Raw genomic sequence first — 70,996 nt, 5'->3', positions numbered from 1 at the left:
GTTGATTGTTTCATGTTTTTTTACAGACAGGCACAGAAATTGAGTCCCATTATTAATACTGAAAAATACCTGCCTCTGTCTGCAGTGAATGTGGCAGAGCTGTCATGCCCGTACTTATGCTACTCCTATCCTGAAGGGATTCTTAAAGAGATGTTGTCTAGTAATTTTTTTGTTTGTTGTCATTACTGATCTCAGAACTGCTCATTAGTTGCTTTAGGTGCTAATGGCTGTGGGGGATACCTTATGGAAAGTACCCCCCCAAGACCATTGTGATTCACTTTACTGAAAGAAAGATGCCAGTCCGTGTGTAAACACACAAATTCTCCCTATAACCCAGGGGTGGCAAACTCATTTTGCCCCAGGGGCCGCATTCAGTTTTCAATGAGGTCTGGGGACCGCACAAAACAATGTGTTATTTCCTCGTCGTCAAAATGTGCAAAAAATCTTCCTCTACCCATATTCCCTGACTGTCTGGCTTTAATTCCGGTGGTTATTAGCATGCTAGACACAGGCAAGAAACTGTGTACATGTAGGTCCGTTATAAGTTTCACACAGTTTTAGTCATTTTAAGTAACTCTAACCACCCACGGGCCAGATTGGACCCCCTCCGGCCCGCACACCGTATGTTTGACACCCGCGCTATAACCCTTTTAGCTTGTTAGTGTGATTGTGCATCTGTTTATTTCTATCCTGCAGCATAGGGCTGACCTGGACATGCTCCTCAACTAAGTACAGAAACAGAGATAAAAGATGAGTCAATACAGTCTCTGATGGCCCATTCCTCTTCATGGGAATTTGATTTGGCCACAGTGCCAAAGGGCTGCCTCTGCAGACAACGAGCGCCGCAGTAATATAATGCTCAGTCCCAAACGTTCATATGGTTAGAGTGTCATTAGATCTATTCAATTCAGAATCCTATACGTTTGGTAAATGAAGTCAAGAGGTCTGAACGTCAATATACGAGAGGGAGTCATAGACATAGTCAGCCTATTATTCCGTTTTTTATAATGATGTTGAACTTCACTGCAAGCGTCAGTATCGTCAATTACTTCATAAGAATCTGTATTTTAGAATACCTGCATTCCATATTGGTTCAGGTGTAACAGTGGAGACGAATGGCAAACTGAAGGCTGAGTTAGCTGGATGAATTTCCATAATAATTCCTTTCACATCCTGCAGTTTGAAGTCTCTTCAAATTCACCAAAAGCGTCTGTCTCATCAGTTGTTACCTGGTACACCTGGTGCATGCTGCTAAAAGATATGTCTTCCACATTTGTGTGAAGTGAATTCAGGGCCAGGGCTGGCTGATGGAGAGAAGAACAGCAGATGGAAAGCTGAGGAAGAAAGAAGCAGAAAGGAGGATGGTGAGGAGGAGGAAAGAGAACATCAGGACATGCTGACAGCTAAGGAGCTTCAGGACTGTGCAGGTAAATAACATTTCACCCTGGAGCTGAAGGTTCATATTTGACAGCATGCCATTATAATGCACATACAATTAACTACCATCACCATTGACTTGCATTCAACAGGCCAAACCTTCCCCTCTTACTGTACTATAGTAAGAATATTTATGTTTGTGAAAATGTGACACAGTGGAAGAGTACCTGTGTTCGTTTATTGACTGTTTTATTGGCTGAATATGCATTATGCTTGTGGGTGTTTCTCGAGAAGAAGACCGGCATCAAAATGGCTACCAGCCTTACAATATGGCTAACACTAGGGTTGCATAGGGTCAGAAACTTTCCGGGAAATTTTCCTTGGGAAGTTAATCCCTGGAATTTGGAGAAATGTTCTTAAATTACATTTTAAAAATGTAGCTAATAACAGTGAACCTTTTTTTCATGGGATACACACAAGGCAGTTATAGGTCCTGTGGCATATTTTGGTTAGACTATCCCCAATTCAATGGAATTGCTCTGCATGCACAGTTCTTCCATCACATGTGCAGCTGATTCTCAAGATCTTGCACACTAATGAGATGCTATTGAGCCCACACTACTACACTGTCTGAGCCAAGGACTACATGCTGTCTGGTAAGTTTTGATTAAAATTCTGGGTGGGGTGAATATATTGTATACGACAAGCATGATTTTTTGTTAACCAGTAAATAGTAGCCTACAACAAAGTGTTTTAAAATCCTTTCAAACTTGTTTACAATTTCTGATAGCTAGTTTCTCCTACCATGTGGGTTTTAGCTCGCTTGAGCCTGCTAACTGAGGAGTGTTAATTCACCTGTTTCCATACATGTTTCATTTTAAAACATTTATCTTACAAAGGGGTTGTTTAATCTAACTGCTGAACTATTTATCTGTACATGGAATTGTATTTAAAAAAATCTAAATCTTTACAGGATACTGTCACGGGCACTATCTGATGTGTGGAGACATTTCACTGCAGCTAATGTAGAAGGAAAGCTGTACATTTGCCAGTACTGTGCCAAATCATATGTGAAGAATGCAACAAAGATGCAGAATCATCTGGCCAAGTGCATAAAGTTCCCTCAGCGCTCACAACGAGCAACCTCTGACAAAAGTCCCTCTACTTCTATTCAAGGTGAAAATGATGTTTGAGACACATTATCGATAGCAACAGCTCATGGTCCTCCTGGAATCAGACGTTTCTTTGACTCAATGGAGGAACGTAGTCAGAGAAATGCTGATGAATGTCTTGCTCGAAATGGTTCACATCTGATACTCACAGGCAATGTGTATTAGAAGAGATTTCTGAATGTTCTTCACCCAGCATACACCCCTCCAACCAGACATGCTTAATCTACTCATTTTCTGGATGCAGAGTTCAGCAGAGTTCAAGTGAAGGTCAAGGAAATCATAGAGAAAGTAGACTGCATTGCAATCATCTCTGATGGGTGGTCGAATGTTCATGGGCAAGGAATAATTAACTTAATCATCTCCACCACTCAACCACTATTCTACAAGAGCACAGACACAAGGGTCAACAGATACACCGGTCTCTACATTGCAGATGAGCTGAAGGCAGTCATCAATGACCTTGGACCACAGCAGGTATTTGCACTGGTGACAGACAATGCTGCGAACATGAAGGCTACTTGGTCTAAAGTGGAGGAGTCCTACCCTCACATCACACCCATTGGCTGTGCTGCTCATGCATTGAATCTGCTCCTCAAAGACATCATGGCACTGAAAACAATGGATATACTCTACAAGACTGCCAAGGAAATGGTTAGGTATGTGAAGGGTCATCAAGTTATAGCAGCAATCTACCTCACCAAGCAAAGTGAGAAGAATAAGAGCACCACATTGAAGCTGCCCAGCAACACCTGTTTGGGTGGTGTTGTTATCATGTTTGACAGTCTCCTGGTGTCTCTCCAAGAAATGCTGATATGGACAGCCCCATCAAGAGGATCCTCCTGGATGATGTACACTACCGTTCAAAAGTTTGGGGTCACTTAGAAATATCCTTGTTTGGGGCCTCCCGGGTGGCGCAGTGGTTAAGGGCGCTGTACTGCAGCGCCAGCTGTGCCATCAGAGTCCTGGGTTCGCGCCCAGGCTCTGTCGTAACCGTCCGCGACCGGGAGGTCCGTGGGGCGTCGCCCGGGTCGGTAGGGGTGTCCTTGTCTCAGCGACTCCTGTGACGGGCTGGGCGCAGTGTACGCTAGCCAAAGTGGCCAGGTGCACGGTGTTTCCTCCAGCGCATTGGTGCGGCTGGCTTCCGGGTTGGATGTGCGCTGTGTTAAAGAAGCAGCGGCTTGGTTGGTTGTGTATCGGAGGACGCATGACTTTCAACCTTTGTCTCTCCCGAGCCCGTACGGGAGTTGTAGCGATGAGACAAGATAGTAAGTAGCTACAATTGGATACTACGAAATTGGGGAGAAAAAGGGGTAAAAAAAAATATCCTTGTTTTTTAAAGAAAAGCACATTTTTTTGTCCATTAAAATAACATAAAATTGTACAGTGTAAACATTGTTAATGTTGTAAATGTCCACCCTGACCTGTCCTTGTGCGTGTGCCTAGAAGGCCAGCATCCCAGAGTAGTCTGTTGATGTTGAGACTGGTGTTTTGCGGGTACTATTTAATGAAGCTGCCAGTTGAGGACTTGTGAGGCGTTTGTTAATGAAACTAGACACTGTAATGTACTTGTCCTCTGGCTCAGTTGTGCACCGGGGCCTCCCACTCCTCTTTCTATTCTGGTTAGAGCCCGTTTGTGCTGTTCTGTGAAGTAGTAGTAGTACACAGCATTGTACGAGATCTTCAGTTTCTTGGCAATTTCTCGCATGGAATAGCCTTCCTTTCTCAGAACAAGAATAGACTGACGAGTTTCAGAAGAAAGTTTTGTTTCTGGCCATTTTCAGCCTGTAATCGAACCCACAAATGCTGATGCTCCAGATACTCAACTAGTCTAAAGAAGGCCAGTTGTATTGCTTCTTTAATCATAACAACAGTTTTCAGCTGTGCTAACATAATTGCAAAAGGGTTTTCTAATGATCAACTAGCCTTTTAAAATGATAAACTTGGATTAGCTAACACAACGTATCATTGGAACACATATCTATGTAGATATTCCATTTAAAAAAATCTGCCGTTTCCAGCTACAATAGTCATTTACAACATGAACAATGTCTTCATTGTATTTCTGATCATTTTGATGTTATTTTAATGGACAAAAACATTTGCTTTTCTTTCAAAAACAAGGACATTTCTAAGTGACCCCAAACATTTGAACTGTAGTGCATTTTGGGAGAGAGTGGTAAGCAGCCTGAAACTCCTGAAACCTATAGCAGTAGCCATTGCACGGATTGAGGGAAACAATGCCACCCTGTCTGATGTTTAGACTATGCTTACAGATGTAAGAGAAGAAATCCATACTGCCCTGCCCACTTGCTCCAACCAGAGGAAACTGCAGTTCTGAAATACAGTTGAAGTCAGAAGTTTACATACAATTAGATTGGTGTCATTAAAACTTGTTTTTCAACCACTCCACAAATTCCTTGTTAACAAACTATAGTTTTGGCAAGTCTGTTAGGGCATCTACTTTGTGCTTGACACAAGTCATTTTTCCAACAATTGTTTACAGACAGATTATTTCAGATTATTTCACTTATTTCACTTATGTATATGTATATCACAATTCCAGTGGGTCAGAAGTTTACATAAAATAAGTTGACTGTGCCTTTAAACAGCTTGGAAAATTCCAGAAAGTGATGTTATGGCTTTAGAAGCTGCTGATAGGCTAATTGACATAATTTGAGTCAATTGGAGGTGTACCTGTGGATGTATTTTGAGGCCTGTGCCTCTTTGCTTGACATCGTGGGAAAATCAAAAGAAATCAGCGAAGACCTCAGAAAAACAATTGTAGACCTCCACAAGTCTGGTTCATCCTTGGGAGCAATTTCCAAACGCCTGAAGGTACCATGTTCATCTGTACAAATGACAGTACCAAAGTATAAACACCATGTGACAATGCAGGGGACGTCATACCGCTGAGGAAGGAGACGCCTTCTGTCTCTTAGAGATGAGCGTACTTTGGTGTGAAAAGTGCAAATCAATCCCAGAACAACCACACGGGAACTTGTGAAGATGCTGGAGGAACAGGTACAATATGTATCTATATCCACAGTAAAACAAGTCCTATATCGACATAACCTGAAAGGCCGCTCAGCAAGGAAGAAGCTTCTGCTCTAAAACCACCATAAAAAAAGCCAGACTAAGGTTTGCAACTGCACATGGAGACAAAGATCATACTTTTTGGAGAAATGTCCTCTGGTCTGATGAAACAAAAATAGAACTGTTTGGCCATAATGACCATCGTTATGTTTGGAGGAAAAGGGGGATCCGAAGAACACCATGAAGCACGGGAGTGGCAGCATCATGTTGTGGGGGTGCTTTGCTGCAGAAGGGACTAGTGCACCTCACAAAATAGATGGCATCATGAGGGGGGAAAATTATGTGGAGATATTGAAGCAACATCTCAAGACATCCGTCAGGAAGTTAAAGCTTGGTTGCAAATGGGTCTTCCAAATGAACAATGACCCCAAGCATACTTCCAAAGTTGTGGAAAAATGTCTTAAGGACAACAAAGTCAAGGTATTGGAGTGGCCATCACAAAGCCCTGACCTCAATCCTATAGAAAATTTGTGGGCAGAACTGACAAAGCGTGTGCAAGCAAAGAGGCCTACAAACCTGACTCCGTAACACCAGCTCTGTCAGGCGGAATGGGCCAAAATTCACCCAAAGTATTATGGGAAGCTTATGGAAGGCTACTCGAAACATTTGACCCAAGTTAAACTGTTTAAAGGCAATGCTACCAATACTAATTGAGTGTATGTAAACTTCTGACCCACTGGGAATGTGATGACAGGAATAAAAGCTGAAATAAATCATTCCTTCTACTATTATTCTGACATTTCACATTCTTAAAATAAAGTGGTGACCTAAGACAGGGAATTTTTACTAGGATTAAACGTCAAGAATTGTGAAAATGTATTTGGCTAAGGTGTATGTAAACTTCCGACTTCAACTGTACATCAAAAAGCGTGAAGACTTCTGCCTGAAGCCCATTCACTCCGCAGCGTACGTTGGACTTCAAGTATGCTGGCGAGAGCATCCTGTCTGGTGCAGAGATCAACAAAGCCTATGGTTTTGGTTTGGTTGTCTTCCTATCATTTTACAGATGTATATTGAAAACGTTTTTGGGAGATGTGATGGATCATTGTGGATCATTCAATATTCCCTTTCTTTTGTTGTTCAGTGAAATCATTCCATGTGAAGAGTCATCTCATTTAATAAATTCTTTCTATTGGAAGGATTTAATCATTTGCATTTATGTCTACCTATGTTAAAAGGTTTATGTTTCTGTCTCCACATGATATGGTAAATATCTACATTTTAATGGTATTAATATTAAATCGGCATATATTCCCGTTAATTCCCACAGAAAGTTTCCACCCCTGAATATTCCCCAAAATGTGCAATCCTAGCTACCAGCCTCAGAAAATGGCTAAATAGGAATGCATCTCCGTCTATCTGAGAAGTATCAGAAAGGAGGATGCAGGGGGGAGAGATGGAATAGTAAAACCCCTTTTCTGTGTCGCTATTGTCTAGTGTCACTGCTATGCCTCCATTCTCTCTGTCTCCATTCTCTACAGCACGTCCCATTAGAAATGACTTGAATTGGGTTGAGAAAGGCCACTTAAATTCTAGTAAGCCTGGTGCCGGCACAGAAATTGTGTCTATTGTGGATTGCTCTCCCCCAAGATACAAGGAGAATAGCTACTTGTTTTTTGTAAAAGGTTGGACTCATCTCTCCCTGACAAATTTGTATTTTGTATATTTCTCAAATACTCAATCATTCCCAGACAGAACATATTCGGCAGCACTAGAAACCAATGTAATATGTGAAAGTTTCATTCCAGACAAAGTTTCTATGCTGGTGAATAATTTAATGCATTATTCCGCTAAGTGTGAAATACCAACCGTGACTTAATCACCATTATTGCTGTCATGTTTCCAGTCCTGGTGTAGCGTTCATTATATCCACTGATGGTTTCTGTTGTTAAAGGTCACCCCTGACGTTGCCTGACAAGCTAATATAGCTCTATGGAGCGCTCCGAGCAGTGTACCAGAGCAATGAAGGGCCACATTCTCCACAAAGGGGAAGGGTTAACGTCCGTCAGTCTAGCACTGAATGACTGCATGAGAAACAGCCCCTGCAACAATACAGTGTACTTACTGTGTGTTCACACAGCATAGCAATCCAATGATCTGGATGCCTCTCAATCTTCCCCATCCACTGTTTTGAAACAATCAGCCCCAACTCTCCCACACCAGTCCTCGCCATATCATTTGCATTTTTTATTTATCCTTGTCACACAATCAATCAATCCTTCAAAGTGGAATTAGCATAATTAGGCATGTAATTCCTTTTAATCTTCAGTCTTCATTAAGGGACTTCAGATATGACAGTTCCAATTAGGTCCCATTGTTTCCATGATCCATCAGTGAGTGTTGTAGCTAAGCATTTTCCTTTTTTTCACATCTAAGTGTGGTTTCCTGTTATTGTCATCTTCCCTGCTATAACTAGTGGTTCATGATAGATGTTGTTTTTCCTCCGACACAACAGTGTACAGGACTCTCACCCTCTCACCCTACTCACCCCCTCCTCCCTCCCTCCCTCCCTCCCTCCCTCCCGTCCTCCCTCCCTCCCTCCCTCACCCAGGCAGTCTGGGGTCTCATGTAATTTAGTTAAGAAGTGAACTGTCTTTTCTTCTAAATATAGAGCAGCACGTTGTTCTCTCTCAATCAGCATTCACCTACAGATCATGACTGTATCTCAGAACACTACAGTGTGTTTGTTCTCCAGAATGGCCATGCAGAAATATCTAGATTCATAATCGTTAATGTGCCTTATAACCAGAGGTTAGCCAGTGATCAAAGAATGGTCATATCTACAGCAAAGGGCTTCAAGTTTCATGGGCTTCAAATCTAAGTCTAAGGGTTTTGTGGTCTCCATGTCAACGGGTCCACATTCTCAGAACGTTGTGGTGTGTTGTTTTCTTTCACTTCTTTTGATTAAATGGATTTCAGCCTGAGGGTATGTGGATGCCTCAGTGGACAAGGAGCTAGTGTGTGTGTGTGTGTGTGTGTGTGTGTGTGTGTGTGTGTGTGTACTCATCCACCTCTTAGAGACTCAGCTCCCCTGACAAGTGATAAAATAATAATGAGAACATTTGTTGCTTCTGAGTAGGGAGTCAGAGAGGGAGAGGGAGTGAGAAAAGTAGAGGGGGTAGGGGAAAGCAGAGAGGAGAGCAGAGATAGGGATATGGGTGAGAGAGGGAGAGAGAGAGAGAGAGGGAGGCAAAGAAAGAGAGGAAGATGGGGGATAGATTTTGACGTAGACTCTACTCGGTATGATTTCCTTGAAATGCAAAGAAACTTCAAGGAAGACGGGGAAAGTGGTGAAAAGTATGATGGAGCGAAAATAAGGAAGGGTTTTGGTGATGGGGGTGAACAGAGTGAGGTCTGCTTTAAGAGACGTGACAGCAGGTCGAGATAGAGAGAGGAAGGGAGAGAAAGAGAATGTGAAGGATAGCTGTCTGAAGGTGCTTTGACAAGCTGTTTCTTGCCTGTATAATGCCCAGAGATGTCAGCCATTCCGACTCTCTCTCTCAGAGCATTGTTTAGATCCTGAGGGAAAGAGATTTATGTGGATGTCTTGAGGTCAGACGGTGTGCCTGGACCAAAGCCCTTAGGGTCCAGTAGATAGATGCCCCAGGGGTGTGAGGAGGGGTGAAAGGGTTCCTAATTGCGGTCAACTGGTGCGGTCAGTCAATTGCAGGGTTTGACTAGAGAGAACTGGTCAGATCCTGTGAACCCAATACGGTGTCAGTCCAGTCCTATGGGTTTTAGCTGAGGCTGTGCTCACATCTCAAGGTAGACAGTGTGAAGTGTTTTATTATTAGGTTTACAAGCGCTTATTCAGTTTAGAGTTTAGATTGTAGGCCTTGGACTGGGAGTACATGGTTAGCTGTTCACAATGTTAGCTGTTTAAAATGTTAGGTGTTCACAATGTTAGCTGTTCACTACCCAGTATTCCTCATAACTTTGGAGGTTGTGGACTTCAGGAAACAGCAGAGGGAACACCCCCCTATCCACATCGATGGAACAGTAGTGGAGAGGGTAGCAAGTTTTAAGTTCCTCGGCATACACATCACAGACAAACTGAATTGGTCCACTCACACAGACAGCATTGTGAAGAAGGCGCAGCAGCGCCTCTTCAACCTCAGGAGGCTGAAGAAATTTGGCTTGTCACCAAAAGCACTCACGAACTTCTACAGATGCACAATCGAGAGCATCCTGGCGGGCTGTATCACCGCCTGGTACGGCAACTGCTCCGCCCTCAACCGTAAGGCTCTCCAGAGGGTAGTGAGGTCTGCACAACGCATCACCGGGGGAAAACTACCTGCCCTCCAGGACACCTACACCACCCGATGTCACAGGAAGGCCATAAAGATCATCAAGGACATCAACCACCCGAGCCACTGCCTGTTCACCCCGCTATCATCCAGAAGGCGAGGTCAGTACAGGTGCATCAAAGCTGGGACCGAGAGACTGAAAAACAGCTTCTATCTCAAGGCCATCAGACTGTTAAACAGCCACCACTAACATTGAGTGGCTGCTGCCAACACACTGACACTGACTCAACTCCAGCCACTTTAATAATGGGAATTGATGGGAAATGATGTAAATATATCACTAGCCACTTTAAACAATGCTACCTTATATAATGTTACTTACCCTACATTATTCATCTCATATGCATACGTATATACTGTACTCTATATCATCGACTGTATCCTTATGTAATACATGTATCACTAGCCACTTTAACTATGCCACTTTGTTTACATACTCATCTCATATGTATATACTGTACTCAATACCATCTACTGTATCTTGCCTATGCTGCTCTGTACCATCACTCATTCATATATCCTTATGTACATATTCTTTATCCCCTTACACTGTGTACAAGACAGTAGTTTTGGAATTGTTAGTTAGATTACTTGTTGGTTATTACTGCATTGTCGGAACTAGAAGCACAAGCATTTCGCTACACTCGCATTAACATCTGCTAACCATGTGTATGTGACAAATAAAATTTGATTTGATTTGATTTGATTTGAAGAAAAGGCTAAGAACAGGTTCATGAGCCACCCATACCGTGTGGTGTGTGTGTGTGTGGCAACCAAAGAGTCTCATGGACTGGAGCCTGCATTGAGAGAAGATGTAGCACCTTGCTGAGTGCTAAGAGTATTTGACCAGACTTGCAGGCATACCTCAGTCTGACTTTGAAGTCTGAACCAGATAGGTTACTGTCCCACTGGGCACACCACATCATTTCAATGTGAAATTTGGGTAACATTTGGTGGAAATGTGGGTAATATTTTGTCTAGACATTAATCAATGGGATGTCAACCTTTATTCACCCACTCAAAAAGACAGCCGGAGATGTGTTGAATTTCGGATGTGTTAGCACTATGCTTTCAACCATCTAAAAGCACAACCAAATTCCAATGGAAAAATAATATCCGATTTTTGGTTTAGTTGTCATCTAAATGTGTTATCACTTCACTTTCAATCATTTTTTATATTTTATTTCACCTTTATTTAACCAGGTAGGCTAGTTGAGAAGAAGTTCTCATTTGCAACTGCGACCTGGCCAAGATAAAGCAAAGCAGTGTGACACAGACAACAACACAGAGTTACACATGGAGTAAACAATAAACAAGCCAATAACACAAACAAGTCAATGACACAGTAGAGAAAAGAAAGTCTATATACAGTGTGTGCAAAAGGCATGAGGTAGGCAATAAATAGGCCATAGGAGCAAATAATTACAATTTAGCAGATTAACACTGTAGTGATAAATGAGCAGATGATGATGTGCAAGTAGAAATACTGGTGTGCAAAAGAGCAGAAAAGTAAATAAAATAAAAACAGTATGGGGATGAGGTAGGTAGATTGGGTGGGCTATTTACAGATGGACTATGTACAGCTGCAGTGATCGGTTAGCTGCTCAGATAGTTAATGTTTAAAGTTGGTGAGGGGGGAAAAAAGTATCCAACTTCAGCGATTTTTGCAATTCGTTCCAGTCACTGGCAGCAGAGAACTGGAAGGAAAGGTGGTCAAATGAGGTGTTGGCTTTGGGGATGACCAGTGAGATATACCTGCTGGAACGTGTGCTACGGGTGGGTGTTGTTATCGTGACCAGTGAACTGAGATAAGGCGGAGCTTTACCTAGCATAGACTTATAGATGACCTGGAGCCAGTGGGTCTGGCGATGAATATGTAGCGAGGGCCAGCCGACTAGAGCATACAGGTCGCAGTGGTGGGTGGTATAAGGTGATTTGGTAACAAAACGGATGGCACTGTAATAGACTGCATCCAGTTTGCTCGGTAGAGTGTTGGAAGCTATTTTGTAGATGACATCGCTGAAGTCGAGGATCGGTAGGATAGTCAGTTTTACTAGGGTAAGTTTGGAGGTGTGAGTGAAGGAGGCTTTGTTGCGAAATAGAAAGCCGATTCTAGATTTGATTTTGGATTGGAGATGTTTAATATGAGTCTGGAAGGAGAGTTTATAGTCTAGCCAGACACCTAGGTATAAAAGCAGGAGATGTATATTTTGTGCCACAGACTTAGTCTGGCTTCCAGTTTGTCTAAAAATGTATAATTGATATGTTGGATTCATGTCTCCATTTCAACCAAAAATATAAGTTAAGGAATAGGACTAAATCAAATCAAACCGTTATATAAGGTCAATTCATTATCCAACATATCAATTATTCATTTGTAGACAAAGTGGAATTAAAGCCAGATTTAGCCCTAGTTCAAACACCACTCTAAAACGTCCCTTTCTCACTGATTATAAGTGCGCCTCGTCGGACTTCTGATAATAGTTCAGCAGCCTCTGCCACTCTTTCGGCGCAGTACGGGTGAAGCACGCCTCTGTTTCATGTGGCGCACCAGAGCAGTTCTTCCACTGTCGCAAGACATGGCAATGCATATTAACACATGTTAATTGCATGCAAATAAAGGTTGCTTCGCTACCACCACGGAAGCACAATCAGGGTATCGGATTCGCAGGTGGAGGACTTCTGTGAGAGGTCGCTGTTATGCCTGAATTCGACCCAAAACCGACAAAAGATGTCGCTGCAGTGTTGAGCTGAGAAACCAATCCGTACGTCAAGCGAAGTTTATAACCGTGCCAGCCCGCTCCTAATTTCTACTCACTTCAACTCGTCATAAATTCGGCGCCTGGACGGTGCGTAAATCAGTGGCACAGATGGAACTATCCAAGCTGAAGATACCTATCCTTCAAACGTTGATATCTGGTTGCGATGACAACCAAACACAATTCAATATCCAGTTTGTCTACACATGAATAATGTATATGTTGGATTTACATCTCCGTCTCAACCAAAAATCAAAGTTAAAGCATGGCACTAAATCAAAGTGAATGCATAAGACTACATTTAATCTGGTCAAACTTTGAATGCGCTTTAAATAAAGTTTGATTTGATTTAGTGCTATGCTTTAACTTTGATTTTTGGTTGAGTTGGAGATGTGAATACAACATATTAATGATTAACTTGAAGATTACATTTTAAACCAACCAAAGATTGAAACCATAAGTCTATACTGTATGAATGGTCTATTTGTAGTTGAACCGCGGGTTGAATTGAAACAACAGCTGTTGATGACTTGCAAATGCTATCTAGGAATAAATATAATAATATTGATGATATATGACTTATAAAGTATGGTTACATTTTATTTGTTCTGTTTAAACCTACTCTTTGGACTGACTTTGATAACAACAGTGAATATATTTAGTTATTTAGAGATCAATAATCCTTCTCGTGATAGCACATTGGTAGTAGTCAGTGACAAATATCAAAACTAGCAGAGCTTGGGCAAAACTCTGGATGGGCGACCAGTAGGAGCCCAGACTATTGTTTCGTTTTTTTTTTTGATAGTGGATATAACATTGAAGATCTGACATTGTTTTAAAGGTACAAATTCAACATATTTTATACAAGGTTTGTCTATGTTTAAAATGGTTTACAGTTATGACATAATCCTTCGGTTGAAATTCCATCTTCAAAACATGTTTACGTTGGTTACTTTTTTCAAATCCAATGTTTTTTGCATTTAGATCCACGTCACAATACATTTACAAATTACATTGAAACAACGTCGATTAAACCAGTTTCTGCCCAGTGGGATATGTCTCTACTCAACCTTGACTTTATTTGACTGCATGGGTTTTGTAGCGAGATGGCCTTTATGGATCATACCCTCCGTGGATTATCTCCACTTTATCGTCAGATAAGAAATTCACAAATTCATTTTGATAAAAGTCAAGGCATGAGTGCACAACATTTAATAGTCTTGAGTACTTGTTCACCTGTGCATTAAAACGGACTAGTCTTATAGCCAACAATATTAGATTTTACAGTTATTTACGTGCGTAACTGTTCAAATGGTGAATAGTTTAGACTTGACTATAAACCATTAATATGTATCCTTGTAATAGATTATTATAATTATAATAGACTAATAACATTATCGTTATTATTATAATCGCTGTTATTACTATCTTATATTATTATTGTTGTTGTTACTGTTATTAGTATTACAGTACAGTATAACATGCACAAGATCCTCGATCACATTTAAATGTAATTCATTTGTTTAATTTATACTGCATATTTATGCTGCTTTGTGCGATAGGCCTATACATTAATAAATCGAATCTACTGCAACAGGTAGTCTAGGTACATTATGTACAATGGATATCAATGAAGAGATACGACAACGTCACGTTTATTCGTAGCATGCTGCACTTTTCATTCAAGTTTCATCGTGGTACAAAAATCATGCAGCATCAGGTGCTTCCAAAAAGTGCAAAAACAGTAGGTCCAAATACCACCTTGTACGGTAGGCTACAGACCAAGCCGCGTGCATGCTGGAACTGAACAAGAAAACACTATCTGAAGCAGTGATGGGGTTTGTTAAACATGCAAGATCCCAGCACCTTGAGTGTTTGCCCGACATGCTACTAAGAAACGGGACCAAGAAAAATATATTTTCAGAGAATTCCCATATCCAAAACATCCACAGTCTACTGTCAGAACTGGAAAGGGAAAAACATAACATCTGCATGCGTAAAGTTGCTGACGAGTTAGTTTTGTTACTTGAACAATTATGAAATATCGATTTTGCTAATAGAATTTGAGGTAACAACGTGTAAACACTTATATCACAAGAGTCCATTACTTTGTTCAAGTTGACAGTCAAAAACAAAACCATATCCAACAGCCTATGCGTAAACAACGATGCACTCATTGTCCTCCTTGAACCTTTGATGTGAGGAATTGTCCGCGCTTGACTGCAATTGCAGTCTTTATTGGCAAACATATTTCGTAAGGAAATCAAACGCATTGCATATCAGCGTGCCGCCCAAAAGACAGCGTGGTGAGGCTATGGGTCCGTGGCGCGCTGCTACACACCATTCTCCATCCCGGCGCCAGAGACTAGCTGAGTCCTATCATCCCCGGCGCCTCTACGTCTTTGGAAGGTCTCCGGTCCTTCACCATAAAGTTAATCATACTCTCTGATTTGATCATGAGGTTGCAGCCGAGGAAAAAGATACCAAACATGACGGTGAGCGACAGTACGCACAGGACGGCGATCTGTACGACGCGACTGATGAAGAGTTTCCGCTCGTCCGGAGGTAGCGCCAGCGAGCCGCCGTCACTGGTTGCCACGTCGGTCGCGTTGCAGCAGTTCGCCAGAGTACCAGCGAGGACTTGGCTCCTGTTGAATAGTACGCCCTGGGCTTGGTCGAAGAAGGAGCTGTTCATGTCTCCGTGGATGTCAATCTAACAGCGCTTGGCAGATATGGGCGCACGCGGTTCCACAGACACACACACTCACGGCTAAAACCTGGCTCGCAGTTTCAATTTGCGTCATGTGACTGGGAAAACAAACCAAAGTAAAAACCAAATGAGAAATGTATAACCTTCTTTTAAATTCGATAAAAGCAGCACGGCCAAAAGCTGATATGTAAGTGCGTGTCAGCGGAGAGAAACTATCCCAACCCTAACCAGATGCCCTATTCAGCATCATACTTGCGAGTCAAAGTAATAAACTGAACACAACTTCTACGTAGCTCGAACCTCTCAAGCGGGTCCCCATGGACATCTCGAAGGAGGTGTAAATCTGTACGTAAGACTGCCCTGCATGCGCACATGTGCCCGCTTGAGTGCGCTTTCGTGCCAAGTCTCTCGTGCATTTTAAAGAGATGATGAGTTCCGCTCTCCATGAGGGGAGGTGGGCGGGCGGGCGTGTGCGGAGAGTAGACAATTGAACGATTTATGCAACCCTCATCGACTGTCAGTGACAGGCAGTTATATGGAGTGTTATTATTACAATATGTAATCAAAGGCATAAGGAATGGTTATGGTCTGTCACCACCACTTAAGAACTCCCATTAGATGATTTATGATGGATGTAGAATGTGGCAATGCTTTGTAACCTTAATTATGGTAGATGAATGTATCAATCTCTAGAACACTTTGCTCACGCTGCATTTCTCCCCGAAGTGCTAACATTCTAATATCCACGGCATAATAAAAATGGGAGGCATGACAACAAAGGAGGGTTCTGAAAAGAACCCGAGGTACTGTACAGTTCAGTTCTGCACTCATCCTCCAAATGCCACCGTGACAGTACAACCTTGAGCATAGTCATAGAGAGACACATTTCTCCATCTCTCAACTTGAATTGAGAGATGGAGAAATGTAATCAAGTTGATCAATCTGGGCAAACTTTTCAGCAGAGAAGTGTATTTCCACTCCTCCTCTCTCTCTCTCCATACTTTCCCCGTGTATGTAGACGCCAGTGCTATTTTCGCTGAAATTAACTTGCTGGGTAGCAGCCTCTCTCTGTTTTATTAACATGCCTTATTCAAATATCAGTTTCTCTCTCAAGTCAACAGTCAAGCTATTTCAGCCATCCCCCTGACGAAAAGTAAGATCTCTGCAGCACTATACGGCACTGTACTATTCGTACTGTAGCCTATACCTGTCAACCTATACCTGTCAACGAGATGCGCAGGTTTAGATGCTCTGACAAACTGAAAGCAACCATAATCACCATCATCTACATGCAGATTGAAGATTGGGTATGAGAGTTTATTGCCTTTGCCTCCTATGGACTCAACCTTATCAACCATGCCTTTTGTATTGAAAACCGTATATGTGCCCTAGTGATAGGCTATATGATTGGCTATACATATTCTAGTTACTGAAAGAGTATCCAAGGCTCACATTATGCACATCTTCAGTGAGGACTTTTTCCCTTCCCAATTTGGCTTTCGGTGTTGAGCTCGTGTCAAGATAGAGGACCTCACAAGGTGCCTTAATGTTATGGCTGCAATCCCGTTAACGGGATAATTGTCATCAACAACTGGTGAATTGCATAGCGCCACATTCAATGAATATTACAAAAAAAAATTATATTCATGAAATCACAAGTGCAATATAGGAAAACACAGTTTAGCCTATTGTTAATCCACCTGTAGTGTCAGATTTTGAAAATATGCTTTACAGCGAAAGCAATCCAAGCGTTTGTGTAAGTTTATCGATCGCTCGACAAAACATTATGTACACTTAGCAAGTAGCTTGGTCACAAAAATCAGATAAGCAATCAAATTAATTGTTTACCTTTGATGATCTTCGGATGTTTTCACTCACGAGACTCCCAGTTACACAATAAATGTGCCTTTTGTTCCATAAAGATTATTTTTATATCCAAAATACCTCCGTTTGTTTGGCACGTTATGTTCAGAAATCCACAGGAAAGAACGGTCACGACAACGCAGACAAATTCCAAATACTTTCCGTAATGTCCACAGAAACATGTCAAACGTTTTTTATAATCAATCCTCAGGTTGTTTTTAAAATATATAATCAATAATATATCAACCGCAAATGTCTTTATCAGTAGGAGAGGGAAAAGCAATGGCTGTCCAAACTCTGTTGCTCGAGCAAAACTCATGCGACCACTTGAGGCGATGTTATCTTCCTGGCTCATTTTTCAAAATAAAAGCCTGAAACTATGTCTGAAGACTGTTGACACCTTGAGGAAGCGATAGGAAAAGGAATCTGGTTGATATCCCTTTAAATGGAGCAAAGGGAGGCTATGGAACATGGAGTTTTCAAAATAGAAGCCACTTCCTGGTTTGATTTTCCTCAGGGTTTCGCCTGCAATATCAGTTCTGTTATTCTCACAGACAATATTTGGACAGTTTTGGAAACTTTAGAGCACATATGTCAGAGTCAAGGCCCGCGGGCCACATCCGGCCCGCAAGAAGGTTTTTTACGGCCCCTGGGATGATCTTGATTTATTATTAGAACCGGCCCGCAGCAAGCCGGCAGCCCGCAGATCTTTTACACGCACCAATACTACATTTCCCACAATGCAAAGGTGACGCACCGAGCAGTAGGCTGCTTCATTTCAATATTTATTGGCACAGCAGTCGTCAGCATCACAGTAAAATTAACTTTCAGATACCCATCAAAAATGGCAAAACGGAAGGTGGATACTGAGAACCGGGGGTTTCAAACAAGGTGGGAGTCGGAGTATATGTTCACGAAGGTAGCTGGAAAACCTGTGTGTCTTCTGTGTGGAGAAAGTGTGGCGGTACTGAAAGAGTATAATCTGAGACGACATTATGAAACGAAACACGCGGACACACACGCGGACGCAACTGTCAAGGCCAGTTTTATTTTGGCAGAAGAGATCGCTAAATCAGCCCGGCCATTTACGGAGGGGGATTTCATCAAAAACTGCATGATTAAAGTTTGTGACGAAGTTTGCCCAGAAAAAAGGCAACTCTTTTTAAATGTGAGTCTGAGCAGAAACACCATTGCCGAGAGAGTAGACCAGTTGTCCATCAATCTAAAAGAGCAGCTTGTGAAAAAGGGAAAAGATTTTATTGCATATTCCTTGGCTGTGGATGAGAGCACCGACATTTCTGACATTGCCCAGTTGTCAATTTTCATCCGCGGAGTGGACTCCAACCTAAGCGTGACAGAGGAGTTTTTGGCTTTACGTCCTATGCATGGCACAACTACGGGGCATGATTTGTATGAAGAGGTGTCAAGATGTGTAAATGAGATGGAGCTGCCTTGGGAAAAACTCGTGGGTTTGACAACCGACGGAGCACCTGCGATGTGTGGACACAGGAGCGGACTGGTGGCGAAGATACGGGAAAAGATGCAAGAGGAAAACGCGACAGGTGAGCTGACAGCTTATCATTGTATCATACACCAGGAAGCGTTGTGCGGTAAAGCCTTGAAAATGGAGCATGTAATGAGCATCATCACGCGCACAGTTAACTTTATCAGAGCCAAAGGTTTGAATCACCGCCAGTTCAAGGCATTTCTGACGGAGTTAGAAACGGAGCATGGTGATTTGCCTTATCACACAGAGGTGCGATGGCTAAGCCAGGGAAAGGTGCTTCAAAGATGTTTCGAGCTTCGTGAGGAGATTTGTCTGTTCTTGGACAGCAAAGGGAAAGACACAACACAACTCCGAGACGAAATGTTTCTGTGTGAAATGGCTTTTCTGTGTGACATTACGAGTCATCTGAATGCAATAAACTTGCAGCTGCAGGGTCGGGATCGTGTCATCTCTGATATGTACAGTACAGTGAAGGCATTTAAAACCAAACTGACTCTGTGGGAGACGCAGATGCGGAAAGAAAATTTGAGCCACTTTCCCAGCTGCCAGACCATGAAAGAGAAGCTCTCTACCAGTGCGTTCCCGAGCACACAGTTGGCTGATAAAATAGGTATGCTTGCCGCTGACTTTCGACGCCGATTTGCTGACTTTGAAGCACAAAAAAGCAGGTTGGAACTGCTCGGTAACCCATTTGCTGTTGACGTGGAAAGCTCACCACCAAACCTCCAAATGGAGTTGATTGACCTCCAATGCAATGATACACTGAGGGCAAAATATGCGGCAGTGGGTGCTGCGGAGTTCGCCCGTTTCCTCCCCGGCACAATGCCCCAGCTGCGCATCCAGGCTGCTCAAACGTTGTCTATGTTTGGCAGCACATACCTGTGTGAACAACTGTTTTCTTTGATGAACCTGAACAAAACATCACACAGAAGTCGACTTACTGCTGAACACCTCCACTCAATTCTGAGGATTTCTTCAGCTCAGAGCCTTACCCCGAACATTGATGAACTTGTGGAAAAGATGGGACACCACCAAGTATCACCCTCAACCTCAAACAAGTGAACATTACTGTGCAATCACATATTTAGAGTTTTTACTCAGTTCAAGTTTAAAAGTTAAAATTTAATATTTGTTTTCACTGCATGTTACTTCTCCTTAAACAAAGTGTTGTTTTTGATTAATAGATTTTTGCACTTTATTTTTTTGTATTTCAATCCAATTATATTTTAAAAATATTTCAGTTGAGTGGATGATAGAAAATTGCTATTATTGTTTTTTCTTTGAAGTAAATTTAGCCCACTTTTGCTAAAATAGAAAATATAGTCTACTGATGGTGCCTTGAATACCGGTTTCTTTCATTTAATGTTCATGTTATGGGGATATTTATATAAAGGAAATTTGTCTTTTGTGTCTGTTGAAAATTAAAGATTACTGACAGAGCCATAAGAAAATATTGCTTTATTTATCTGATCATATTGTAATATATTTGTTAGGTTTTCAGTAGGTTCAATTAGGTTCACTAGACTATATGCGTCATTTAAAAATTTTTCAATGAACATTCGAACAGTCCGGCCCTCGTCTTGTAGCTGATTTTTTTATTTGGCCCTCCGTCCATTTGACTTTGACACCCCTGCTTTAGAGTGTTTTCTATCCAATACTAATAATAATATGCATATATTAGCAACTGAGACTGAGGAGCTGGCCGTTTACAATGGGCATATTTTCATCCAAGCGACTCAATACTGCCCCTGCAGCCATAAGAAGTTATTAAGAGTCAAATTGTAACTGCTCATATTTTTCCTCTCATGATGATCACCTGCTACAGTAATATATAAGAATAATATTATTCTCCTGCTTCCATTACCATCTGTTATCTTTAGTACCATCAAGCCCTCTTTAATGGCCAAACGGGGAACTGTATTCTCATAGGTCCTTATCTCTGGCCTCAACAATGACTTTGAGTGTAGAGAACATTGACTTGGAACAGAAGTGATATCATTCTGAGTAGTAAAAAGTATTTCTCATCATAGACCAGACCACTACTATTATTCTCATGGAACCTCCACGGTTCAGTATTTCTTATATTTGAACAGGAGTATTATAATAACCTTACTGTAATTTATGCTTGTCCTGTCCCTGGGCATTGTAGAGTAGGCTATTATATGAAGAAGCAATGGCACCGACGTTATGGGTGAGCAGGTGTAGGCTATGATGATGCTTTCAAAAAAATACTCCCTCAGATAATGTGAGAGAATATTAAAGCCCCCCAGACCTAATATTCTGTTTATCTGCTCAACAAAGCCTTTGAAAGCCAATTGAGAATGCTCCCGATATGTCTGGTTATAAGCGGCTTTAGGCTGCGAACTGACAAGCGTGTGTACAAACAACGATTAGCTCTTTACACAAATATTTAATTACACTTCTAGGGGGTCAATTACAGTTTATTTATCACTGTATAATAACTGGAGATCAAACTAAGTGTTTTGGTGTCCACCAAGCTGGAATAATCCTATTAGCTTTTCTCATTTCGATCAGGGCCTTGTAAATGACAACAGTTGGCGCTATCAACTACAGCTGTGTAGATGTCATTCTGTTCATTCATTTAATAGTGTATTGTAATTATAGAAGCAGACAAGGATTTAAATGTCGATTCCTTTGTAAACACAGCCTGCCTCCCCGTTAACAATAAAGCACACAGTCGTCTATTTATGAAACATTAAACTGCAGCCCACGCACAGTCAAATACGGTTACAATGCAAAGTACGGCCAGGGAGTTTCATTCCTGAATCAAAGTGAAGAGAAAGTTCTTGAATGAAAAGAGTCTGTTACTTTGGAACATTTTGATGTGAAGCTGCTTTACAAAAGACTCGTTCACAACGTTTCAGCAGCCTTTGAAGTCAACAAATGATATTTGTCTTTCGTTTTTGCCGCATACAACCTGTTGGTAAAACTGAGGCTTATATTGTGGAATACAGACGTTATAGTTTCTGAGAAGCAGCACGTTCTTTTTGGTCAATTATCGACATCATTAGTGACACTAGATGCAATACAGAACTTAACACAGGTCACAGGTGGCATGAGCTCATTATTATTTCATATCATGACACACAGCATGTAGGCCTGTGTATACAGATATAAATAGATATGGAAAGTACATATAGACATGTATGTGTGTCCAAAGACTTGTTCCTTAGCAACAGTAGACCTGTGAGCATAGTGATAGATGGCTGGTAAAGTTATTTTGGTTGAGAAGAGGAGGGAGGGAAGAAGAGAGGGGGAGAGAGAGAGAGAGATAGGGTGCCTGGACGAAGGAGAAGGCAAAACGCTTCCACTTAGCACAGGGGAATTGGCAGCCTAGCAACACAAACTAAGTAAAGACATCCCCTAGCAACACGCAGGGGTTTAGCCCTTACCTCCCTCCTCCCCCTTCCACCTCCACCCATGTCTTTAGAGGCCTTCACACACGGCATGGCAGCATCTGAACACAGCAAAGTAGAAGCCCACACCCTCCACCCCCCCACCCCAACCCCTTCATCTCCACATCCCTTCTCCAGAGGTGCAGCTGGGGGCATACTTCTTAGGATGTTGATCAAGTTCAATTAGTCTAATAGATTACCTACAGCCAGGGCTTCATTAGATGAACAAAGTGTGTGTGTGCGACGGGCATGTTAGTGAGTGGAGGTCAAGATTCAATGAGCGAGTGAGGGGATTAACCAGCAGGAAACACACATAAACAGAGAGAAGGTTAGGGAGTATAGAAGAGAGAATCCGAAAGAGAGAGAGAGAGAGAGAGAGAGAGACCAAGAGAGAAACGGAGAGAGCGAGGCCATGTCTGGGGTTGTGGGCACTGTCACCTGTGGGACAGTTAATCACATAGAGCTAAATGTAGTCATTAGTTCCCCCCTGACAGAGACTCCAGGTACACAGCAGCAGAGTGTTTCTGACCGCTCCACTCAACAACCCCTTAACAGGCTGCATCCATTAGTCATTCAAGTTGTTTCAGGGAGATAATGGCTTCATTGCCTGAATTTGTTGTAACGTTGTCCTGTCTGTGTGTGTGTGTGTGTGTGTGTGTGTGTGTGTGTGTGTGTGTGTGCGCGCACCCATTTGTTTGAGTGAGCGTATCTGTTTGTGTGTATGAGGGCAGTGAATTTGAATTGCATTGCCTTAATTTAATTAACTTGCTTTTTATGCCTCCTATCTCCAGGGAAAACGTCTCCCACACTTCCCTCATTGAAGAATCTCCTGGCCTAAACATGTTGGCAGATTTACACATCACTCATTAAACTTTCTAACTGGATTTCTCTCCTTCTTTCGCCCCCTCTTTCTCTCGCCACCTCTCTCCCTTCCACCATATCTTATTCTCGGCTCTCCCTCCCCCCCTCTCTTTGTCTCCGGCTTTCTGTGTTACACAGCAGGCTATGAAACAACCCCATTGTGCCAAAGAGTGGATGTGCTTTTAAAAAGAGCCCATGGAAGAAAAATGCTCACCCTCTCTTTATCCCTCTATCCCTTTCTCCCCTCCGTTAAATGCCAGTTAAGAGTCTTTCTTTCCCTATTCGTTCTCGTTTGAGTTGCTCTTTACCTAGGGACACCTGTTGAGGAGAGGAGCAGTGCTCTCCGAGCCAGAGAGGCAGGGGGCCAGCGGGTCAGGAGGCACAGCGTCACAACACAAACAACATGTCCGCCATGAGAAGAGCTAGGCCACATCTCGTAAGGTAAACCCCAATGAGATATAGACTACCTGAGTTGCAACAAATCCCAGGTGGACCCCATCTTACATAATGAGGTGGTCTTCATTATATCAGACCCAGAGAAAAGGAAAAGGGGTGACGTGGTGATGGTTGGTTATCCAAACACTGATATTGGCAGAGTGATTGCATTCTCAGACTCAGTGAAAAGCTTGACAATGTGCTCTATGGAGCAGAGGCAGAGGTCAATACCAATCTCCTGCCCCCCCCCCCCCCAATGTTCCAGCTCACTGTCTTAATTGGGTGCCATCTGACCCCCTCTTTAGCTCTTTACCAGTACCAATGTGAGCCATGGAGCATTATCCCCCACCCACAGCCAGGAGCAATCAGAGCCTAATGCAAGCACACTGCCTGCCTTCCTGGGTATTACAGCTTATCTATTTCTCTTTTTCTATCACCCCACCTCGCTGCAATTCCAGAACACTGGCTGGTGGCAGTAGCTTAGCAACCAGCGAGACAGAGAGAATAACAGTATAGAGGGAGAGGGACAGTGATTCAATAAATGGACAAGCTTAGAGGCAGAGAGAGAGAGAGACAGAGACATTGTCTGTCTCCCACTCCCCCCACCTAATTTTTATCCCCCTCCTGCACTTTTAGAGGTACACAATTTCTCTCCTGCTCCATCACTCCACAATGGACAAGCCTGGGAGGGCCACTAAACAGGTCAGGTTCAGATAAAGGAAGAATGGATCAAACAGGACTACTGAATCCTTCTCTAAAGAAGAGATGGCAGATAATGGATGTAAATAGTCCAGCCTACATGCCCACATACACAACAAGCAAGATATGCTCAAAGCCCCGTAAAGCCTTATCTGAAAATTAAACAAAGATGCAAACGACAACGTTTACAAACACATTTCTCTGCATTGTTATAACAGTGTATTGTTTTTGACAATATGTTTTGTATTTCTATACATTTTTTATTTCATGAGTGTTATTTTCATTTTATACATTTGTTTAGTTTACATATAAATGTATTCATTCATTTATTTCAGTTTTTCTTTTTTTGGGGGGGGGGGGTATTGTCGAATAGAATTCAAAAGATTAGCAGGCAATTTGAATGTCTTGAATCACACAGATGCTTGCTACCATTATAGTGACAGACATATCTATGCCACTGACACGTGGAGAATATTCTTTAATATAATGGATATCCACACTCTCATCTATATATTATGTCGTACAGTTACGTTTCTATACAGTAGCCTAAACGTGTCAGAGCCTCTCTGAATCATAATCAGCATTGCATTTTGCAAGAATGAGGAAAAGCATTCTAATTGGTGATCCACTGGTTTGAGATCAGGCTACTAATACAGGAGGTGGAGCAGGCAGAGAAAGTCAAGCAGTCAGTCCTAACCCGTCTCTCCAACATGGGAACTTTTTTAGACCGTCTATGGATATTTTCTGGTTTATTATTAGCTTCTTCTGAAGTTCTTGGTAAGTATTTTCTTTTTCATTTAATAATTGGTATGTAATAAGTTTTCCTCTGCCATTCTAAAATACATTTTCTATTCTAGAACGCCGGCTAGAATTTTAATCATACTTTTGTTTTATCCTATGTTTTTAATAAGTAATACGTCTTAAGTTCCAGGAAAACTCACCAAACGATAGTTTTTTTACGATTCTATTTGCTAAAACAATAAACTGTATGGCACTGTATTGCGCTACCGGAATGGAACATTGGGCATGTTGATTCCTTAGAAGGTATCGCTAATTCTTGAGACGTTGTGCCAGAGTGCGCTCATATTTGTACAGGCCACACCTTTGCATCATAAGATAACACTTTCACATAGTATTTGTTTTGGCCTCCTGTTCTTATAGAAACAGTGCCAAATAGACAAGCGATCACTTCAACATGCACAATAGCGAATAGCCTAATAATAATAATAATAGAAAAGGATATCTAACACATAATTAAACCTCAACACATCGAACAGACGCGTATACATCTCATTGAAAAAAAAAATGATATGACTGCAATCAGGTTTTAACCAACTGTTGCAAGACGTAATGTTTAACATCAGAGACTTATTGAGCAGCGTCAACATGATACAATGTAGCGTCGTACAGTGGTGGAAATTCCTGCAGCGTGTGCCTCTTTCACTAGCATCGAATTGCCTGCATGACAGCTGTTTTACAAAACACCGTGCGTGACAGCACAGGCTTGAGTAGCAAGCAGTATGGCGTAACAGAAGAGGAGAGAAGTAGAGCCTGCGGCAGAGAGGAAGCAGAGGAGGAGGAACCAGGAGAGAGAGAAATGAGAGTGTGTGGTAGAGATACGGAACCGTCTGTGGCCCAACTAACTACTGAAGTAGTGAGAAAAGTTGAAGAAGTGTCTTTAAATGCAGAGTCAGTATGGAGAAACGTCACGAGACACAATTACTGGGCAAAACAGCAAGTAGAATAACATTGTCAGAAACACTCAAAAGCTAATAAAGAATCAATCTAAAAGTCTCCATACAGCACATAGCATACGTATGTGATTCCTATTCAAGTGTCCATATATAGCTTCTTTGATTCCCACTACTGGACCCCCTACCGATTCACTCATGTTTATGTTGGTGTGTACTTCAGGCTCAAACATCTGCACGTCTCGAGGGGTGAGCACCTGCAGACAGTGTTTGGCTATCCACCCTAGCTGTGCTTGGTGCTTTAAGGAAGTAAGTATACCCCTGGGAGACTAAGTACAAAAAGTGCTGTAATTTCTAAATGGTTCACCCTATATGGATGAAAATACCCTCAACTTAAAGGTGACATGCTGCACTTTAATACCATAGTCATTGCATCATTTCAAATCCAAACTTCTGGAGTACAGAGTCAAAACAACAAAAAATGTGTCACTGTCCAAAAACTGTATTCATCTACTGAACCCACCTTCCATTGTATTGCATTTAGATGCACTTTTTTAACAAATTGATCACTGTCCCTTTACTGGTTGTCTCATTGGGAAGTGTTACTCTCACCAGTGTGTGTGTTGTCTTCCTGGGTTCAGGAGTTTGGCCAAGGGGGCTCCAGTGTGTCCCGTTGTGACCTGAAGCAGAACCTGTTGGATGGGGGGTGTACGAAGGGGGGGCTAGAGTTCCCCTTCAGTACCCTCAGTGTGCAAGAAAACACGCCCCTCAGTGACAAGGCATCGGGGGCTGCTGACGACGTCACCCAGATCAGACCCCAGAAACTCAGCCTCACTCTGAGACCAGGTACACTAACACAGCATAGGCTTACATACAAACACCCATATACACTGGCTTCACAACTCATCTAAAGTACATTGAAGTACATCTTTCGCCTCTCCTCTCTCACAAATTCAAACACCTCCTTTTAATCCTTTGTACCCTACCTGATTTTGACCTCTCTCTCTCTCTCAGATGATGCCAGGCGTTTCACAGTGACAGTGAAGCAGGTGGAGGACTACCCAGTTGACCTGTACTATCTGATGGACCTCTCCTACTCCATGAAGGACGACTTGGCCCGCCTGCGCTCCCTGGGCAACCAGCTGGCTGCAGCCATGGGCCGCACCACCAGCAACCTGCGTATGGGCTTTGGGGCCTTTGTGGACAAGCCCCTGTCCCCATATATGTACACCTACCCTGAGGAAGCAATCAGTAACCCTTGCTATGGGTGAGTGGGGGGTGGAGGGGACAGCGAGGTGGAGGAGGAGGGAGAGGAGGAGGAGATTGTTCAGAGTGGAAGATTTTGATTCTGAAAAAGGTTGATATTCTGTGTTGAAGCTCAAACTTCCTCAGGATGTGTCTTTGTTAATAGCTGTCAAATCGTGTCTAACAGCAATGTATTTATCTTTCTTTCTCTGTCTCTCGCCACCTTTTTTGTCAATTTGCCTGTTTTCGGCATGGCACGGGGTGTGATGTGTAGGATCCAGACGCGGTGCCTGCCTCAGTTTGGCTACAAGCACGTGCTGTCTCTGACCAAGCAGGTGGAGCGCTTCACCGAGGAGGTGGCGAAGCAGCAGGTGTCTCGTAACAGAGACTCTCCAGAGGGAGGCTTCGACGCGGTCATACAGGCAGTGGTGTGCAAGGTGATACAGTTGAAGTCAGAAGTTTACATACACCTTAGCTAAATACATTTAAACTCAGTTTTTCACAATTCCTGACATTTAATCCTAGTAAAAATTATTCCCTGTCTTAGGTCAGTTAGGATCACCACTTTATTTTGAGAATGTGAAATAATTATAATAATAGAGAGAATGATTTAGTTCAGCTTTTATTTCTTTCCCAGTGGGTCAGAAGTTAACATACACTCAATTGGTATTTGGTAGCATTGCCTTTAAATGGTTAAACTTGGGTCAAACGTTTCAGGTAGCCATCCACAAGCTTCCCACAATAAATTGGGTGGATTTTGGACCATTCCTCCTGACAGAGCTGGTGTAACTGAGTCGGGTTTGTAGGCCTCCTTACTTGCACACACTTTTTCAGTTCTGCCCACAAATTTTCTATAGGATTGAGGTCAGGGCTTTGTGATGGCCACTCCAATACCTTGACTTTGTTGTCCTTAAGCCACTTTTCACAACTTTGGAAGTATGCTTGGGGTCATTGTCCATTTGGAAGACCCATTTGTGATCAAGCTTTATCTCCCTGACGGATGTCTTGATGTTGCTTCAATATATCCACATAATTTTCCTCCCTCATTGAAGTGAAGTGCACCAAGATTATCCCATGATGTCAAGCAAAGAGGCACTCAGTTTGAAGGTAGGCCTTGAAATACATCAACAGGTACACCTCCAATTGACTCAAATTATGTCAATTAGCCTATCAGAAGCTTCTAAAGCCATTACATCATTTTATGGAATTTTCCAAGCTGTTTAATGGCACAGTCAACTTAGTTTATGTAAACTTCTGACCCACTGGAATTGTGATACAGTGAATTATAAGTTAAATAATCTGTCTGTAAACAATTGTTGGAAAAATGACTTGTGTCAAGCACAAAGTAGATGTCCTAACCGACTTGCCAAAACTAGTTTGTTAACAAGAAATTTGTGGAGTGGTTACGAGTTTTAATGACTCCAACATAAGTGTATGTAAACTTCTGACTTCAACTGTAAATACACACGCGTGTACGCACACACCTAGAGACATACAGACACACACACACTCAGTGGTTTAGAAAACAGCACGCAAACTTGAATTACATACCGTTTCTCTTCTCTCCTCTTCTTCCCCTCTCTCTCCCTCCCTCTGTCACTAGGACAAGATAGGCTGGCGTGGGGATGCCTCCCACCTGTTGGTGTTCACTACCGATGCTACGACACACATAGCCCTGGACGGCCGGCTGGCTGGTCTAGTGCAGCCCAATGATGGACATTGTCACATCGACAGAGACAACAACTATGACAAGTCGTCAACCCTGGTGAGTGGTGTGTGTCAGGGAGTTTGTGTTGGAGTTCTATTCGTCTGTTATCACAAGAGAAACGTAATGATAATGACGGTCTCCTCCTTCAGGACTACCCCTCTCTGGCTCTGATCACAGAGAAGATGTCTGAGAACAACATCAACCTCATTTTTGCTGTGACCAACAATGTGATGCCCCTCTACCAGGTGAGTACACCTGACTGTTACCAGAGTCACCGGGGTTACTAGGTGTAGGATTATGGTACAATACCGATTATGCCCCCTTGGAACCTCTTTCCTCAGAACTACAGCCAGCTGATTCCTGGCACCACAGTTGGAACACTGTCGGATGACTCTGGGAATGTGATCCAACTCATCCTGGATGCTTACGAGGTAAGAGACAGCCGTATATGTGAGAGTTGGGTTTTGATTTCAATCACGCCCAGTCATGCCCACTTTACCATTAACGCGAGTTGGTAACACCGAGGGGAGAATTATCATACACTGAGAAACAGCCGCGCTGAGTGCGCTCTATCCAATCGTAGCAGCAGAATCAGCCTACAGCCCGGCCATTTACAGACAACAGAACTACCCATTAGCATGCAGCGCCTCGTAGCCAATGTTATGTTGAAAGGACAGGAGCAAACATCACCAACACAACAGTCATAAAAAATACAGATACTCTAGAAAGCAGGAAAGGCCTTGAGCTGGTCATGCGTTGATATTTTAAGAGGAACACACAACATTAGCGAACATAACGCTCCCACTTCAAACTCTCATTGCTTCTAGCATTTCTTAATGAGGACGTGGAAAGCGAGGCTAAAGGAGTGAGTTCAGCCCCCCTTAAATTCTCAAACAGTCTATTTGACTTCCCACGAGCCCATGCGTGACAGATAGAACACTGTATATACACACTGTATCCATTTCCACAGAGACTAAGAGTAGAGGTTTTCTGAATCGTTTATGTTTCTGATTGAGTTCTTTCTGACCTCTGCCCATTGACCCCTGACCTGTGGAGTAGAGGATCCGTTCCAAGGTGGAATTGGAGTTGCTGGGTGTTCCAGAGGAGCTGGCTCTGTCCTTCAACGCCACCTGCCTCAACGGAGAGCTCATCCAGGGACTCAAGTCCTGCTCCGGGCTTAAGATCGGAGACACAGTCAGTACCTGTACCACTCACCATCTGGATGATAAATGCTGGCCTAGTGTCAGATCTTAGGTATAGGAATAATGCTCTGTTCTTACTGCACAGTTCAAATGTAACCTGCTGTATCACACACACCTTTCCCCCCCAGGTGTCGTTCAGTGTGGAGGCAAGGTTACGCGGCTGCCCTAAGGAGAAGAACCGTACCTTCACCATTAAACCTGTGGGCTTCAAGGACGCCCTGGAGGTTACGGTCCACTTCGCCTGCGGGTGTGACTGTGAGGCCACAGCCCAGCCCGAGAGCCCTCTCTGTAACCAGGGAAATGGGACCTACGAGTGTGGTGTGTGCCAGTGTCACCCGGGGCGCCTGGGAGACCGCTGTGAGTGTGCCGACGGGGACTACAGGCCCTCAGACCAGGGCAACTGCAGCCCCAAACCTGATGAACCCATCTGCAGTGGGAGGGGCAACTGTGTGTGTGGCCAATGCTCCTGCCACACTAGTGGCTTTGGAAAGGTGTGGGGCAAGTACTGCGAATGTGACGACTTCAACTGCCTGCGCTTCAAAGGAGAGATCTGCTCAGGTGAGTGGATAGACCACTGTGGTGTCTGTCAAGGAGACAGCAATGTTGGTTTCTTTTTGTGTTTTTTTTTTTTAACGCCTTTTTCTCCCCAATTTCGTGGTATCCAATTGGTAGTTATACAGTCTTGTCCCATCGCTGCAACTCCCATACGGACTTGGGAGAGGCGAAGGTCGAGAGCCGTGCATCCTCCGAAACACGACCCAGTCAAGCCGCACTGCTTCTTGACACAATGCCCGCTTAACCCGGAAGCCAGCCGCACCAATGTGTCGGAGGAAACATCGTACACCTGGCGACCGTGTCAGCGTACATGCGCCCGGCCTGTCACAGGAGTCGCTAGAGCGTGATGGGACAGGGACATCCTGGCCGGCCAAAACCTCCCCTAACCCGGACGGCACTGGGCCAATTGTGCACCGCCTCATGGGTCTCCCGGTCGACAGAGCCTAGACTCGAACAAGAATCTCTAGTGGCACAGCTAGCACTGCGATGTAGTGCCTTAGACCCCTACATGTTCCTTTCTGCTGAGTTTTGAAGCTTAACTCATCAACACACGTTGTTTTTGTAACATTCCTTGTCTGTGTTTGCTTTAGGGTTAGGTTTTTTGGCAGACTTATGGTTTTAGCAGGATAGAGGGGATTTCCATAGAACATGTCCACAATGCCTCAGTTGACCCTTATCCAGTACTTTCTCTTTTACGGTTAATTTAACCCAGTCGATGATTAGCTTGGCATTAATCGTAGTTGATCCATTGTTACCACAGTTTCTTCGTTGTTCTTGCCACGGTATATGGCATTAACTATGTGAACCCTTTGGAAATACCTGGATTTCTGCATAAAATGGTCATACAATTTGATCATATCTTCATCTAGGTCACAACAATAGACAAACACAGTCTGATTAAACTAATAACACACAAACAATTATACATTTTCATGCCTTTATTGAACACACCGTGTAAACATTCACAGTGCAGGTTGGAAAAAGAATGTGAACCCTTGGATTTAATAACTGGTTGTCCCTCCGTTGGCAGAAATAACCTCAACCAAACGTTTTCTGTGGTTGTGGATCAGACCTGCACAACGGTCAGGAGGAATTTTGGACCGTTCCTCTTTACAAAACTGTTTCAGTTCAGCAATATTCTTGGGATGTCTGATGTGACCTACTCTCTTGGGTTATGCCACAGCATCTCAAATCGGGTTGAGGTCAGTACTGGGCCACTCCAGAAGGTGTATTTTCTTCTGTTGAAGCCATTCTACTGTTGATTTACTTTTGTGTTTTGGGTCGTTATCCTGTTGCGTCACCCAACTTCGGTTGAGCTTCAATTGCCGGACAGATAGCCTAACATTCTCCTGCAAAATGTCTTGATAAACTTGCGAATTCATTTTTCCGTTGATGATAACAAGCTGTCCAGGCCCTGAGGCAGCAAAGCAGCCCCAAACCATGATGCTCCCTCCACCATACTTTACAGTTGGGTGTTGGTGTAATGTGCCTTTTTTTGCCACACATAGTGTTGTGTGTTCCTTCCAAACAACTCAACTGTAGTTTAATCTGTGCACAGAATACTTTGCCAGTGGTGCTGTGGAACATCCAGGTGCACTTTTGCAAACTTCAGACGTGCATTTTTTTGGGCAGCAGTGGCTTCTTCCATAGTGTCCTTCCATGAACACCATTCTTGTTTAGTGTTTTACGTATCGTAGACTCGTCAACAGAGATGTTAGCATGTTCCAGAGATTTCTGTAAGTCTTTAGCTGACACTCTAGGATTCTTCTTAACCTCATTGAGCATTTTGTGCTGTGCTCTGGCAGTCATCTTTGCAGGATGGCCACTCCTAGGGAGAGTAGCAACGGTGCTGAACTTTCTCCATTTATAGACAACTTGTCTTACTGTGGACTGATGAACATCAAGGCTTTTAGAGATACTTTCCAGCTTTATGCAGTCAACAATTCTTAATTCTTAATTCACAACCATAGTTGTGTCCCAAATGACAACCTACGACCTAGTTTTATTCGAGGCATGGTTCACATCAGGCAATTCTTCTTGTTAATAGCAAACTCAAATTTTGTGAGTGTTTTTATAGGGCAGGGCAGCTCTAACCAACATCTCCAATCTCGTCTCATTGATTGGACTCCAGGTTAGCTGACTCCTGACTCCAATTAGCTTTTGGAGAAGTCATTAGCCTAGGGGTTCACATATTTTTTCCAACCTACACTGTGAAGGTTTAAATGATGTATTCAATATAGACAAGAAAAATACAATAATTTGTGTGTTATCAGTTTAAGCACACTATGTTTATCTATTGTTGTGACTTAGATGAAGATCAGGTCAAATTTGATGACCAATTTGTGCCGAAATCCAGGTAATTCCAAAGGGTTCACATACTTTTTCTTGCCACTGTAAATAGTAGATAAATATCGGCTTAAACCAGGCTGTAAAATAAGGTGTTGCCCCACATTCTTATTATATGCCATATACTGAAAGTTGTTGGCTTTGAAATAGACCAAGACTACACAATGTTATGTAGACATAAACAGAGAATGCAGTGGTTCACCATTGGTCAATGTTTTTGACCTTTAACATTTGCTCAAATCCACTATGCTTACTGTACTGTAGCTCCAATGGATATACCTCGTCTGCTCTTACACTTAGATTGTATTATGAAGGTGAAAACATTCGAAGGAAACGGAACATGTTTACAATATACTTACTCACGAGAAGTTATTCAGATTATTCAAATCAAAACCACATCTTCTCCCATGATCATTTTAGCATAGTAAACAAGCTCACAGCACTCACTGATTCTATCAATCTTCTAACCACTCTTGGGAATGAAGTATGAGGTGTCATCGCTGATCATCTCTCCCTACTGCATGCCTGCACAAGCACACCCGTTGCAAAATCAAAGTAGAAGCATTGTAATAAGTCCTGTCATTGGATAATTGAATGTTGCTGCGTAGCAGATGAGTCATGGTGCCGTTGCTGCGTTTATATACAGTGACATTCAAGAGTTTGGACACACCTACTCATTCCAGGGTTTTTCTTTATTTTTTAAAACTATTTTCTACATTGTAGAATAATAGTGAAGACATCAAAACTATGAAATAACACACATGGAATCATGTAGTAACCAAAAAAAAGTGTTTGAGATTTGAATTTGAGATTCTTCAAAGTAGAGACCCTTTGTCTTCATGACAGCTTAGCACACTCTTGGAATTCTCTCAACCTGTCTGGCTAGGTGTCTGGCTAGACTCTAAACTCTCCTTCCAGACCCATATCAAACATCTCCAATCGAAAATCAAATCAAGAGTCGGCTTTCTATTCCGCAACAAAGCCTCCTTCACTCACGCCGCCAAACTGACCCTAGTAAAACTGACTATCCTACCGATCCTCGACTTCGGCGATGTCATCTACAAAATTGCTTCCAACACTCTACTCAGCAAACTGGATGCAGTTTATCACAGTGCCATCCGTTTTGTCACTAAAGCACCTTATACCACCCACCACTGCGACTTGTATGCTCTAGTCGGCTGGCCCTCGCTACATATTCGTCGCCAGACCCACTGGCTCCAGGTCATCTACAAGTCCATGCTAGGTAAAGCTCCGCCTTATCTCAGTTCACTGGTTACGATGGCAACACCCATCCGTAGCACGCGCTCCAGCAGGTGTATCTCACTGATCATCCCTAAAGCCAACACCTCATTTGGCCGCCTTTCGTTCCAGTTCTCTGCTGCCTGTGACTGGAACGAATTGCAAAAATCGCTGAAGTTGGAGACTTTTATCTCCCTCACCAACTTCAAACATCTGCTATCTGAGCAGCTAACCGATCGCTGCAGCTGTACATAGTCTATTGGTAAATAGCCCACCCATTTTCACCTACCTCATCCCCATACTGTTTTTATTTATTTATTTTTCTGCTCTTTTGCACACCAATATCTCTACCTGTACATAACCATCTGATCATTTATCACTCCAGTGTTAATCTGCATAATTGTAATTATTTGCCTACCTTCTCATGCCTTTTGCACACAATGTATATATAGACTCCCCTTTTTTCTACTGTGTTATTGACTTGTTAATTGTTTACTCCATGTGTAACTCTGTGTTGTCTGTTCACACTGCTATGCCTTATCTTGGCCAGGTCGCAGTTGCAAATGAGAACTTGTTCTCAACTAGCCTACCTGGTTAAATAAAGGTGAAATAAAAAAATAAATAAAATAAAAAACCAGCTTCATGAGGTAGTCACCTGGAATGAATTTAAATTAAACAGGTGTGCCATATTAAAAGTTAATTTGTGGAATTTCTTTCCTTCTTAATGAGTTTGAGCCAATCAGTTGTGTTGTGACAAGGTAGGGGTGGTATACAGAAGATAGCCCTATTTGCGTAAAAGACCAAGTCCGTATTATCGCAAGAACAGCTCAAATAATAGAAACCTCTGCTGCAGAAAATAAGTCCAATATAGTTAACTGCATCTCAGATTGCAGCTCAAGTAACAGGCACATCTCAACATCAACTGTTCAGAGGAGACTGCATGAATCAGGCCTTCATGGTCGAATTGCTGCAAAGATACACTACTAAAGGACACCAATAAGAAGAAGAGACTTGCTTGGGCCACGAAACACGAGCAATGGACATTAGACCGGGGGAAATCTGTCCTTTGGTCTGATGAGTCCAAATGTGAGATTTTTGGTACCAACCACCATGTCTTTGTGAGACGCAGAGTAGGTGAACTGATGATCTCCGCATGTGTGGTTCCCACCGTGAAGCATGGAGGAGGTGTTAGGGTACTTTGCTGGTGACACTGTCTGATTTATTTAGAATTCAAGGCAAACTTAACCAGCATGGCTACCACAGCATTCTGCAGCTATACGCCATCCCATCTGGTTTGCGCTTAGTGGGACTATCATTTGTTTTTCAACAGGACAATGACCCAACATACCTCCAAGCTGTGTAAGGGCTATTTGACCAAGAAGGAGAGTGATGGAGTGCTGCATCAGATGACCTGGCCTACACAATCACCCGACCTCAACCCAATTGAGATGGTTCGGGATGAGTTGGACCACAGAGTGATGGAAAAGCAGCCAACAAGTGCTCAGCATTGTGGGAACTCCTTAAAGACTGTTGGAAAAGCATTCCAGGTGAAGCTGGTTGAGGGAATGCCAAAAGTGTGCAAAGCTGTCATCCAGTCAAATGGTGACTACATTGAAGAATCTCAAATATTAAATATATTTTGATTTGTTTAACACTTTCTTTGGTTACTACATATGTTATTTCATGTCTCATTTCACGTCTTATTCTACAATGTAGAAAATAGCAAAAAATAGACCCTTGAATGAGTAGGTGTGTCCAAACTTTTGACTGGTACGGTATGTGTTGGCTGTAGCTATAACTCTGTGTTTTAACCACAGCCGTTCCCTTAGGGATATGACTGAGCTTTATTAGACAACCGGGACTTGGCTTATGGTAACAGCGGTTAAAGTCAGATTGGCCAATCGCTGTTGTAATCTCTGAAAGAATGAGAGGCACTGGATACCTGTAGAGAGGTTATGTCTGTTACTCTTTCAGGGAAAGAGCTATGTAGTCTATTATCGTCATTTGACTGAAAATGCACTGTTTGATTCCCTCCATAAGACCTTTGTTGTCAAATAGATGGTTGCCATTAGTTCCCAGCGTAGCCCTGAGTCTTTTCGACCTAGGAATGAGGATGTTCCCATGGTCAACCGCCTCACATGTTTGTTTTCACGTTGTCCAGACTTTTCCTCACCCCTCTCTCCCCTCACCCAGCCATAGCATGCCTCCACAGGGATTTAGACGGGAAGGCAGGGGGGGTCTGAGTCATGTGAGACAGCATCTCTTAACCTAAGCAGTCTGGCCCTTTGGGAAGGCACTATAAAAAGGGCCCGTGGGCTGAACAAGAAGGGTAATGTGCACCGGAATCATTTTTAAAAATTCAACATATCTAAGGCAACCAGCTGCAAAAGGATTGTGAGTTTGCTCAATATTTGGGCATATAGCTGAACCAACATACATTCTATTCTACTTTATCTGCATATTTCCCCAGTGTAAAATGAAACTCTTCACGACAGTATATTACATATATCATCAGGCCTTTCTTTGAGGGCCTAGTTACACCCTAACGCAGTCATCTAAAACCCCTGGTGTACAGGCCACATCATGCCTGCAAGTCACATTTTAATGTGTAATTTCTATTGGAATCCATCTAGAGCAGGGGTGTCAAAGTCAAATGGACGGAGGGCCAAATAAAAAAATCAGCTACAAGACGAGGGCCGGACTGTTCGAATGTTCATTGAAAAAATTTTAAATGACGCATATAGTCTAGTGAACCTAATTGAACCTACTGAAAACCTAACAAATATATTACAATATGATCAGATAAATAAAGCAATATTTTCTTATGGCTCTGTCAGTAATCTTTAATTTTCAACAGACACAAAAGACAAATTTCCTTTATATAAATATCCCCATAACATGAACATTAAATGAAAGAAACCGGTATTCAAGGCACCATCAGTAGACTATATTTTCTATTTTAGCAAAAGTGGGCTAAATTTACTTCAAAGAAAAAACAATAATAGCAATTTTCTATCATCCACTCAACTGAAATATTTTTAAAATATAATTGGATTGAAATACAAAAAAATAAAGTGCAAAAATCTATTAATCAAAAACAACACTTTGTTTAAGGAGAAGTAACATGCAGTGAAAACAAATATTAAATTTTAACTTTTAAACTTGAACTGAGTAAAAACTCTAAATATGTGATTGCACAGTAATGTTCACTTGTTTGAGGTTGAGGGTGATACTTGGTGGTGTCCCATCTTTTCCACAAGTTCATCAATGTTCGGGGTAAGGCTCTGAGCTGAAGAAATCCTCAGAATTGAGTGGAGGTGTTCAGCAGTAAGTCGACTTCTGTGTGATGTTTTGTTCAGGTTCATCAAAGAAAACAGTTGTTCACACAGGTATGTGCTGCCAAACATAGACAACGTTTGAGCAGCCTGGATGCGCAGCTGGGGCATTGTGCCGGGGAGGAAACGGGCGAACTCCGCAGCACCCACTGCCGCATATTTTGCCCTCAGTGCATCATTGCATTGGAGGTCAATCAACTCCATTTGGAGGTTTGGTGGTGAGCTTTCCACGTCAACAGCAAATGGGTTACCGAGCAGTTCCAACCTGCTTTTTTGTGCTTCAAAGTCAGCAAATCGGCGTCGAAAGTCAGCGGCAAGCATACCTATTTTATCAGCCAACTGTGTGCTCGGGAACGCACTGGTAGAGAGCTTCTCTTTCATGGTCTGGCAGCTGGGAAAGTGGCTCAAATTTTCTTTCCGCATCTGCGTCTCCCACAGAGTCAGTTTGGTTTTAAATGCCTTCACTGTACTGTACATATCAGAGATGACACGATCCCGACCCTGCAGCTGCAAGTTTATTGCATTCAGATGACTCGTAATGTCACACAGAAAAGCCATTTCACACAGAAACATTTCGTCTCGGAGTTGTGTTGTGTCTTTCCCTTTGCTGTCCAAGAACAGACAAATCTCCTCACGAAGCTCGAAACATCTTTGAAGCACCTTTCCCTGGCTTAGCCATCGCACCTCTGTGTGATAAGGCAAATCACCATGCTCCGTTTCTAACTCCGTCAGAAATGCCTTGAACTGGCGGTGATTCAAACCTTTGGCTCTGATAAAGTTAACTGTGCGCGTGATGATGCTCATTACATGCTCCATTTTCAAGGCTTTACCGCACAACGCTTCCTGGTGTATGATACAATGATAAGCTGTCAGCTCACCTGTCGCGTTTTCCTCTTGCATCTTTTCCCGTATCTTCGCCACCAGTCCGCTCCTGTGTCCACACATCGCAGGTGCTCCGTCGGTTGTCAAACCCACGAGTTTTTCCCAAGGCAGCTCCATCTCATTTACACATCTTGACACCTCTTCATACAAATCATGCCCCGTAGTTGTGCCATGCATAGGACGTAAAGCCAAAAACTCCTCTGTCACGCTTAGGTTGGAGTCCACTCCGCGGATGAAAATTGACAACTGGGCAATGTCAGAAATGTCGGTGCTCTCATCCACAGCCAAGGAATATGCAATAAAATCTTTTCCCTTTTTCACAAGCTGCTCTTTTAGATTGATGGACAAATGGTCTACTCTCTCGGCAATGGTGTTTCTGCTCAGACTCACATTTAAAAAGAGTTGCCTTTTTTCTGGGCAAACTTCGTCACAAACTTTAATCATGCAGTTTTTGATGAAATCCCCCTCCGTAAATGGCCGGGCTGATTTAGCGATCTCTTCTGCCAAAATAAAACTGGCCTTGACAGTTGCGTCCGCGTGTGTGTCCGCGTGTTTCGTTTCATAATGTCGTCTCAGATTATACTCTTTCAGTACCGCCACACTTTCTCCACACAGAAGACACACAGGTTTTCCAGCTACCTTCGTGAACATATACTCCGACTCCCACCTTGTTTGAAACCCCCGGTTCTCAGTATCCACCTTCCGTTTTGCCATTTTTGATGGGTATCTGAAAGTTAATTTTACTGTGATGCTGACGACTGCTGTGCCAATAAATATTGAAATGAAGCAGCCTACTGCTCGGTGCGTCACCTTTGCATTGTGGGAAATGTAGTATTGGTGCGTATAAAAGATCTGCGGGCTGCCGGCTTGCTGCGGGCCGGTTCTAATAATAAATCAAGATCATCCCAGGGGCCGTAAAAAACCTTCTTGCGGGCCGGATGTGGCCCGCGGGCCTTGACTCTGACATATGTGATCTAGAGTGAGGATATCCAACAATTGGAACTTTCAATCACCCACAACCTGCATTGAGAATGACTGACAGGGGTAGAAAATATTGATTATTGAGACTACCTAAATAGCCATCTCAGTAACGGGTACAAAAAAGTCCAACTACAAACAGATTGGATTAGTTTTGAAAAATGAATGTTTTTTTTTGTATGTTTGTGTAGCATAAGATTAATCAACCAATCATTGTACATGCAAAAACATAGATATTGAAACAAACAATTCTGAAAAGCAACCTGCAATAGAGCATGCTGGGAAATATAATAACGATGGGTGTGGTTTTTAGCAAACATATTTGTAATTTTACTCCAAAGGAAAACATGAACTTGGAATTCGTCTCAACAAGTTCATATACATTCAGCTCAATGTTGTTGAATGAACAAACCTTCACACATTAGCTACATTTATTTTCCTTCAATTCACAAAATAATGCTGATTAAGCAATTGGTTAAGTTGGCTTTTTTGAGTGAAATGTACGCTGTGTGTGAAATGTTATGTATGGTGCTTAGGGCGAAGTCAGGACTTGGGAGTGGGTTATATTTGGTTAAAACAGTAATTACTGTCTTAACTCAGCATTATCTATGGTTTCGTCAGTGGAAAATATGTTGTTTGTGGGATTGTGGTCTTAGTCATTGAGATGTACTCTTGTCTATGGTTGGCACAGAAATGTAACAGTCCAGAACTCCATATTTAGTGAGTAGAGCACAGTGAAGGAGACTCAACTTAGTCCGCCTGTGTCTCTGGAGTCTTGTTGGCATTATGTCATTGCTGTGTGACGAACAATATAGTCTAAGAGTCCCTGGGCCCAGCTCAATTTGAGTCTCCCCCATCCCGTCCTCCCAACCCCAGGCCCTCCCACATCCCCCGGAGGGCGTGTATTTTTCCCTCTGCTCTGGAGCTGAGGCTGGAGCTGGAGCTGGGGTTGGAGCTGGGGCTGGGGTTGGAGCTGGGGCTGGGGTTGGGGTTGGGGTTGGGGCTGGGGTTGGGGTTGGAGCTGGGGCTGGGGCTGGGGTTGGGGCTAGGGTTGGGGCTGGAGCTGGAGCTGGGGTTGGAGCTGGGGCTGGGGTTGGGGTTGGGGCTGGGGTTGGGGTTGGAGCTGGGGCTGGGGTTGGGGCTAGGGTTGGGGCTGGAGCTGGGGCTGGGGTTGAGGCTGGAGCTGGAGTCAGCAAGCACATCCCCAGGGCACACAAACAGGCAAGAGAGAACAGGAAAGTTAGCATTCCTCTGGCACCCTGCCCTCTCTCTTTCTATCCTCTCTTTCTCCCTCTTTTAAAGTTAACCTCCATCACAAATACTCCCACTCATCTCCTCTCCTCTCTCTTTTTTTATTTTGTATTATTCTCTCATCGGTGTGTTTACAGTACCCCCTCTTGCTCCTTCGTGCTCTTTTTCTCTCCCTCTCTCTCTCTCTTTCTTTATATTTATGTCTCTGACTTCCTCCACCGCTTCGCTCTCATTCTCTCTGTCCTCCCTCCTCCATGTTTATGTGTCTCTGTAGTTCATGTTTACGACTTGATAAATTGGAGGATTAGAGTGCCATCTCAGACCGAGGCAGATTATTTAGATGTGCATGCCAAATGGCACCCTATTCCCTGTATAGTGCACTACTTCTGACCAGGGCCCATAGGGCTCATGTCAAAAGTAGTGCACTGTGTAGGGAATAGGGTGGTCATTTGGGATGTATGCCTAGAAACACCTTCCCATGTCTCTGACTCGACCCTACAACAAGTACAGTAGAGAGAACAAGGCACAAGCATGAACTCACTGTACGGATGAGGTAGAGTATAAGGAGCATTAGCCAAACTCTAGAACGTTTTTAAGAGAGGAAAACCGGGACTTTCTTTACTATGTGTTGAATGTGTCCCATTCAGTTGGGTTCGTGCTCTGTTTGTGGGATACATACTGTAAAACGTTAACCAGCTCAACTCAGACAGCTTATGTGCCTGCAAGACAGTAAAGCGACTTTTTATACCTATAGCTGCCTCTTTCAATACAAACACACACACACTCACTTATCTCACAGTGATGACAGAGTCAGATAGGGCGTGGGAACTGGGGAATTTAGCTGACGGAGGTGGTTTCACCTGAAAACAACAATGCCCATGTCTCTGAGGGCCTGTTTTCACAGTTTACAGACCTCTGTTCAGTTTCCAGCGGTCACTCTAACCCAGCTGAGCTCTGAGACAGTGACTCAGTTTGTCTCTGCTCTTCGTCATTCATTGCCCAGCCCTGTTGCATTAACCTTCAGCCGGTATGTCTGTCTGAGGGCAATCATACAATCATTTCTCAATTTTGCTGGCTGGTCTGAGAGATATTGTGGAGGCTCCAGGGAGTGGTTATCACATCCCAGGGATTGTCCCAGTGTTGGGACGGGATGAGTGGGATGGATTACCAGTTTGCTTCATTAAGAAGGGCGCTTATCCTGCCATTGTCTGCACTGTCTGGTCATGATTTGATGACTTAATGTTCTGGGAATTATTACTCAATATGGACTCATCACACATGTGCCTGCCTGCCTGCCCATGCTCTCAATACACTCATGAATACAGAGACAAACACATGCAGAATTGCTGACAATTACACTGAACAAAAATGGAAACACAACATGCAACAATTTCAAAGATTTGACTGAGTTACAGTTCATATGAGGAAATCAGTCAATTGAAATGAATTCATTAGAACCTCATCTATGGATTTCACATGACTGAGAATACAAATATGCATCTGTTGGTCACAAGACACCTTAAAAACAATGGGCCTCGGGATCTCGTCACGTTATTTCTGTGCATTAAAATTGACATTGATAAAATGCAATTGTGTTCATTGTCTGTAGTTTATGCCTGCCCATGTCCTAATTCTATTATCACCATTGGGCACTCTTTTCACAATGTTGACACCGCTCACCCACTGTAGAATAACTATCTTCAAAGTAATGACTCGGGACTTCGGGTTTGAAATGAAAGCTTCTTCTAGTAATACTACTTGTTCACGTTACATTTAACAACTTCAGATTCTACAAAACAATAAAAGAAAGTTGCTAGCGAAAGTCAGGATAATCACTTGTCACTTGTAGATAACTGGCGCGTTCTCTCTCTACTTCCTGTCACAAGGCATTCTGGAACTTGCCGTCAATAGCGTAATCCAATACTAACCAATACAACAGAAATATCTACATAGTTCTCTCAATCTCCAACACACAAATTCTAATACAATTCCGTATGTAAATAACTCTAAAGAAAATATCTTTAGATCCAGCTTAGTTAATTAACTGTAAACATTAACTCTGTAACCCATTACAACACCTACACAACGCCATACACATAGTCTGCGGCTGGACGTACTGCCAAATTCTCCAAAACAACATTGGAGACGGCTTATGGTAGACATTCCTGTAGTCAGCATGCCAATTGTACGCTCCCTCAAAACTTGAGACATCTCTGATATTGTGTTGAGTGAAAAACTGCACATTTTAGAGTGGCCTTTTATTGTCCCCAGCACAAGGTGCACCTGTGTAATCATCATGCTGTTTAATCAGCTTCTAGATATGCCACACCTGTCAGGTGGATGGATTATCTTGGCAAAGGAGAAATGCTCACTAACAGAGATGTTAACATATTTGTGCACTACATTTGAGAGAAATAAGCTTTTTGTGCATATGGAACATTTCTGGGATCTTTTATTTCAGCTCATGAAACGTGGGACCAACACTTTACATGTTGGGTTTCTATTTTAGTTAAGTATAGATACAATCTGGCAAAAACACGTGCACAACCACTCACATACACAGTGCTTAGAAATTCAAAACATTCCAGGCCAGGGTTGTAATTGCACTCATGGGTTTGTCCAGTACTGATAACGTGATGTACAAAATATACATTATTACGGTCTCTAAGTTAGACATAAAATGTCCATAAAAAATGGCCCATCCTCACTCTCTGTGTCTCTGCCAGGCCATGGGAAATGTGACTGTGGATTCTGCAAGTGTGGCTCTGACTGGATGGGGGAGAACTGTAACTGCACAACCCGGACAGACACCTGCATGTCCAGCATGGGCCTGCTGTGCAGCGGCCGGGGCCAGTGTGTGTGTGGGGCCTGTGAGTGCACCCAGCCAGGGGCCTACGGGGCCACTTGTGAGAGGTGTCCAACCTGCCCTGATGCCTGCAGCATCAAGAAGTGAGTAAATACAGGGGGCAGTATAACTGCCTACACACAGATACTATATGAGTACATGTGATAGGGGTGATGAGGAAATGGTGATGCAATAAGGAAGAGGAGGAAAAGGAGGATGATTATGATGAAGTTGGTGATGATGATGATGATGCATTAACAGTGTGTTGTATCTGCAGGGAATGTGTTGAATGTAAGCACTTCAAGAGAGGCCATCTCTTTGAGGAGAAAAGCTGTGCCGGAATCTGCAGGGATGAAATTCAGAAGGTGGAAGAACTAGGTAAGAACTATTACACAATGTTCCCTTGTTGTGAGTTCAACATGCTCTCCAAGCAACAGATTGCATTATTTACAGTGCGTGTTAAAGTTCTTGATGTTCTCACATATTCCTATGATGTGAATGGCAGGTAGACTGGTGGGCTGGGCCAGTACCTGGAAGGTTGCTGGTTTGAATCACTGAGCCGACTACGTGAGATATTTGTCAATGTGCCCTTGAGCAAAGCACTTAACCCTAATTGTTCCTTTAAGTTGTTCAAAACATGTTATATAAACTGGGTGTTAACAACCCACATTGAGTCCCCAATTTCTCTACAGTATCAGAGCTTGTTCTCCCTGAGGAAACTGCAGTTTCAGGGTGGATATGACGCTGATGACCATTCTCTAGAGCTCATTCCATTTTAACATTCAGTATGATCTGCTGATTCGGTAATCTAAACCTAAAGAACCAGAACAGGCTGAGTAACATTGTGAAACCAGGCAGCAGGATCCTTGGTATGAACTTACAGTAACTGACCTTTCTCGCCAGCAACATACATGACTCAGACGCAAGGAGCCATCCATTCTGAGACTCCTAGACTCCTGTTTGATACATTTCTGTGTGCTTCCCTTAGAGCGCAGATACAGATAAAACTAATAGATCAAAACTCTCCTTCATCCCAGCTGCTATTAGCTCTCTCAATATGCAGTAGGACTGTGCTGTTTTGGTACAGACTGGTTTATTCATCTCTGGTTTAGAGGTCTAATTCCTGTGGACACTGCTGTTTATATTGTATTTGTTTGTCTGTATATTTAATGTTATGTGTCCATTGATTTTACTATGTGCTGCGAAATAAATATAATTAACCTCCGGCTCCTCATCTCCTCTCTCTCTCTCTCTCTCTCCTTATCCTCCACTTGGATCTAACTCTCCTTCACCCCAGTCTTCTATGAGAAGAATGCTGTGAACTGCACCTATAAGGATGAGAATGACTGTGTAGAGCGCTTCCAGTACTACGAGGATGCCAGTGGAAAGTCCATCCTGTATGTCATGGAGCCTGGTGAGTGTGTCCATCCGTGTGTGAATGGGTCGGAGTTCTGTGCTCGTATGTACAGCATATGATATGCGTTTGGCAGGGTCTGGATGAGAGTGAATTCCTTTAGTTATCTAGAGAATAATTGTGTGTGTAGAAATAATGTGCATTACTATGTGTGCATAGGACTAAAGCCGGGAGCTGTAGGAGGAGTCGATTTATTTCTCCCTGGATAAGAATAGTGTGTTCCTGGGTGCCATGTCAGTCTTTGTCTTTGTGGCTGGGAGGCACCACTAGATAGTAGAGCAGGTACAGAGAGGGCAGAATGGTTCTCTAAAGCTGATAATAGCACTCAGCCCTGCCACTCCTGGTAGTCTTCTCCCCTCTGACAAGCACCCAAGAGGAACAAAGACAACCCCAAAGCAAGAGTGAGGTGCATTAATGCTAGTCCCCTACACAAATATCATATTGCCGACACAAATATCCTCTCTCTCTTCTCTCTCCTCCTGTTTTCTTCTCTCTCTTTCAGACTGCCCTAAAGGGCCTGATATCCTGGTGGTTCTCATGGCGGTGGCGGGGGCCATCTTGTTTCTGGGTCTGGCTGGCCTGCTCATCTGGAAGCTGCTGGTCACCATCCACGACCGCCGAGAGTTCGCCAAGTTTGAGGAGGAGAGGGCTAAGGCCAAGTGGGATACGGTGAGTCCGACTATGCTTTTAAGACAAAGCTGCCATCTGATGGAGAAAATATGAATGGCAAGAATATTTATCCATGTCAAGATGACACGTCCTCTATTTGTTTCTATTTTCCAGGCTAACAACCCCTTGTACAAAGGAGCCACCACCACTTTCACCAATGTGACCTACCGTGGGAACTCTTGAGGGACTCTTGACCAATCACAATCAGCAAAACTCAGGGGTTTATAAGAGAGATGCAATGTAGTGACACAGAGGGGTTGGTGAGGCGGACCCTCTCCACCGTCGTGATAAAGTGTGCTAACTCTACTGTCAGTGAAATACGTTTGTTGATATTACACTGTAGTGATGGTATTCTATATATCATGTAAAAACCAAAGCATTAAAACTGCCTTATCCAACATTTCGATATCCGTCCAAATTATGGCAGGGCCTCCAGGACCCCTATTTCACCCACAAAGTGTGACGTCATTACCAGAATAAGGCCAGGTATAGTTCAGAGACCCCAAACCGAACTTTAAAGACAAAGACAGTTATGCTCTGTTGTTGTTTCATGAAATTGCACTGCACACACCACAGCACACACCACTGCACACACCACTGCACATACCACTGCACACTTGCCCACAGGCCTCTTTCACAAACAAACTGGTTGTAGTATGTTATTATGGAACCTAACTGCTTGCTTCTACTGCCATGGTTTACTTGCGTTATGACACTAAACTCAGGTATTCACACTGTATTACAAAAAGGTCAAAGCCAATACCTGTAATAAACAGCCACATGGGATATCATGAGTGAATTATGTTTTAGTTAATGGTGCTGGTGCCCAATTTATGCTGTATGTTAAAATATGTCAATGTTACATTTAATGTGTTTTGGGAATGAGTGGCTTTTTGGTTAGATTATTGGTTTTACTATGTTGATTTAAAAAAAAGTGAAATCACTCATCCATTTTTCTGTCTTTTTTTTTTAGCAATTTCACTCTGCTAAGAAACATTTTTGAAAAAATGATCGGCTTTTGCGTTTTGCTTTTATATATAACATCATGTTTGTAATTGAATGAGTATCAATAACACATTGTGCAAACCAGTACAAACACGATTTGCCATGGATAAAGATACGGAGATTTCTGCGCATGTGCAGGATTTCCACTCCGCTGCCTTTGTAGCTGTTGCTCAGCGCTCGGTTGCCGCTTCACCCACCCGTAACATGAGCATCTCGTAATTATATACAGATCTCCGGTTTCAGACACTTGCGAATTAAAACGTTTAATTGGCAGGTGTACAGTGCACTACTAAGATGCTGGCTAACCCCTAAAGTACATTGGTGTTTTGCCAAAAGTATATAACTACCCCTGTCTAAATAAAATAATTTTAAAAACTTTACCAGAGAGCTTTATTGTTTCAAATCACACGTGCGTAGGCCTATGGCTATTTGGGAAGCCAGCAATTTGGGCAGTGCTTGTGGCAATAGGCATAGCTAATTATTGAGTTGCAGCTGCTAGTAAAAAGCATTTAAAATGTGTGAAGATAATGTGTCTCGACTATAATTTAAAATGGAATCTAGGATTCCCACAAGCCACACAATAATTGTCTGAAGGCATCTGTTATTCAATGCGTTTCAATGGGCCAATAACAATAGCAGGCCAAATTCAAATCAAATCAAATTTTATTTGTCACATACACATGGTTAGCAGATGTTAATGCGAGTGTAGCGAAATGCTTGTGCTTCTAGTTCCGACAATGCAGTAATAACCAACAAGTAATCTAGCTAACAATTCCAAAACGACTACCTTATACACACAAGTGTAAAGGGATAAAGAATATGTACATAAAGATATATGAATGAGTGATGGTACAGAGCGGCATAGGCAAGATGCAGTAGATGGTATCGAGTACAGTATATACATATGAGATGAGTATGTAAACAAAGTGGCATAGTTTAAAGTGGCTAGTGATACATGTATTACATAAAGATGCAGTATATGATATAGAGTACAGTATATACGTATACATATGAGATAAATAATGTAGGGTATGTAAACATTATATTAAGTAGCATTGTTTAAAGTAGCTAGTGATATATTTTACATCAATTCCCATTATTAAAGTGGCTGGAGTTGAGTCAGTGTGTTGGCAGCAGCCACTCAATGTTAGTGGTGGCTGTTTAACAGTCTGATGGCCTTGAGATAGAAGCTGTTTTTCAGTCTCTCGGTCCCAGCTTGGATGCACCTGTGCTGACCTCGCCTTCTGGATGATAGCGGGGTGAACAGGCAGTGGCACGGGTGGTTGTTGTCCTTGATGATCTTTATGGCCTTCCTGTGACATCGGGTGGTGTAGGTGTCCTGGAGGGCAGGTAGTTTGCCCCCGGTGATGCGTTGTACAGACCTCACTACCCTCTGGAGTGCCTTATGGTTGTGGGCGGAGCAGTTGCCGTACCAGGCGGTGATACAGCCCGACAGGATGCTCTCGATTGTGCATCTGTAGAAGTTTGTGAGTGCTTTTGGTGACAAGCCAAATTTCTTCAGCCTCCCGAGGTTGAAGAGGCGCTGCTGCGCCTTCTTCACGATGCTGTCTGTGTGGGTGGACCAATTCAGTTTGTCTGTGATGTGTACGCCGAGGAACTTAAAACATACTACCCTCTCCACTACAGTTCCATCGATGTGGATAGGGGGGTGTTCCTAATTCAATGTTTCCTCAAATCATTTTATTATATTTATTTTTGATACCTAAAAGGGGTCCTTAAATTCTACATCAGATAGCTAAATTATCCTTGGTATGACCATCTTAAAACAATTCCATATGTTAGTTGAGTAGAGGAACATCCCCAGGATTTCCAGAGGGGCAGGTGCAAAGTCTTATTTTTCTTCTAAAGGATTTGGTTGGCGGAGCGCATCCAATTTTTATGGGCATAAACCACCACCTACTGTCCTGGTGTGTGAGGCCATTCACGGCCTACCTACATTACATTTTTTGATACAGTAATACAAAATTGGGAAAAAGGAAAATTACCCTGCCAACTGTTAGCCCTCTCTCTAAAAAAAAAAAAACACTACCCCGTTCCACTTTTTAACCCTGTCTAATCCTGCTCCTGTCCAACGGTCGGGGAGAACAGAACACTATACCACTCAACACCACCTGTAAAACCACATTCCTTCATCTCATGCCCTCCTGCACACTTCTCACATCTAGGAATCTCCCCTCCTACATACTGCTGCAACATACCCATATGCTTGACACCTAAAACAGTGTAGTATTTCCAGGAACAAAATCTCTCACGGGATACCTTACACTTCCTAACTTGACCTTGTCGGGCAAAGACTCTACTCAGCAGGACAGACAATGTCTTCTCCATTTCCCCCCCGGGTCTGCGTCGCACCAAACGGCGGGTGTCACAGACACCGCGAATCTTCCATTTCAACTGATCCTCCTCAACACAATGCCATCCCTGTTATCACTCCTTTCAACTCCACCCTGCTCCAGAGAGCGAAGCAAGTCACATGTCTTGTCCCTAACTGCATGATCCGGAGCACCCGCTCCCTCTGGACTGAAGAAACACAATAAATCATCACTATTCCACTCAGTTACTTTCAACAGTCCCCAACCTCTTCTCCATCCAACCTGACACCACATATGGATTAGCCAAAAATGCAAGGATCGATTCCCCTCCACAAATCTCCGTCCCACGGGGCCAGAATCATCCTTTTCATCCTCGGCGATCCTCACAACACCCATAAACTCGCCAGGTTCCACCTCTGAGCTACTATAGGACGTATCCCTCTTTTTGCACTTGGCGCCAACCTCCCTCACCACACCGCTGCCCTCTACACTCAGCTTCTTCTCGGAGGTCATCACCTGCCACCACAATGAATTCACCCTCACTTTCCTACTCTATCTCTTCTAAAAGTTCTGTGCAAATCTCAATTCATTACTCCCTCTAAACATAATCACCTTTTTCCCTTATCCACCATCTTCTCCTTCGCCAGATCTTCCAGAAGGTTTGTGCAATCCCACACTCCATATTTATTCATACGCTGCACTTTTTTCCTTGCCCGCCATCATCTTTTATCCTACCTCCATTCATCCCCACGCGGGGATCTCACCAGCAGCCACGTTCTCGATCATAATGCCAAATGTAGGGCTGTGGCGCGCTCAACTGGTGTAACAGAGTACTCACAGGCAATGCTGATTTACGGACTATAGTGGGATATCTCGTTGACAATGTAGTCTTTGCTTCAACTTCTCTGGACATTCCTTCCGGTGCGTCAATTAAACATGGCAGCGCCCGTTACTGTGGGAGGGATCGTGGAGCAAAACATCACTGAAACGGAACAAATATTACCAGAATCCACATCTGGAGAACTGAAAAGACCTCAGTTCGGAACCCGTTTCCTGACAGACCCACGTCAAGTTTTTCAACACAACGCATGGTTCGTATTTGAGCATGCATACTACTGGTGGTAGTAAACACATGAATAGCCCTTGATCGTGACTCTCAGCTCCATTACATTACACAAGAGTCATTGGATGAAGTTGTCTTTTGTACATGTATATTTTGTTTAGAGCCCCACGGCTTGGTCTGAACATAAACATGCATCGCTTGCGGTACGGCTTTGGAAGCACAAAGACCTTTCATTTCATATCAGCGAGAAATCAAAACAAGGTTAAATTGATACACAGCTTTTTATATAGGGCTAGGGTTCCCACACGGCCATATTTCCATGTTACAGCACCTGTTTGGTAAAACAGATTAACTATCTACATCTTCTATCACCTTTTTGTACATTTGCTTTTCAACAGAACATGTAAGGTCCTTGGACTGTAAGGAGTAACTTTAGGCTTCATTAGTCTATTATTGGGCTAACATATGGACAGAACAGAACTAGGCATGGGGTAGTCTTCCTCTTGGTTTCTAGTGGTGTTGGTGTCCCATTCACTTTCAGGGACAATGTGGAGTGGACAGAGGAGCAAGAGGCAGCTGCCAAGAAGAAGGTCCAGGAAAACAGTCAGCCCCTTCCTCAAGAGAAGCAAGGTTGGTTCTGAACCAGAATCTGGGCTTACAGGAGATGTCCCCCTTTAAGCCGAGAAGCATCCATTCACCAGCCTTTCAAGCTTAATAATGTCAAAATACATGTGGAACTTACCAAAGACAGGAGTTTCACTGAGCAACTATCATCATTTCTGCCATCCCAGACAGTATGTACTTCCAAAAAAGGTCTAAATAAAATTTACATGCATCTGAAAAAAAATCTACCTCATTACTGCAATCAGAGATCTGTATATAATGTCTCGACTGACCGATCCACAAATGACACAAGTAACGACCCATTATTATTTGAAGATCAGTCAGTCAGTCACAATTTACCCATGATACATTGCAGTTTTAATGCTCTCAAACATGGCCAATGCCTTTTCTGGAAATAATCTAAATCTACCTCTACCTTCTGCAATATTAGTAACATAATTCAAATACACTAAAGAAAGCCTTGAAATATGCAATCACTAAAAACTTACCCTATATTGTCTACTTAATCTATTATTGCATTCCGTGTAGCATGGGTGAAACAACAGATTATGAGGTTCATACACTGTTGTAGGTGATCAAATCAATTCCCTTTCCTGCTGCTGGATCAGCCAATCTGTGCGTGGCATCAGAGAGGAAGAGGCGAAGCGAGAGGTTTCACTCTCGCCAAAATCAGTCCAAATATAAGCCCAATACGTTTCTATGGGCTTATTTTGGACCTAAGCTTGTCTACTGTTTTTCCAACAACTCCCATTGTTAGGGCGGAGACATGAGCATCATATACACATCTCTGGTGGCAGTAAAGAGGTGGATTTGGCACATGAGCACTTGCTCAAAAACAAGGTTATTTCCATATAAGCTGTTTTTTCAGTTGTTTGTCACTTTTTATTTAGACAATTTCTGGGTAGGGCAGTAATGACGATAGCTGCTCAGTGAAACTCCTTTCTTTGGTAAGTACCAAATGTATATTGACATTAGAAGGGATACTTTGGGATTTTGGCAATGACATCTCTTTATCTACTTCCCCAGAGTCAAATGAACTAATGAATACCATTTATATGTCTCTGCATCCATTGTGAATGAAGTTAGAGAGAGTTTTGCGAGCCAATGCTAACTAGCGTAAGCACCATGACTGGAAGTCTATGGTATCTACTAGCATGCTAGCGGTTACCAAAGAATTCTAGTCATTGCGCAAACGCTAGTTATCAACTTCCTTCAAACTGCACTCAGAGACATAAAAATGGTATCCAAGAGTGCATCTGACTCTGGGAAAGTAGATCCTGAAGTATCCCTTTAAGCTTAAAAAGCTGCTAAATGGCTGCTTAAAGGAGAATATCTTGTGTAAGCCCAAATGTTAGTTCAGGTTGGTTCATTGCACCCCGTTAATCCTTGAGAGCAGGTGGGTGGTGTTGAGGGGTGGGTGTTTTCCAATTGTGGGAACAGTTTCACCAACTGAGAGTATGGTATCAATTATTTCAGCGCTAGACGCTGATAATAAGTGATAAAACAAACAACCATACATAGGCCTGCTAGATACATACTTTGTATATATAGTGTATGTGGACACCCCTTCAAATTAGTGGATTCGGCTATTTCAGCCACATCCGTTGCTGACAGGTGTATAAAATCGAGCACACAGCCATGCAATCTCCATAGACAAACATTGGCAGTAGAATGGCCATACTGAAGAGCTCAGTGACTTTCAATGTGGCACCTTTCCAACAAGTCAGTTCGTCAAATTCCTGCCCTGCTAGAGCTGCCCTGGTCAACTGTAAGTGCTTTTATTGTGAAGTGGAAAAGTCTAGGAGCAACAACAGCTCAGCCGCAAAGTGATAGACCACACAAGCTCACAGAACTGGACCGCTGAGTACTGAAGTGTTGTCCGGGTTAGAGGAGAGTTTGGCCGGTCGGGATTTCCTTGTCCCATCGTGCTCATGCGGCTCCTTGTGGCGGGCCAGGTGCATGCATGCTGACTTCAGTCACCAGCTCAACGGTGTTTCCTCCGACACATTGGTGTGGCTGGCTTCCGGGTTAATCGAGCAGTGTGTCAAGAAGCAGTGCGGCTTGGCGGGGTTGTGTTTCGGGGAGGACGCACAGCTTTTGACCTTCGCCTCTCCCGAGTCCGTACAGGAGTTGCAACGATGGGACAAGACTGACTACCAATTGGATATCACAAAATTGGGGAGAAAAAAAAATATATAACCTCTCTTCGGTTGCAACACTCACTACCGAGTTCCAAACTGCCTCTGGAAGCAACTTCGGCACAATAACTGTTTGTCAGGAGCTTCATGAAATGGGTTTCCATGGCCTAGCAACCGCACAGATCACTGTGCAATGCCAAGTTGCCATGTTGGCTGGAGTGGTGGAAAGCTCCCTGGTATTGGACTCTGGAGCAGTGGAAATGCATTCGCTGGAGTGAAGAATCATGCTTCACCATCTGTCAGTCTGACGGACTAATCTGTGTTTGGCGGATGCCAGAAGAATGCTACCTTCCCGAAAGCATAGTGCAAACTGTAAAGTTTGGTGGAAGAGGAATAATGGTCTGGAGCTGTTTCTCATGGTTCAGGCTAGGCGCCTTAATTCTAGTGAAGGAAAATCATAAATGCTACAGCATACAATTACATTCTAGATGATTATGTGCTTCCAACTTTGTGGCAACAATTTGGGGAAGGCCCTTTCCTGTTTTAGCATGACAATGCCCCATGCACAAAGTGAGGTCCATACAGAAATGGTTTGTCAAGATCGGTGTGGAAGAACTTGACTGGCCGGCACAGAGCCCTGACCTCAACCCTATCGAACATCTGTGGGATGAATTGGAATGCTGACTGCAAGCCAGGCCTAATCGCCCGACCTCACTATTGCTCTTGTGGCTGAATGGAAGCAAGTCCACGCAGCAATGTTCCAACATCTAGTGGAAAGCCTCCCCAGAAGAGTGGAGGCTTTTATAGCGGCAAAGCTGGGAACCAACTCCATATTAATGCCAATGGTTTTGGAACGAGATGTTCAACGAGCAGGTGTCCACATACTTTTTGTCATGTAGTGTTAGTACCAGAACAAGATATAGTATATGTAGTAGTCAATTTGCATCTCTTCCACTCATTTCAACAGAGGACTTTGACTGCCGGGCGAACGAGTACTGGAATGAATTCTACACCATCCATGAGAATCGCTTCTTCAAAGACCGCCACTGGCTCTTCACAGAGTTCCCTGAGCTGGCCCCACAGTGTCGCCTCAACCGGGACTCCTGTATTGGGGACGATAGAGCTGAGGACAGTGAACCACATGGTCTCGAACAGAGCCAGGGCCAAAGCAGTGAAGTCACGCCTCTGGCCCATGTAGATGGTGACTACCCTGGATCCAGTGCCATGTATCGCATACTGGAGGTGAGGAATATTGTATCATAGTATGACTGCAGTATATGTTAGCTTGAGTGCCAGTCTGTGTTATGCCAACTCATTGTCACTCATTGTAATGTCAGACATGTTTGCCGTGAGAATGAGCAATAGAGTTGGCAAGAGCACAAACAGATATGGGTCCAGCTAAGTATATGTGGCACTCAGGCATAAGGTAGGCTAACCTATGTCCTTGTTTGATTCAATAGGTTGGCTGTGGTGTTGGAAATACTGTCTTTCCCATTCTGAAGACCAACAAGTGAGTGGTGGTTGGGACCACGTGTATTGAGCAGTCCCATTATGCAGTATGCAGCCTGACCAGTTTGACGTTTTATACTAGCTACTACCCTCTTCGTGTGCACATGCTGTATATCTGCTATTCAGATCTCAATATGTATTAGATGCAACCCTGTTCGCACCTCCATGTTCCATGACCCTGTCTTCTTTGTGTGGGACAGTGACCCTGGACTCTTTGTCTACTGCTGTGATTTCTCCAGCACCGCTGTAGAGCTGGTCAAGGTGAGATGGAGAAATGCTTGATAGATGGTGTCATTAGTTGGCTGATAAATGGATTCATTCATCTTGTCCCTTTCACCACCAGGCTAATTCAGAGTATGACCCCGGGCGCTGCTATGCCTTTGTTCATGACCTGGGTGATGAGGGCGCTATTTACCCTGTCCCAGACGCCAGCCTGGATGTTATAGTGCTCATCTTCGTGCTCTCAGCCCTGCATCCGGACAAGTAAGACGCCCCTGTGTGACGTTTGTGTTTGAGTGTGGCAACAAGCAAGTGTGGGTGCGTGTGTGCGATAGGGAAAATTTAAGTGCAATTAAATTTTAAAAAACATTCTCTGTCAGGATGCAGGCCTCCATCAGCAGACTGGCTCGGCTGCTGAAGCCTGGAGGAGTGCTGCTGCTCAGGGACTATGGGCGCTATGACATGGCACAGCTACGCTTCAAGAAAGGTTAGTTACCATAGGCACTCATGCGTGGTACTGTGATCGGAATCGAATCAGATTATATTGGTCACATACACATATTTAGCAGATGTTATTGCAGGTGTAGCGTAATGCTTGTGTGTATCGAAATGCTTGTAAATTGTGATTAGCAATATGTATATGTTTTGGGGAAAATATAGAATTATTGAATGTTCCTTTTTCAGGAAGGTGCTTGTCAGATAACTTTTATGTCCGGGGTGATGGAACACGAGTCTATTTCTTCACTCAAGGTAATAAATAAATCCAATCAAAAGGCTAGTATGTACTGCTTTTTAACAGTGGTAATTTGCAAGTCTGTTTTTTTTTTTAAGTATATCTTTTTATCTAAGCACCTGGGTGAACCCAGAGCTGTGCAGACAAATGGCTGAGGGAACCCAATAGCAAAGCATGACTAATGCTTTACACACACACACATCACCCCTCAATCCATCTCCATAGTGTCCATCATTACAATGGTCTCATGGAGGTATCCCAATTCTATCCCTCCCTCCCAGGGGCTGCAGTCCCACATCTACCTCAGACACTAGACCCTTTCTGTTTTTTTTTTTGTGTATAATATCTCCGTGACATCTCTCTCCAGATGAGCTACATGACTACTTCAGTGAAGCAGGTCTGGAGAAGGTCCAGAACATGGTGGACCGGCGGCTGCAGGTGAACAGAGGCAAGCAGCTGACCATGTACCGTGTCTGGATCCAATGCAAGTACCGCAAGCCTCATACCCAACCACCAGAGACACAAGAGTGAGCCAGGAACAGCAGAGAGAACACTGTGTGGCTTATCATTGAACATTTCAGTGTCTGAGGTAGATGTGGGACTGCAACCCCTGGGAGGGATGGATAGAGTTGGAGATGGATTGAGGGGTGATGTGTGTGTAAAGCATTAGACATGATTTGTCTTCACAGCCCTGGCTCAGAAACGGCATATAGAAAAGGATGATGAGCTAATAAAACCTGAAAAAAGGTCTGGAAACCCAATGTTCTAATGTTTACATTCAACAGACTGTTTGCCATTTTTCATTGTTTTAGATTAATTGTGATGTACGAGTTAAAAACAATTTTTTACATTAACACTTTCAAGATGATTAAAAAACTATGTGTAAACCCATCATTGTCACATGATTCCTTTCAGATAATTGCCTTCACTTCACATTTCAAAAGATGATTGCGTTTCTGTCTCCCTGAAAAGTTATGGCCAGTTTTAGATTGCATGTAGCTAGTTTGTAAATCAATTTCAATTGGTCTACAGTCGGTTTTGGGGGAAGGCGTGGTTAGGGTGAAGGTGGAAAGCCAAATTTGAACAATATCACGAGAATAAAGGAGATTTACCGATTATTGTTTATATTAGCAAAAAAATGAGACCGAACCAATCCAGATTAAACTGAAATGATCCGAATAACACAATTTCCGTAACAGATTGTTTGCTAGGGCGAGGAAGGTGAAGCCAGACACCAACTTTGTTCTGATTGAGTACAGAATTAGACCGAACATATCAGATCGGAGGACAACATTATTACACAAAATAGCCACATTGTTGGAGCATATTCGCGATGAAAAGGGCAAGTGATGGTCATTGTTCGGGATAAAATACCCCGAAAGAGGCATGGTACGGCCCTTGATGAAAGGAATGTGAACCTGGGGATACCGGTGTAGGGAGTGCGGAAAGGCTGGTTCGGGATACCCCGAGACTTCTAGGCGGAGAAGGGAACTATCCGTCGTTATTGGGGGGCCAAGCAGACGCTCGTCTCCTAACGGGTAACAAATCAACACCGAAGAACGGGGATTTGGATGAGGCCTCGTTTGACAGTGTAGAGGTAGGGAGACAAGAATCGTGGACATATAAAGATTGGACCCGTGGAAAATATAATTACAACAGGTAACCTTGGTCGAGTTGTATTAATGTTTTATTTCTCACATAACTTTGGGTTGGGACATAATATTCCTGAAAAACAGCAGTTTTCATGTAGCTAACGCTAGCTAGCTAACCTTACATGTTAGTCGGACATTTGCCATATCGCTATCCATCACCCATAGCCCAGTAACGTTAGTTATTTATTCCTCTTTTTAAATTGACAATTTTGCAAGTAGTTATAATTTGGAAATATAAAATGCTGTTTTTTTTGGTTACCTATCAGACATATTTGCCAACGAAGTGACCAATTTGCTAGTTAATAGTTAGCTGCACCAGGTGGCTAACGTCGGACGTTAGCTGGCTACTGTAGTTAACTAGCTAGCCAACAAGCGTTTAGCAACAAAAACATGTTTGGAATGCCATTACCAACAGGGCAGCCATTCCCATAGACTAGCCAAGGGGGGAACCTGAATTATTGACACATGTCAACTAATGTAATGAACACATGATCATGAGTCATGGCAATGTCTATCTATCATGTTACTCTCATTGTTAGTATTTTGTCACCTGCAAGTGGATGATGGCAAGCTGCCTGTACTCTTTGATCAGCTAGCTAGTTAGTTATCTATCTAGTTGATTTGATATACTATTAACAAGTTGGTCGGTCGGACGTTAGCTGGCTACTGTAGTTAACTAGCTAGACAACGAAGCTATGTGGCAAAATGACTCCATCAGATTCACTAATCTTATCACGATACTGTAATCACAGTTTTGAAACCATATTTGCTGAAATGTCCCTTGTCAGCACAAGAGTATGTTCAGCTCTTGCCTGTTTAGTCTCTGCTTCATCTCTTGTTGTTGATCAAGTTCTGCGTTGGAATCAGTGGTGGTGACATGATAAAAATGAAAAAAACAGGTGTGTCTGAGGTTATCCGTGAGTCAGTTTCCACGAATTTATAGTTGCATGCATCAACACATTCATCTATAGGCAACCCTGAACTGGTTGTGTCACTAAATCCTCAAGCTGTTGTCAGAGGATTTCCAGCCCCTTGTATTCTTACTCTGTATGACGTTCATCTGTGCTATGGAAAGTAAACAGATCTGATATCAAATTGTGTGTTTCTTGCTCATTGTCCCTGCAGCCATGATGGAAGAACTGCACAGCCTGGACCCGCGACGCCAGGAGCTGCTGGAGGCTCGCTTCACTGGGGTCGGCGTGGCTAAGGTCTGTGTTACTACACTATATCATTGGAGATGAGAGAGGCCTATATAGGGTCTTGCTCCTTCCCGCTCCACCCTTTCTACTAATGTAGGACTGACAACAGGATCTCAGTAGTGAACTTTTATTTCAGGACCATATCTGTCTGTCTTTGTCTCTCTCTCACCCCTTCTCTTTGTTTCTCCCTTTCTTTGTTTGATTCTCTATTTCTGGTTGAGCTTGGTCAGGGACAGGAGAGCCCCCTCCGTCTCTCTCTCTCTTGAGAATGTAGAGCTGTGTGTCTGTGTTTGTTGGCTGGTGTGGTATGGTATCCTCTCCTACTGGCTCATGATGTGGCGGCTGCATATGCAAGTGCGGAGGGCTGCCAAGAAGGGAACGGGCAGGAGGGGGAAGTGGGGAAGGGCAGGAATGCCTGTCACTCTCATACGCGTAGAAACCCTGACCAGATGTTATGGCAGTAGCGCTCTGGCTTTTGATTAGAGGTCCTGCCTGGTGGTGCTGAGGTAGACTCCATCTTAGAGAGCTGCCTTTGTGGGAAGTGATTCGGAGCCCAGAGAGTGAATGAGAGCCAGGACTGGGCTCTATGCCAGCCGTAGGCAGAACTGAGCCCAGAGCATGGTGCTGTCGCAGAGAAAATGGCGGCTCCCGCTAAAGCGTCACGCCACGGCCAAACCCGTCTGACCAGGTTCTGTCTGACAGAGTTGCAGTGTGTGGAAAGACGGGGGGGGGGAGAGAGAGAAATTAAGTATTAGCCTAGAGAGAGATGAGACGTATAGCCTGCTCTGGTGTTATAGGTCTGAAAGCCCCAGGATGTGGTGGGGGCAGCTCAACTTGTGTCTCTCGACCTTGAACAGCCCTGTAGCTCTGCTCCCTATCAGTCATCCTGAGCTGCCTTATAAGCGTTGTGGGCGCGGCTTAAATCGGTACAGAATTGGCGGCTGAGAGAAATGTGCTGTTTTTCAGCTAATTTCCTGCAATTCTATCAATTTTTCCATGGAGCTGAAAGAATTCTGTAGTGTGAAAGCAAATTCCCTGCAATTCTAAGCATTTCTGTGTTCTTATGCTTAAACATTAGAACATAACCTATGGGGACCCCAATCGGGGCCCCTTGGCATGTACCCTGCATGCCACGTCAGTAATCCAGCCATTCCAAAAATAGTATTATATAAGTCGTTTAGCTAGTTTTTATTTTGGGGATTTCTAGTTCTCAAAGATTATATAACAATATATAGGTCCATTTATATTTTCTACATTCTGTCCATCCTTAAAATGTATTTCATTTCGCAGCGCTACTGCTAAGTGAATACAAGGGAAACACTGAAAGCCCTCCAATACCCTATCTGAGTAGTAGGATTTTAAAATTGTTTGAACAAGGCTGGAGAGAATGAGGATGAAATAATGAAAGGCGAGAGTGTGAGGGAGAAAAAGATTGAGAGACCTACTCCCACCTGCATTAGTTATGTCTGATGTTCAGCAATTTCAGGTTCAATTTAGTTAGAGGGAGCAGCATTATGTGTCCAGAATGACTAAGTATATTTCTCTGATATGGCAGAGTCCGGTGAATTCAAAAGTGAGTCATTTGAGTGACAGGCATCACCTAGGCAACAGACATTTAGAATTGATAGGGTAGGTACACAGTGTGGAGACGAATGGTGATGATATTAGCTCAACCCTATTCCTCTCCGACTCTCTTCTGCTCTCTTTCTCTCAAAAATAATCACTCACTTTATCCGTTCACCAGAGAGTAGACATGGGGAGAAACAGTCAGAAACAGTCAGTCATCCCTCCCTTCCACACCCCTGGTTTAACTGTGAATTAAGTTTAGTCCCTCCCAGCCCTTGGCATATCCTTCCACTCTTTGTTTGACGTGTAATTGTGTGGGTTTGTTTGTTTTTGAACAGGGTTCAGGCCACAATGAGTCGTCCAATCAGAGCCTGTGCAGCGTGGGCTCTCTCAGTGACAAAGAGCTGGAGGTCAGTGTCCCACAGCAGTGGCGCCATAAATCTTTTCACTCTTGTTATATGATATTTTATGCATCTTCCACTGTCTTAAAGTACAATGTGTTTCTCCTACTCGTTTTCCAGACCCCAGAGAAAAAGCCCAACGACCAGAGAACGAGGAAGAGGAAAGCAGAGCCGTACGATGGCAGCCAAGGTGAGATGTCGGTCTCCCTTCCTCCGTGATCTCTCTCATTCACCTCAGTCGTGCCTTGCCGGCGGCCATTTTGTTGTCAGAATATATCAACGGCCCACAGATTTTCAGCCTTTTTTTTCTCTTCTCCAGGGAAAGGAGGAGGAGGAAGAGGACAGAAAATTAGTGATTATTTTGAGGTGAGTGTGCAAGACGCACTTTTTGGCAAGACTCCTCCATAGCTTTGAATTCCTTCGCTCTTCTTCTGACTTTTCCATTAAATCTGTCAGTTTGCGGGTGGTAGCGGTCCTGGTACTAGTCCTGCCAGGAGTCTTCCTCCAGTTGTCCGTTCCTCCCCACAACATCACTCCCTCTCCAATCCCCCAGGCACGGTGAGCATGCTCCCTCACTTCTCCTTTCTTTTTCCGCCTCCCTTTTCACCATGCCCCCCCCCACCCCCCAATTCCTAACGAACCCATGTGTGTGTGTGTGTGTGTGTGTGTGTGTGTGTGTGTGTGTGTGTGTGTGTGTGTGTGTGTGTGTGTGTGTGTGTGTGTGTGTGTGTGTGTGTGTGTGTGTGTGTGTGTGTGTGTGTGTGTGTGTGTGTGTGTGTGTGTGTGTGTGTGTGTGTGTGTGTGTGTGTGTGTGTGTGTGTGTGTGTGTGTGTGTGTGTGTGTGTGTGTGTGTGTGTGTGTGTGTGTGTGTGTGTGTGTGTGTGTGTGTGTGTGTGTGTGTGTGTGTGTGTGTGTGTGTGTGTGTGTGTGTGTGTGTGTGTGTGTGTGTGTGTGTGTGTGTGTGTGTGTGTGTGTGTGTGTGTGTGTGTGTGTGTGTGTGTGTGTGTGTGTGTGTGTGTGTGTGTGTGTGTGTGTGTGTGTGTGTGTGTGTGTGTGTGTGTGTGTGTGTGTGTGTGTGTGTGTGTGTGTGTGTGTGTGTGTGTGTGTGTGTGTGTGTGTGTGTGTGTGTGTGTGTGTGTGTGTGTGTGTGTGTGTGTGTGTGTGTGTGTGTGTGTGTGTGTGTGTGTGTGTGTGTGTGTGTGTGTGTGTGTGTGTGTGTGTGTGTGTGTGTGTGTGTGTGTGTGTGTGTGTGTGTGTGTGTGTGTGTGTGTGTGTGTGTGTGTGTGTGTGTGTGTGTGTGTGTGTGTGTGTGTGTGTGTGTGTGTGTGTGTGTGTGTGTGTGTGTGTGTGTGTGTGTGTGTGTGTGTGTGTGTGTGTGTGTGTGTGTGTGTGTGTGTGTGTGTGTGTGTGTGTGTGTGTGTGTGTGTGTGTGTGTGTGTGTGTGTGTGTGTGTGTGTGTGTGTGTGTGTGTGTGTGTGTGTGTGTGTGTGTGTGTGTGTGTGTGTGTGTGTGTGTGTGTGTGTGTGTGTGTGTGTGTGTGTGTGTGTGTGTGTGTGTGTGTGTGTGTGTGTGTGTGTGTGTGTGTGTGTGTGTGTGTGTGTGTGTGTGTGTGTGTGTGTGTGTGTGTGTGTGTGTGTGTGTGTGTGTGTGTGTGTGTGTGTGTGTGTGTGTGTGTGTGTGTGTGTGTGTGTGTGTGTGTGTGTGTGTGTGTGTGTGTGTGTGTGTGTGTGTGTGTGTGTGTGTGTGTGTGTGTGTGTGTGTGTGTGTGTGTGTGTGTGTGTGTGTGTGTCGTGTCCTTCAAACTGACCTGAATGCAAAGCATAATGTTACTGTGGTCCATGACATGATGTTAGTGGTATGTGTGGATGTCTTTGTATCCCAGATGCAGCAGGGCAGCCCGTCCTCTATGGGTTCAGCCAACACAGAGCACTCATCCTGTTCCCTAAAGCCTGTCTCCCTCTACATGAACCACAAAGCCACACAGGTAGCTGTTACCTTACACCATCTGTACACACACACACACACACACACACAGAGCACTGGTGATGTCTGTAATAACTCCTGTATTATGACGCGTCTCCTTGTCTCTAATGACTGTTCGACTTCGTCTCTCTTTCTCATCCTCTGGTTCTCCTCCTGCAGTCTGACCTGACGGTAGAGAAGCTAACTGCTATGGAGAACAACAAGAACTCGGACCTGGAGAAGAAGGAGGGGAGGATAGATGACTTGCTGCGGGTGGGAACACATCTGCCATCAACACGCCCTTGTTTTCCCATTCTGTCTTCTAATGGAATATAGCATGTTGTGGGCCTCGTCATGAGACAGCATTATGCTCCAGACATGGAAACGGATCTCTTCAAAAACTACTAACTGACATTTTAAAACAGCTTTGTTTAATTTAAAAGGACTATTAATTAATGGGATTTTGACCCGTTCTGATTCAGGCGAACTGTGACCTTCGAAGGCAGTTGGACGAGCAGCAGAGGATGCTGGAGAGGTACAAAGAACGCTTGAACAAATGCGTGACCATGAGCAAGAAGCTGCTGATTGAGAAAGTGAGTTCTCCCGCTGTCCCTACAACAGGCTTGGGAGTCTAGAATACCGTCACCCATGTCTATTTTCTTGACCAAGGACTAGCTATCCCCAGGTATAACGTCTTCTCTCCCCCCAGTCGAAGCAGGAGAAGATGGCATGTCGTGACAAGAGCATGCAGGACCGTCTTCGTCTGGGTCACTTCACCACCGTCCGACATGGTGCCTCATTCACAGAACAGTGGACCGACGGATATGCCTTTCAGAACCTTATCAAGTAAGGGTCACTCAAAAGCCTCTCTCACTCTACATCTCATACTCCTCTCTACCCTCCTCTGTTGTTTTTAATCTTTCTCTCATACCAGCACTGACCCTCCCCGTCACCTGTCTGTGTCTCGTCTCTAGGCAACAGGAGAGGATCAACTCCCAGCGAGAGGACATAGAGAGACAGAGGAAGGCCCTGGCCAAGAGGAAACCGCCCTCAATGGCCCAAACCCCGCCCCTTAGCCTGGAGCAGAACAAACGCAAGAGCAAGGCCAACGGAGCCGAGAGCGACGCGTACGTTACCCCGCGTCTTCCCCTCTCTGTATAAATGCATACATTTTCCCAGGTTTGCTTCTGTTTGATGGTGAGTTTCTTCTTCTTACAGGTTATCACAGGCCGAGTATCACGAGCAAGAGGAGATTTTCAAACTAAGACTGGGCCATCTCAAGAAGGTGGTGTGCTGTTTACCTGCAATGTTTATATATTTTGTGTATATAGTTTGTGTACTGTTAATCTGTTGGTTCCTGTAAAAGTTGCTAATAACCTTGTTGTGTATTGCAGGAAGAGGCAGAGATCCAGGCTGAGTTGGAGAGGTTGGAGCGAGTACGGAACCTGCACATCCGCGAGCTCAAGAGGATCCACAACGAGGATAACTCCACGTACGTGCTCTCTACCAGTGTTCTCTTATTTGTGTTCTCTCTGTTTGACTTTTAATCGGAATATGTCTGATTTCCGCAACAGGTTCAAAGACCACCCTACGCTAAACGACCGGTACCTACTGCTCTACTTACTAGGCCGAGGTGGCTTCAGTGAAGTTTACAAGGTGAGGGCACTCATTGGAACTGACCTTTTTGTCATCATGGTCAAATGCATAGTTGTATACCCATTGAACTAAGTACAGCGACTACATGGTCTAAAGAATTTCTCATAATGATGAACTTTTGATGTTCACCTGAATCCATTTTTTAAAGTCTGTGCCAAGGTTTCATATTGGTGCCAGGTTTCGCTCGGATATGATAAAGAATAATGGATGTGATCGAAAGATTTATTTGTAATTGATGTGTCTCACGTTTTGAAGGCCTTTGACCTAACGGAGCAGAGATACGTCGCAGTCAAAATCCACCAGTTGAACAAGAACTGGAGGGACGAGAAGAAAGAGAACTACCATAAGTGAGTTCCCTTTTTCTTATCATTGACAGACACCTTTTTTTTTCTCAGAGTGATTCGGGTAACAAAAGCACTTTGGTTTTAACATTGGAGTTTTTAACGTGGTCTCTGTTTCAGACACGCATGTCGAGAGTATAGAATCCACAAGGAGCTGGACCACCCACGGATAGTCAAACTCTACGACTACTTTTCACTCGACACAGACTCGTAAGTCGGGGGGTGGTGTGTGGTGTGTTTCTAGTTCCGGTGTTATTTTTTTCCTTTCAACTCTGTATACTACTGTTTTGAAACAGTACCTCACAGTCGGTTCCCTTGTCTCTCGTTGTGGAACAGGCTCTGTACGGTTCTAAACTAAGACAGTGCAATCGGCTGTGTGGTACTGTCATTGTTCTAGGTTCTGTGCGTTTCTAGCGCTTAACAGTACCACATCCTTTCTCTCTGGTTATGTCCCAGGGTCTGTACAGTTCGTGACTAAAACACTACCTCACCGTGGGTTCCTCTGTCTCGTTGTGTTCCAGGTTCTGTACGGTTTTAGAGTACTGTGAAGGGAACGACCTGGACTTCTACCTGAAGCAGCACAAGCTGATGTCGGAGAAGGAGGGCCGCTCCATCATCATGCAGATGGTCAACGCCCTCAAGTACCTCAACGAGATCCGCCCACCAATCATCCACTACGACCTTAAACCTGGTGGGTACACACAGCAACGGATCGCATGGACACTAGCATGGCAGCAGTTACACTGCAATATTAGTACCAGGTCAACACTGATGCCATCACTTAGAGTACCAGTCAAAAGTTTGTACACACCTACTCATTCCAGGGTTTTTCTTTATTTGTACTATTTTCTACATTGTAGAATAATAGTGACGACATCAAAACAATGAAATAACACATATGGAATCATGTTGTAACCAAAAAAAGTGTTAAGCAAATTCTTCAAAGTAGCCACCCTTTGCCTCGATGACAGCTTTGCACTTTCCTGGCATTCTCTCAACCAGCTTAATCTGGAATGCTTTTCCAACAGTCTTGAAGGAGTTCCCACATATGCTGAGCACTTGTTGGCTGCTTTTCCTTCACTCTGCGGTCCAACTCATCCCAAACCATCTCAATTGGGTTGAGGTCGGGTGATTGTGGAGGTCAGGTCATCTGATGCAGCACTCCATCACTCTCCTTATTGGTCAAATAGCCATTACAGCCTTGAGGTGTATTGGGTCATTGTCCTGTTGAAAAACAGATGCTAGTACCACTAAGCGCAAACCAGATGGGATGGCGTATCGCTGCAGAAGGCTGTGACAGCCATGCTGTTTAAGTGTGCCTTGAATTATAAATAAATCACAGACAGTGTCACCAGCAAAAAAACATCACACCATCACACCTCCTACTCCATGCTTCATGGTGGGAACCACACATGCGGAGATCATCCATTCACCTACTCTGCATCTCACCAAGACAACGCGGTCAGAACCAAAGATCTCAAATTTGGCGTCATCAGACCAAAAGGACAGATTTCCACCGGTCTAATGTCCATTGCAAGTGTTTCTTGTCCCAAGAAAGTCTCTTCTTCTTATTGAAATCCTTTAGTAGTGGTTTCTTTGCAGCAATTTGACCACGAAGGCCTGATTCACGCAGTCTTCTGTCAACAGTTGATGTTGAGATGTGTCTGTAGCAGAGGTAACTCTGGTTCTTCCTTTCCTGTGGTGGTCCTCATGAGAGCCAGTTTCATCATAGCGCTTGATGGTGTTTGCGACTGCACTTGAAGAAACGTTCAAGTTCTTGAAATGTTCCGGATTGACTGACCTCCATGTAATGATGGACTGTTGTTTCTCTTTGCTTATTTGAGCTGTTTTTGCCATAAAATGGACTTGGTCTTTTACCAAATAGATCTGCTGTATACCACCTCTACCTTGTCACAACACATTGGCTCAAACGCATTAAGAAGGAAAGAAATTCCACAAATTATCTTTTTAATAAGGCACACCTGTTATTTGAAATGCATTCCAGGTGACTACCTCATGAAGCTGGTTGAGAGAATGCCAAGAGTGTGCCCAGCTGTCATCAAGGCAAAGGGTGGCTAATTTGAAGAATTTCAAATATAAAATCTGTTTTTGATTTGTTTTTTGGTTAATACATGATTCCATATGTGTATTAACCCAACCCCTCTGAATCAGAGAGGTGCGGGGGGCTGCCTTAATCGACATCCACGTCTTCGGCATTTGGGGAACTGTGGGTTAACTGCCTTGCTCATGGGCAGAACGACAGGTTTTTACCTTGTCAGCTCAGGGATTCAATCCAGCAACCTTTCGGTTACTGGCCCAACGCTCTAACCACTAGGCTACCTTTTTTAATACATTTTTATTAATTATTACAGGAAAGTAAACTCACAACAAGATAATTTTTCAAGGTAAAGGCAAGCTAATTACAGAAAATAGCTTACGGTTGCGAGTGTGACGTATTAAATGCAGGGCACTCTACCGGATATTTTTAAAAAAAAAACTTGTCTCGTTGCTGTCGCAGTCAGGTAACCATGACAATACTTTTTTAATCGGTCTACGACAAGGAAACTGAAAGTCTCAGTGACCGCCTCTATAGACATTCCACCGGAGTATAAATGAAATGTTGTTTGGCCCAGCGAAACTTGTCATATTCGAATTGTCTACAGCCACGTTGTTAGACCAATTTATAAACCAGCCTTGACCACATATTACTGAGGAATGTTTATTATGACCTTTTTTTTGTCTTGATCTCTGACTTGTCTTTTCCTCAGGCAACATCCTCCTGGTGAATGGCACAGCCTGTGGGGAGATCAAGATCACCGACTTCGGCCTGTCCAAGATCATGGACGACGACAGCTACAACTCAGTGGACGGGATGGAGCTGACCTCGCAGGGTGCAGGGACCTACTGGTGAGGCTTCGCACAAACTACAACAATAGAATGACAATCTTGTTTTGGATGATTTGTTATTGTGGAAAGAGTGTTTCTCTAATAAATGATCTTCCCTTGCAGGTACCTTCCCCCAGAATGCTTTGTGGTGGGTAAAGAGCCTCCTAAAATCTCCAACAAGGTGGACGTGTGGTCAGTGGGAGTCATCTTCTACCAGGCTCTGTATGGACGCAAGGTAATGCAAGCACGCACACACTACTAACTACTCTCGGAATTGTATTCATACTCTTTATATTCCATTTAAGTGATGAGGATGTTTTGTGTTGCTAACTTTTGCCTTTTTTCTTTCTTTGTCTTCCCCTCCAGCCCTTTGGCCATAACCAGTCTCAACAGGACATCCTGCAGGAGAACACCATACTGAAGGCAACAGAGGTGCAGTTTCCCCCCAAACCAGTGGTCACCCCAGAAGCTAAGGTACTGCTTGTTTTTTCTGTCTGTCTGTTAGTCCATTCCTTAAAATCATCCTCACCTGGTGTTGTTTCTCCAGCCCTCTTTCACTTTACACATTCATCCCTTTCTGCTCTGTACACAAACTCTTCCCATGTCACAACGTCTCTAAATGTCCCCTCCTTATCTCTCTCCAGGCCTTTATAAGGCGCTGTCTGGTCTACCGGAAGGAAGACCGTATCGATGTGCACCAGCTAGCCAGTGACCCCTTCCTCATGCCTCACATCCGCAAGTCGGTGGCCACGTCCGGGGCCTCTGGCACGGCTATACCTTCCACCTCCAGCTCCTCCAACAGCAGCGCCTCAAACTGAGCCTTCACTATCTATCTCACTACGAACTGACTGACCTGAGTGGAAGGTGGAGGTGGGGGTGGCTGCCTGATTCAGCCCCCTCACCACTTACCATCCTGCTATGTCCTGCCATGGGCTCAGCACCCCAGGGAAACCTCTGGGGTGCAGGCAGGGGGAGCGCGAGTAATCATGGGTGAGGTGGAGGGGTGGGATTATCAGTGTTCCAACTGCAACTTGGAGCCCTCCATCTCCCATGTTCACCCACCCAGCTTCCCTGTCTCTCCCTCCCCTGAGGGGCGGTGTTGTTCTGGGGGTCAAAGCCCTAGGGTCCCCCCACAGTGAGGGGGGCATGGCACTGAGCTGATGAGAAATGGGAAAATTCAACAATTTTAAGATGAAAAGAATGGAACCGGGCTGCATTAGTTTTGAGAAATGGGACTGTTTTCCATCTCACACACACCATGCCTCGGAGTTGTCCCAGATGCTCTGGGTTCTCCTTTGATAAATGCTTTGGTTGTCATCCAACTCCCTCCCCTGACTGACAGTATCAGTCTAGCCTGCCTTTAGACTGGACCTGTACAAGACCTATGGAGTTCATTAATTTAAGCCACTCTCCAGGGTCCAGGTAGTTTTTGAAGGGAGGCATACCCCCCCCCCCCCCCTCCGTGTGTTTTAAATCCTGTGACCAAAGCTTAAGACTTCCAGATGGTGGCACTGTTCCTCTGCAGTTTTTTATATTGGTTCTAGTTGTGTTACATGATATATGACGTGGAAAACGAATGAATGGTCCCTTTTTTAAGAATTGTTACTTTTACATTTTCCCAATTCGAAGGGGGAAAAAAAGCAATTGGTGGTTTTTAAATTTGTTTTATTTAGTTTTTTGCCCTGTTCTCTTTTTAGTAATTGCCCCTTCATGAAAACACATATTTATTTAGGTCTGTTTTATTGAATTTTTTGCCAATAAAATGCAAGGGACTGGTTTACTCATTGTATTGTACTGTACTGTTGGGAGGAGATTGGGCCTTAGCAGAGAATTGCATAACCCATTAAATACTATTGGTTAAACTGTGCGATCTGAGTGTATGTGGGGGGGTTGGTTCTGGTTGGGTTGTTTACTCTCAGAAGGCTCGGCAAGCTCATTTCTCTACATCAACAACACAAAAGCACACTTGTGTAATATTTATTATCTGTAACCTGGAATTTCCAGGGGGAAAAGGAAACCGGGAAGACCCAGGAACAGCTGGAGAAGGTCTATCGAGGAAGAACTAAAATAATCAAGAACATCTTTGAAAGGGAGGCAGGTAGTCCAGCGGTTAAGAGCTTTGGGCCAGTAACCGAAAGGTCGCTGGTTCGAATCCCAGAGCTGACTACAGTTGAAGTCGGAAGTTTACATACACCTTAGCCAAATACATTTAAACTCAGTTTTTCACAATTCCTGACTTTTAATGCTTCCCTGTCTTATGTCAGTTAGAATCACCACTTTATTTTAAGAATGTGAAATGTCAGAATAATAGAGAGAATGATTTATTTCAGCTTTTATTTCTTTCATCACATTCCCAGTGGGTCAGAAGTTTACATACACTCAATTAGTAGTTGGTAGCATTGACCTTTAAATTTAAATGTTTTACCCAAGTTAAACAGGTAGCCTTCCACAAGCTTCCCACAATAAGTTGGGTGAATTTTGGCCCATTCCTCCTGACAGAGCTGGTGTAACTGAGTCAGGTTTGTAGGTCTCTTGCTTGCACACACTTTTTCAGTTCTGCCCACACATTTTCTATAGGATTGAGGTCAGGGCTTTGTGATGGCCACTCCAATACATTGACTTTGTTGTCCTTAAGCCATTTATCCACAACATTGGAAGTATGCTTGGGGTCATTGTCCATTTGGAAGACCCATTTGCGACCAAGCTTTAACTTCCTGATTGTTGTCTTGATGTTGCTACAATATATCCTCATAGTTTTCCTCCCTCATGATGCCATCTATTTTGTAAAGTGCACCCACAATCTGATGCTGCCGCCCCCGTGCTTCACGGTTGGGATGGTGTTCTTCACCTTGCAAGCGTTTTCCTTTTTCCTCCAAACATAATGGTCATTATGGCCAAACAGTTCTATTTTTGTTTCATCAGACCAGAGGACATTTCTCCAAACAGTATGATATTTGTCCCCATGTGCAGTTGCAAACCGTAGTCTGACTTTTTTTATGGAGGTTTTGGAGCAGTGGCTTCTTCCTTGCTGAGCGGCCTTTCAGGTTATGTCGATATAGGACTCGTTTTACTGTGGACATAGATACTTTTGTACCTGTTTCCTCCAGCATCTTCACAAGGTAAAGGACGTTCATGTTGTTCTGGGATTGATTTGCAATTTTCGCACCAAAGTACTTTCATCTCTAGGAGACTGAGCGGTATGACGGCTGCGTGGTCACATGGTGTTTATGCTTGCGCACTATTGTTTGTACAGATGAACGTGGCACCTTCAGCCGTTTGAAAATTGCTCCCAAGGATGAACCACACGTGTGGAGGTCTACAATTTAATTTTCTTTCTGAGGTCTTGGCTGATTTCTTTGGATTTTCCCATAATGTCAAGCAATGAGGCACTCAGTTTGAAGGTAGGCCTTGAAATACATCCACAGGTACACCTCCAATTGATTCAAATGATGTCAATTAGCCTATCAGAAGCTTCTAAAGCCATGACATTTTCTAGAATTTTCCAAGCTGTTTAAAGGCACAGTCAAATTAGTGTATGTAAACTTCTGACCCACTGGAATTGTGATACAGTGAATTATAAGTGAAATAATCTGTAAATAATTGTTGGAAAAATTACTTGTGTCATGCACAAAGTCTGCTAAATGACAAAAATATTAAATTAATATAACGAAGTGGGAGAAACCAAACCTGATGGAAAAGTCTGAATGACCTAGAGACGGGTTGGCTGACAACGTCAGGAGAATGTGGGCACATCGATGAGGAAGAAGGTCATGTGGTGGCATGATTAAAATAGCTAACAACCATGTGGGGAATCGTAGGTGGCTAGTTTCATCTCATTGATACTGTGTTGAGGTGTTTTGACTCATGTCTATGCTAATATGGCTCAAATTCACTAGCTAACCAACAACTGTAATGATGTATTTGAGAAACAAGTGCTCCTTGTGCAAATGTATTTGTTTTCAATAAACATTTTGAGACTAAATATAGTTTACATGTCAACAATCTAAACCAACACTGTATGTTTTGCCCCATTTTTTCTTATGTGTTTTGATGCTAAACAACCAACCCGTCTATGCTCCCCAGGGCTTCTCAAAGTGGGGTCCACGGTCTGTTCTCAACATCTCTCTTTCTATACACTGTATGTTAAACT

At 43.5% G+C, this 70,996-nt stretch overlaps 4 protein-coding genes across 6 annotated transcripts; 3 read left to right on the top strand and 1 right to left on the bottom strand.

Moving 5' to 3' along the window:
- Positions 1 to 14,441: 14,441 nt before the first annotated feature.
- Positions 14,442 to 15,607, bottom strand: LOC139423928 (reprimo-like protein). The gene has a single exon (XM_071175577.1). It carries the CDS (start codon positions 15,401 to 15,403, stop codon positions 15,074 to 15,076), a length of 330 nt encoding a protein of 109 aa, XP_071031678.1. The 5' UTR covers positions 15,404 to 15,607; the 3' UTR covers positions 14,442 to 15,073.
- A 9,255-nt stretch (positions 15,608 to 24,862) lies between these two features.
- On the top strand, positions 24,863 to 46,942 carry LOC139364650 (integrin beta-3-like). The gene is made up of 15 exons (XM_071101579.1): positions 24,863 to 24,976; positions 26,114 to 26,199; positions 26,532 to 26,736; positions 26,905 to 27,157; positions 27,410 to 27,572; positions 28,739 to 28,900; positions 28,993 to 29,088; positions 29,185 to 29,274; positions 29,903 to 30,037; positions 30,174 to 30,603; positions 43,358 to 43,580; positions 43,754 to 43,854; positions 44,774 to 44,890; positions 45,393 to 45,559; positions 45,674 to 46,942. Exons 1-15 carry the CDS (start codon positions 24,910 to 24,912, stop codon positions 45,740 to 45,742), a joined length of 2,364 nt encoding a protein of 787 aa, XP_070957680.1. The 5' UTR covers positions 24,863 to 24,909; the 3' UTR covers positions 45,743 to 46,942.
- Positions 46,943 to 49,814: 2,872 nt separating this feature from the next.
- Positions 49,815 to 56,074, top strand: LOC139364651 (tRNA N(3)-cytidine methyltransferase METTL2-like). The gene is made up of 9 exons (XM_071101580.1): positions 49,815 to 49,988; positions 50,502 to 50,590; positions 53,690 to 53,964; positions 54,183 to 54,232; positions 54,432 to 54,492; positions 54,575 to 54,714; positions 54,831 to 54,937; positions 55,135 to 55,200; positions 55,551 to 56,074. Exons 1-9 carry the CDS (start codon positions 49,834 to 49,836, stop codon positions 55,712 to 55,714), a joined length of 1,107 nt encoding a protein of 368 aa, XP_070957681.1. The 5' UTR covers positions 49,815 to 49,833; the 3' UTR covers positions 55,715 to 56,074.
- Positions 56,075 to 56,115: 41 nt separating this feature from the next.
- LOC139364648 (serine/threonine-protein kinase tousled-like 2) lies at positions 56,116 to 68,709 on the top strand. Of its 3 annotated transcripts, none has more exons than XM_071101575.1 (21): positions 56,116 to 56,780; positions 57,961 to 58,043; positions 59,939 to 60,010; positions 60,122 to 60,191; positions 60,321 to 60,367; positions 60,458 to 60,559; positions 61,884 to 61,985; positions 62,144 to 62,236; positions 62,446 to 62,556; positions 62,673 to 62,809; positions 62,938 to 63,090; positions 63,182 to 63,248; positions 63,358 to 63,455; positions 63,538 to 63,619; positions 63,875 to 63,966; positions 64,081 to 64,170; positions 64,482 to 64,651; positions 66,729 to 66,867; positions 66,970 to 67,081; positions 67,213 to 67,320; positions 67,491 to 68,624. In XM_071101575.1, exons 2-21 carry the CDS (start codon positions 57,963 to 57,965, stop codon positions 67,662 to 67,664), a joined length of 2,100 nt encoding a protein of 699 aa, XP_070957676.1. In that variant the 5' UTR covers positions 56,116 to 56,780; positions 57,961 to 57,962; the 3' UTR covers positions 67,665 to 68,624. The 3 variants fall into 3 exon arrangements, with proteins under 3 accessions (XP_070957676.1, XP_070957675.1, XP_070957677.1); XM_071101574.1 differs by having other exon boundaries at positions 56,218 to 56,842; positions 67,491 to 68,709; XM_071101576.1 differs by lacking the exon at positions 60,458 to 60,559 and having other exon boundaries at positions 56,237 to 56,842; positions 67,491 to 68,708.
- The last annotated feature ends 2,287 nt before the right edge of the window (positions 68,710 to 70,996 follow it).

This window comes from Oncorhynchus clarkii, chromosome 13 (assembly GCF_045791955.1).
Source record: "Oncorhynchus clarkii lewisi isolate Uvic-CL-2024 chromosome 13, UVic_Ocla_1.0, whole genome shotgun sequence".
In the NCBI taxonomy this organism is placed as follows: domain Eukaryota; kingdom Metazoa; phylum Chordata; class Actinopteri; order Salmoniformes; family Salmonidae; genus Oncorhynchus; species Oncorhynchus clarkii.
Note: the sequence above shows the minus strand (reverse complement) of the source record. Positions and strands in the feature narration are given on the sequence as shown.

Bases quoted from the DNA above. Each gene is read 5' to 3' on its own strand.
- LOC139423928 (XM_071175577.1), bottom strand. From the start codon at position 15,403: ATGAACAGCTCCTTCTTCGACCAAGCCCAGGGCGTACTATTCAACAGG.
- LOC139364650 (XM_071101579.1), top strand. From the start codon at position 24,910: ATGGGAACTTTTTTAGACCGTCTATGGATATTTTCTGGTTTATTATTA. The intron at 27,573-28,738 runs GTGATACAGTTG...CTCTGTCACTAG, and splicing joins TACAGGCAGTGGTGTGCAAG to GACAAGATAGGCTGGCGTGG. The intron at 29,089-29,184 runs GTGAGTACACCT...CTCTTTCCTCAG, and splicing joins ATGTGATGCCCCTCTACCAG to AACTACAGCCAGCTGATTCC.
- LOC139364651 (XM_071101580.1), top strand. From the start codon at position 49,834: ATGGCAGCGCCCGTTACTGTGGGAGGGATCGTGGAGCAAAACATCACT. The intron at 50,591-53,689 runs GTTGGTTCTGAA...TCATTTCAACAG, and splicing joins CCTTCCTCAAGAGAAGCAAG to AGGACTTTGACTGCCGGGCG. The intron at 53,965-54,182 runs GTGAGGAATATT...TTGATTCAATAG, and splicing joins CCATGTATCGCATACTGGAG to GTTGGCTGTGGTGTTGGAAA.
- LOC139364648 (XM_071101574.1), top strand. From the start codon at position 57,963: ATGATGGAAGAACTGCACAGCCTGGACCCGCGACGCCAGGAGCTGCTG. The intron at 60,368-60,457 runs GTGAGTGTGCAA...TAAATCTGTCAG, and splicing joins AAATTAGTGATTATTTTGAG to TTTGCGGGTGGTAGCGGTCC. The intron at 63,249-63,357 runs GTGGTGTGCTGT...TGTGTATTGCAG, and splicing joins GACTGGGCCATCTCAAGAAG to GAAGAGGCAGAGATCCAGGC.